The sequence below is a fragment of the Tasmannia lanceolata genome, unplaced genomic scaffold (genome assembly GCF_043159265.1).
Source record: "Tasmannia lanceolata isolate RefF3 unplaced genomic scaffold, GAP_Taslan_0.1 ptg000037l, whole genome shotgun sequence".
In the NCBI taxonomy this organism is placed as follows: Eukaryota; Viridiplantae; Streptophyta; class Magnoliopsida; order Canellales; family Winteraceae; genus Tasmannia; species Tasmannia lanceolata.
The window spans coordinates 39,262,480-39,334,568 of record NW_027518714.1 but is presented as its reverse complement, the minus strand read 5'-3'; the positions used below and the strand labels follow the sequence as shown (position 1 = coordinate 39,334,568).

At 34.6% G+C, this 72,089-nt stretch overlaps 1 protein-coding gene across 1 annotated transcript; it reads left to right on the top strand.

Moving 5' to 3' along the window:
• The first annotated feature begins 38,929 nt into the window (after positions 1 to 38,929).
• Positions 38,930 to 42,425, top strand: LOC143861436 (uncharacterized). The gene is made up of 3 exons (XM_077372364.1): positions 38,930 to 40,690; positions 40,809 to 40,969; positions 41,315 to 42,425. Exons 1-3 carry the CDS (start codon positions 38,930 to 38,932, stop codon positions 42,423 to 42,425), a joined length of 3,033 nt encoding a protein of 1,010 aa, XP_077228479.1.
• Positions 42,426 to 72,089: the final 29,664 nt, after the last annotated feature.

The following is a 72,089-nucleotide window of genomic DNA, read 5'->3' as shown; positions in this document are numbered from 1 at the left end:
CCGGATTCAGGTAAGTTTAATTTTGCCTTTGTTGTTCATGAATACCTTAGAATTTAGATAATCTACTAAAGATTCCAGTATATGCTGTCATTTGTATTTTGCTTCTCATTCCTCTTCATTAATATAATTGTAATGGTTTAAGTGGTAGCTTCTAAAATTATTTTTTTTAATAACATGACAGTGCTCTTAGCAAAGCTATTTCATTTACCAGCGTGAATATGAGTATGACTTGATAACTATATTTGCCCATCTTATCCCTTGCTTGTATTGGTTAATTTAAAAAGAACACTCAGAAGATGCTGGGATAGTTAAATATTCCCTAATGGTGAGAAGTTTATCTGGAAGAGTACAGCATCAAATGGTATCAATGATTACAATCTCTTTTGTTCTGACATTTTCCGTACCATAGCTCTTTGGTCGTCTCATTCTTTCATTATAGAGGGCGATGAAGGCGCTAGCCCAAGCCCAACATTAGGGGACTCGCTTAGTCCAAATAGCACTCCCTTCTTAGGGTTGTGCACTAGGAGTCAGTCCTTTCATATAGGAGTCAGTCCTTTAGCTAGAGAGTCTGTCTTTAGTTAGAGAGTCAATCTTTCAGGAGTCTGTCCTATCATCATAGGGGTTAGGATTTTATCCAACCTTTCATCAGATCATGTTCTTCTATCCGCTCTTGCAAGGTATAGGATGCTGTCCAACCCTTGCAGAGTCGTGTTTCTGTCTTTTTCCCCCGCAAAGCATAGGATGCTGTCCAACCTTTGCGGGATATCAGGAGTCTGTCCTCCCCTTATGATGATAGGATTCAGTCCTCTCGTGTCAAAAACATCAAAAACATTTCAAAAACCAAAAATCTCAAAAATCTTGAGTCATTTAGGAGTAGTTAGGAAAATCTGTTCCGAACTACGTTGGCTTGATCCCTTTCAACAGGGTACGTAGTGCAGCTTGGGATCCACATCCCAGGTCCAGCCAAACCTTTAAAAATAAGCATTTTAAATCTTTCAAAATTACAAAAAATCTTTCAAAATATTATTTTTTCGAAAGGATCTTCCTCTAGAGTTAGGAGTTTGTCCTAGTTAGAGAGTTTTTTGAGTCGGGAGTTGCTCCCTCGTTCGTTGTTTGTTTGTTGTCTGTTTTATTTGTTTGTGTTAGAGTTAGGAGTGAGTCCTAGCTAGGAGTTTTACGCCTCCGTCCGGTCAGTTGGCGATCCACATCGCCAATTGATGACTAGGTCTAAGATGCGATAGATCCTACTGTTTTCCTTAGGATATACAGCTTAGTTACACATAGATTATAGGAACCACCTGCATTAGCTTAGAGCTAACCTGCATTTAGTTAGGGCATATAGGGTGTCCTAAAATCTACAATCCATTAGAATTTAAATAATCACACAAGAAGCTTTAAGAACTAGTCTGGTCTTTTAGATCGAGTCTAGGATAGAGGTCTAGATGTCTTAGGCATCATAGCTTAGAATAGGTGCCAAGAACTACGTTGCCTTGATTCTCGTGGAGGCGGGGATACGTAGGCTTCTTTGGATGAACATCAGATCATCTAAAGACTCGGGCCTAGGTATAGATTAGAGTCTTAGGGTTGTATGGTATCGAGTCATTTTTCTATGTTTTGCAGTGTTTTCTTACTTTATTGCGCAGACCTTATACTTTTTTGGTGTGTCATGCATGTGTTTGTTCATCAGAACTTAGACACCCATTAGGCATGTCACTTATAACCTAGCTATGCTTAGGTGACACATGTTTCTTTTATTTTATCTTGTGTGCCTTTGATTTCATCTCCGAGACATGCATGATTAGATAGACGTCTTCTCGGAGATATTCATTTCCATTCCATATGATTTTCGCCCAAAACTCTTCAAAATTATTAAGTAAATGGCATAAGAGACCAGGTGTTTGCACTTGGGCGGATGAGGTGCTCTTTAGACCTTCCGAATTCGTAACCAGGCACGAACCTTATTTTATATCTCTGGTTATCCGTTGCAACAGAGCATAGTATGGGATCCAGGGCCCATTTGCCTTTTTCCTTGGATGGCGACTCTTCTTTGTTTAAGGTACGCCTCGAATCTGGGCTAGTCCCCGAATCGAGAGGTATCTCACCTTTGTATCGCCACTCATGCTGTGAGGGGCATTATTCTTTCGAGAGTTCCTTGGTAGAGCTCTCCATTCACGTGGACGATCCATAGAGACTGTTAGCGCGTGGGGGCACGTCTCCCACCGCCGCCTCTCTCCCGGATCGGGGTCCACAATGTCCAACACTCTGATGATATTCACAAAAATAATCCTTCCTCCAATACCTCGGGAGAGGATTCGGAGCCTCCCTAGGCTCTAGCAGCTCGATCTTCTTGTCTTTCAGCAGCTTTTTCAATGCTACTGACAAAGAATAAGGGAGAGGATCAAAATGACGAGGAGGCTTCTGCTCCATCGGCGGCCTTCTTACTTCAGCGATCGGCCTGGGTGGTGGCCTGACATAATTGACATTATGTACTTCTTTTGGCGCCATCACAGGTCGCTTCCCCTCTCTGACATCAGGTGACACTCTGGATCTCAGGCCTTTAGCCAATGTATCTTCTATCTGAGTTCCGGTCTTAATAAGAGGATTGAAATCGAGGAAATACTGAATAGCCATGTGATGATAGTATTGTGGAGACAGATTTTTCACAACAATTTTAATTTGATCCTCATCTGCCAGACGATTAGTCATCTGCGCGGCTTTCCTTCTCCATCTGCGGATGAAGGAAGTGAAGGATTCATTATGGCCTTGTTTCAAAGCCTTCAGATCTCTCTCGGTCACATCGATTCCCTCCTCCATGGAGAACTGCTCGACGAACCTATTTGCAATGTTCTCTAGAGTTCTGATCTCCTCGGATTTTAAACTCAAAAACCACTTTTTGGCGGTTCCAACAAGTGATCTAGGGAACAGAAGAGCAACTTGCTCTGGAGATAAACCATGCTGTTGCAGAAGTGGAAGCACGGACATCAGATGGCTTCTAGGACAACCTGTCCCATCATACTTATCCATATCTGGCACTTTGAATCTAGGAGGCAGTGTAACTCCTGGATATATCATAAAATCGGCCATGTTCAACTTTTTCGGCCCCTGAAATTTTATGTTTTCCATTTCTTGGGCTAGCCTATCCATTCTGTCTGCCATCGCTTTGCCTTCATTGGCTCTATCCAGATTAGGATGACAATTCTCTTCTGCATACTGTTCTTCCTCAAAATCGTCTTCAACATTCAAAACAGCAGGCCGGGCCATTGCAGGAGGTGGAGGAGGTAAAACTGAAGGGTGCTGAGCCACATGCTCTTTGGAGGTAGACTCTCTGTCATTTTTTAGACGGGCTATCTCCTCATTCATATTATTCATTTGCTGGAGCATAGCCTTCATCATCTCACTCATCTCTGCCAAAGCAACTCCAGATTCAGCCATCTGTTCAGGAGTAAATTGGACGCGCAAAGGGATTTCCTGGAGATTGGAAAGGGGTAATGCAGGGGAGGTAAAAGAAATTGGTGAGGAAGAAAATCGACTCAGCCTGGAATCAGCGGACTGACGGGACCAGGTTGATTTTGAAACGAGGATTTTCTTAGGAGCAATGGTTGCTCAATCAAGAATCCTGATATGGAAATATAAACACTAGATTAAAAATTTGATAATTGAAATAAACTACTTTGATCAAATAATGACAAAAGAAACAGAACCACACTTTCATTCAAATTGCGATTACAACGGATGAAAAATATTAATCTCTGATCACAACTGGATAAACAGACTGACAATCATGTGAAATGCAAAAATCAAAATAACAAAATATGATATAGATCTTCAAGGCTCTTCAATCCGAGCTCTCCTGCTTGCGGGCTCTTCCGATATTTCCCCATGTCGGACTTTACGAGATAAACCGAACCTCCTTTCTATATTTTTGTTTCCCCAAGCAGCCACAATGGATCGGACGAGATCAGGAGTGAGATCTTCACAAAGAGGAGGGACTATGATTCCAGGAGGACATGGAATTCCCGTAATCTGATGGAGAAATCGCATGGGTGCATAAAAGGAAGATTTCTCGGTACCCATGAGATAAACAAACGGATGTGGGTAAGTGCTAGTAAAAATTTGAAAACACGAATGACTTACCCAACGAAACTGGCTTTCCTCTACATGTTGTAACCAATTGCACCATTCATCAATGGACTGGGGTCGATTGGCTATTGGTTTCCATGTATGGAAATTCTTCAGGGTATACGGATTTTGGTTTTGTCGCTGAAGAATTTGAAGTTTTTCACCAAGCCAGACGTACAACAACTTGACACACCCACAGAAATTGTCTTTGATCTCTTGGGAAGCAATGAGATCTAGTCCCAAGAAGGTCTCTGCTAACATGGTAGGGATTGGATTCCTCCCTTCGTTAATTTGGTCTACCACGGTTAGCAAGGTTAACGGAGCAACACGAGGGTTTTTCCGAATGACATATCGCGCAAAGACACTAAAAATCAAAGCATTGCGTCGACAATTTTGAAAACGGGAGTTAGTAGGATCGATGTTTTCAGAAAAAAGTGTAATGAGGTTTTGAACTTGCACACATGAATCCGTTAAGCATGGAAGAGCATCAACGGTTTGATTTCTGAATAGCTTGCAAAAGAGAGAATGAGGGGAATCTATATTCAAAGATCGTATCCAAAATCCCTCTGTTGGGAGTTCTAATAAAGCACACCAATCCTCGAATATAGGACAAAGCTCGAAGGATCCAAATCGAAAAACATGCAGATTAGGATCCCAAAATCTAGCGGCTGCTTGGAGAAACTTCCAATTTATATCAGATACACTCAAATGATTGAAGGTACAGATGAACTTATCAGCCATATTCCTTTCCAAAGATTCTCGCGGAAGAGTCCTAATAGTCTCGCTTATCCAGCCTTTCAACATATTATTCGCCATGATTTGACCTAAATACAAAGAATAGAATGGGATAATTAGGGAATGGAGAATAACTTGGAATAGACAATGAATAAGGATGAAGTTAACCATTAATCACAAGAAGGATATGATTGCCGACTTCAAATGTTCCATTGATGATCAAAGATGATCAGAAACTCAGGGAAGAGACCACGGTCATAAAATGACAAAAGTAGATCATAGACCGGATCTAACTCTGGAGGATGGACAACAAAATGTACGATCAAGAAGATCAATAATGATAGACTATGGTCATAGAGACAGCAGACAAGCTATCGACCATATCTAAGACAAAGCAAACAACAATTTGAGTAATACATATACAATATGAATCTACAACGAAAGAATAGATGAAAGAAGCTTGAACTTGAAGGATAATAACAGTTAAAATTTATCATCACCGAGTCAAGGAATAAACCATAGCTATGAGTGTGACAAGTAGAAGCCACTAGCCGGGTTTAGATCTGAGAAATAAATATACACGCTGGATTGATTCAAGCCAGGAATCACTACTAGAAAGTAGGTCCTGATCTTATAATCAACAGATATATGGACAAGAATCTTAATGGATAGATCAAAGGATAGGCCACGACCATAAGAAGGGCAAGTAAAAGCCACTGGTCGGGTCTAGCTCCGAAGAACGGACTGATATGACTGATTTGATTAGATAAGGAAGCCTCACTAATGAGTAGGCTCTAATCTAATAATCAAAATATAGATATATACATATATATTTTAACCAGGGGGCACCAGCCCTAAATATAATCTCCCAGAGTCAAGACACTTGACTCAAGACAGACATGTGAGTGTGCTAGGACTGCGTTGTAGCCACATACGGTGAGCTACAATAATCTATGGATAGGACATGGTTCCTAAATCTAGGCTCCAACATGTATAACCAACACATGTTCGTCCTTATATGAATGTAATATATATATAAGCACATGCTGATCCTAATTGGGTTCTACTAAATCAACAAGTATATCCATGTACATAATATATGTAAAATGAAAGTAGAGCTCCGGACTCAATATATCGGGTACTATGCATATGATCCATACTTTAAGTATATAACACAAGTACACCGAGTGTTATATACAGTATGCTTCATTGCTCACCGGCTGCTGTAAACACAAGTACACCGAGTGTTTACGACTGCAGCACTGGCGCATAGCTTGGAAATAAATACAACAGCACCAACAGGGTAATGACATCCCATGTGGCACCCATTGTATCTATCCCGTGGAGCCAATAATAGTAAAATCAATAAAAAGAAAATAAAGAATAAAATGATGCATGCTGTGCAGTGTGTGAATCTCTTGTTTTAAACACCTATTTGGTGCCCCTGGATTCTAAGCGATTAAATTCCCATTTATAATGATTTTAACCCAAAATTCTTCAAAGTTAGTAACAAATGGCATTTTAATAGAGTTAGGCAATATCTCGAAAGATTTCCCCAGCAGAGTCGCCAGCCTGTGGACCCCGATCCGAGAGAGGCGGCGGGGGACGTGCCCCACGCGCTAACAGTCTCAGGATCATCCACGTGAATGGAGAGCTCTACCAAGGAACTCTCGAAAGAATGTGCCCCTCACAGCATGAGTGGCGATAAAAGGTGAGATACCTCTCGATTCGGGGACTAGCCCAGATTCGAGGCGTACCTTAAACAAAGAAGAGACGCCATCCAAGGAAGTGGGCCAAGGATCCCATACTATGCTCTGTTGCAACGGATAACCAGAGATTATAAAAGAAAGGTTCGTGCCTGGTTACGAATTTGGAAGGTCTAAAGAGCACCTCATCCGCCCAAGTGCAAGCACCTGGTCTCTTATGCCATTTATTATCGATTTTGAAGAGTTTTGGGCGAAAGTCATATGAAATAGGAACGAATATCTCCGAGAAGACGTCTATCTGATCATGCATGTCTCGGAGATGAATAATAAGCACACATAAAAGAAATGAAAGAAGTGTCGCCTAAGAATAACTAGGTTATGAGTGTCATACCTAATTGGTGTCTGAGTTTTGGTGTGCAAATACATGCATGCTACAGCTAAAGGTATAGGATCTGTACATGAAAGTAAGAAAACACAGCAAAACACACAACACAATTCAATTCTATACATGACTGGACAAAATGAGTCCTAACTCTAATGCGACCTGACTCGGACCAAGATGGCCGTCCATCCCAGCTGCTCTACATATCCCGGCCTCGGGAAGAATCGGAGTCAACGTAGTTCGATGCCCTATTCCAACCTACTATGCCTAACCATCTAGAACCGCTATCCTAGACTCAATTCCACTAGACTCGACTGATTTCTAAAGCTTTTTTGTACAATTGCTTAAGTTCATGTGAGTTGTAATTTTTAAGACTCTATATGCCCTAACTAATGCAAGTTGGTTAGCCTTAAGCTAATGCTGGTGGGCCCTACATCCTATGTGTAACTAGGCTGTGCAACCTAATAAAAACCATGGGCTGACTATATGCTTCCTAGTCTAGCCATCGGTTCAACTAAATGTCTAACCGATCGACTCGAGGCCTCCTAACTCTAGGGACACTCACACGATAGGACACACCATATCAACAAATCAAGACAGACTCCTAACTCTAAAACACCCTAAATGTCTAGGACAGAATCCTAACTCTAGGGGAAGATCCTTTTGAAAAAGGTTTTGAAGAATTTTTGTATTTTTGGAGTTTGAAATGTTTATTTTTAAAGGTTTGGCTGGACTTGGGATGTGGATCCCAAGCTGCACTACGTACCCTGTTGAAAGGGATCAAGCCAACGTTGTTCGGAACAGAATTCCTAACTACTCTCCTAAGGACTCAAGACTTTTGAGATTTTTGGATTTTGAAATGTTTTTGATGTTTTGGTTGTTTTATAGTGTTTTTTTTTTGAGTTTTTGACACAAGAGGACTGAATCCTATCATCATAAGGGGAGGATAAACTTCTGAATATCCCGCAAAGGTTGGACAGCATCATATGCTTTGCAGGGAAAAAATGACGGAAACACGACTCTGCAAGGGTTGGACAGCATCCTATACCTTGCAAGAGCGGATAGAAAAAAAATGATATGATGAGAGGTTGGAAAGAAATCTAACCCCTATGATGATAAGACAGACTCTTGAAAGACTGATTCTCTGGCTAAGGACAGACATCCTATGCTAAAGGACTGACTCCTATACGAAAGGACTGATTCCTAATGTACAACCCTAAGAGGGAAGGTGCCAACGAGACTAGGCCAGTCTCCTAAAAGAAAAGGAGACGAGAAGGGTGTTAGTGAGACTAGGCAAGTCTCCTAAACACAGAGATGGGCTCCAATTAACCTTATCATTGCCCTTGCAATGATAAGAAGAGATACGGTAAACAAACAGACCAAGTTGGTCTTGAACTAATAGGGGCGTTCTATTTGAGACTTGGATTGTCTCCTATGTATGACTCGCTAATGAGACAAAACTTGTCTCCAAAGGATTTGATTATGTTTTCGTGAGACATAGCTGGTCTCGCTAAAAGGGTTGGCGCTCTAATGAGACAAAGCCTGTCTCTAAACGGGTTTGACATTCATGCTGAGACATAGATTGTCTACCTAAAAGGGGTAGGCTCCAACTAGCACTATCATTACCCTTGCAATGAGAGAGGATTCTAATTTTTAAGGAATGAACATCTTAAAGACTAGGCAAGTCTTTCAAACAAAAGAGGGGAGATAAAGAGGGGTGTCAATGAGACTAAGCAAGTCTCCTAATGATGGGCTTGGGATGACTTCTTCATCGCATGCATAACATAATTATTCAATGATTAGTTATTGTACAGGGAAAAAAAAAATTAGATATTTTTATGATCATATTCAACTATTGAAATTTATATGATTCAAATTATCTATCCTAAAAACAGAATTATCTCTCAATCTGAATGACCATTCTAGCACATATAATCTCTTCAGACAAAAGGACATAGGAATCATTACATTCGTATGGTCTGCTGTTATCAATATAGTATTCAACCAAATGTTATTCTTATAGGAAACCAAAAGTACAACTATAAGGCTTTTAAATGATATCCAATGCAAACTTAGAATTATCACAATTTATAAGGATCATTAAATTTCTGCCAATACTTTTGAAGCTGGAGAAATTAACTTAAATCTCAAAAACTATCACCTCATACATATCTTATTAGAACAATAATGAAATAATCAGATCATTCATCATAAGAAAATAACCAGAAATAAAGCTTACAACAAGAACATATTACAAAGATACTCTAAAAAAAAAATGATGGTATCATTATGTTTTGGCAACTGCACTACCTCATCCAATCGGTTGACATTCAAATTTCCAGCAAATAATCTCTACAGCTCTTAGACTAATGCTCCTATGTTATGATTTTTATCAGAATTTGGGCAAAAAATACATTTTGTTCAAGAGTACATTATAACCTGAAACTGAAATGGGCAAAAGGAAAAACACAGGTTCTCATTTATGCAAACATATAAGAGGAGACCACACTTCAAATGGGCGCCACTTTTTGCAACACAAGAGGAGCAAGTTTCAGCATATTTTTGATAAAAAAATAAAAATAAAATGATAGTATGAACATAAGATATTATCCCAATTGTCAGCACGTACGAAAGAATGTCAATGTCCAAATGATATGCAGGAAGCAAATTGATCATCATGTATTTATCTATTTGGCTATTATATAAGAAAAAAAAAACAATTTCTATGAGGTAAATGTGCTAAAAAATAAATGAAATACATAGGTGTAATTATTAAAAGCAAGGCTATAAAAGACAGTTGCCAAAATGAAATAGAAACTTTCAGATATCAAAAGAAAAGAAGGGGTTACCATAATCAAAGGTATGAGCTCTTAATCAAAGAGTGTGTGAGGGCTGCTATGGATTTAATTGCGGACTTGTATTGTGTAAAAACAAGGCCAAACTATGGACTAAACTATACCAAAACAGGGCTGAGATGGGTACAGATTTGCGCCAAAACTGGGGCCAAACTAAAGACAGATTTGTGGACAGATTTTGTGTAAAAACGGGGACAGATTCAGGGTCTGAACTAGACAGAAAATTGGGACATATTTGAGTGCTGAAATGAGCAGAAAAAATTGGGACAGATTTAAGTGCTGAAATGGGGAAAATTGTGTTGAAACAAGGCAGCAATGGGGTGGAAACTGTACAGATTTTGTGTCAAAAAAAAAAAAAACTGGGCTGAAATGGATTGAACTGTGCGCAAATTAGGACTGGTTCGTTACACCAGGATGGGGGCTGTAAATGTCAAAGTTTAAGGGCTGCTAATATTAAAAATATGTAGGGACTGGCATTATCAAAATGTGTGTGGGCTGTTATCTCTTAGTATCAAATTAATAAAATCAAAGCCATACATGCTTAAAAATGATCAATCATTACAATAGATTATTGAACAGGGGCAGCAGTTATGCATGTAAGACAACAGTTATGTCATATGTGCACAATATCAAACAGCAAGCGATAGAGGACAGCAGTTATGTGCACAATATCAAACAGCAAGCCCATATTATAATTGAAGTTATAAGGTTTAAATTATCTATGAGATTCACTCAAACAGCTATATCATAAATCGATGCAATTCAAATAATCAAATAATATATGCTAACTTGACCTCTCTAACATACCAACTTATGGCAGATTTCTATAGTTTTCAGATAATCACCTTAAATTATACATTCGATGAATATAGGTAACTAACTATCATAAATAAGCTTTTACAAAGTATAACAGTAGTCTAATCATTTGCATCACAGTCGAAAAGTTATTATATTAATCCAAATATTAAGTAGAGCTACTGTTCTTCTAGAAAATTAATTATCACAAATCCTGAATACACAACTAAACCTTCTCCCAATAGGCCTTAAAAATTGGAATTAAGCATTGTTGCACCTACCTGATTCTAAAGGCTAATCTATTTCATCCATTCTATCGGGCCTAACATAAAAGAACCATTTCACTGAATTGAGTTTATAAAAAAATTCCAATTAAATGAAAAATAAGAAGGTATATTTTTAAACAACGTTGCTGTATATGCAAAAATAAAGTTCTAAAGCCATTATGTCTCATAATTATGAATTGACCGACATTCACTCTAGCAATTTAGCTTAATAAACTATTCCATGTACAACCAATTGTATGTATAAATCCAAAATTGAACCTCAACCCAAACAATATACAAAATGCGATTCTACATATGTTCAGTATAGGAGCTCTTTTCCAATAACACAAGCCAAGGAATTTAGAAATTGTTTTGGTTCTATAATAAAACTCTTACACCTGTGTTTCATTTATTAAGCATATCTTAACTTACCACCATAACGTGTAGTTTTTTTAGGAAAACCAAATCAATTAAAGCATGCCACTGATAACATGATTCTAACTAGAATCATTGAAAAACAGGTACATTTTCATACCATAACTGATAACTTGAGGCTCTTCAATTTCTATAATATGCAATAATACTAGTGTATTTAAATAATATTTAGCTTATGAACAAGAAAACCCTTCCTGGACAAATGGAGTATTAGCAGGCACTATAAATATGTACATTTACAGACATATGTATATATACAAACATACAAACACAAATACACTCGCACACACACCCTATAACTTTTTTACACTCTCATTGTTTTTTATCTCTCACTCCTAAACCTTTTTTTTAAAAATCATTATATTTCTTGCCTCAGCCATTTCACCAAATAGGTAATAAGCAAGAATTTCATTTCAGCACAGTACACTATAAAAATTTTCATTATTTGAAAAGACTATAACCACCGCCCACTCATACTGAAGGGGATCAACCTGGACATCACATTGATTCAGTTTTATAAGCGCAAAGCAAATCGAAAAATTAACCCAATGATATGAAAAGGTGGAAATGAGGGACAAATGTGTAGGAGCAGAGGTTATGAATCAACTGGTATAGTAAAACTCAAAAATTTCTAGTGAATAATACCAATGAGCCTATAAATGCTCAGACATATTCTAAAAAAAAAATCATGAAGTATAATCATATCCCAATTGTAAGCACTAGACTAAAAAAAATCTCACAAAGAGAAATGTAAGTACTATCTAATTTTAATGAATATAACTATTTCTATACTTTAACAGATGTTATATAATGCGAACATCATTAAGACAGACTTATAACAGAACATTTAATTCCTTTCTAAAAGATGACATTCAGTTTGTAAAAAAAAAATCAATTCTCATCTATAATGCTTGAAATGGACCAAGAGATAAATAATCAAGATGCTTTTAGCTAAAAAAAAATGCATATCCTTTGTTTATATTGTCAAATAACTGTAAAAAAAATGAACCAGAACCTGATGCAAGGTCAAATATTTAGAATAATTTCACCAAGACAAATACTCACACCATTAAATCTTATGCATATCAAGCAACAATTCCAGTCCAATATTCATGTTTAAATGACACCCAGACAGCAGGAGCATGTATCCCAATACAATTTAGATTCAAAGAAACTTTGTATCTTCAAATATCATGAAATCTGAAACACTAAAGGATTTTAAATCTTTTGAAATCAACTAGATTAAAAGACGCAACTTAGAAGTAATTTGGAGTCAAACTTTTGCCAATTAGAACTATGTCTCAAAGAACACCCAGTCAAGTATATCACAACAAACTATAGACTTTGAGGGAACAAAAGTAGAAACTACCATCACTGAGATTCAGCTATGTCACAACTTAAATAGGCATTTGTAAATGACCACTTGAATATGAACACGCATACAAGCTGTACCCCGTTTCCACACATATACTGACTTATTTTATCCCCTTAACCTACTGAAAAACTTATGAAACAAGTAACAATATTAGACGCTAAAGACTATTCCAAACTTTGGTAATAATCTCAAAGACTCATACTCAACCAGCCACATCAGCCATATGATCCAAAAATTAAGTAAACACAAGGCAAGCACAATCGTATCTTTTAAGGAACTATACATATGGCTCAAGAACATATTTCAAAATAATGAACCTCTGCAACATCTAATATACTTTGAAACTTTAAAGTGACTGTAATGACTTAAAATATGAGAAATTAAGATTTTTAAGGTTACAAGCGACTCAAATCATCTAAGCGATCCTCATCCAAACATTTAAATATATATATATATATAACAATTCTACAGAAAATTCATTCTAAGCAATCAAATTAAGGATCAATCTCTATCTATGCATTGCAAAATAAGATGTAAAATACCTGAGGATTTTCGATTCTGATTTTTTTAAATATCAATCAACCTCTGGAGCTCATTTTTGTATAAATCTATGCCGATATTGCACAGATCAGAGCTTCTGGATGAGCAGATCTACGGTCTTTAGGATCTGAGATCTCTAAAGTAAAAAGATGTAGATCGGAAAATCTTGCTGATGAAGGAATGAGACCGTAGAATGATCGGAGATGAAATAATGCGGTAACTAGCAGGTGATGAAATGAAGAAGGAATGGAGAATATGATCGGAAGTTGCAGATCTAGCCAGAGCACCGATGGATCGGCCGGAGATCTGCCGGAGAAGACGATCGGGAAGAAGATGGTTAGGGAAAAACGAGATCTGAAGGATCTGTGATCTGGTAGAGAAAATGATGGAGATTTAAAGAGATGGATGACTTCTGGCAAGGATTCGCCGGAGAACAACGGGTTGATCGGAGAAGATCGCAAGAAATATGTTTGGGTGAGATCGGTTTTCTCTCTCTATTTCTCGCTCTCTCTCTCTCTCTCTAAACGAAGATTTCTTTTTAAAAAAAAAAAAAGAGAAAACCGATATTTATAAGAGAAAAATGAGTGTTGATATTGGCACCCCCAGATTTGATGAGCGCGCGGTTGCGCGGAAATTGATAGGCACACGATTGAATCGTGTCCTATTCAGAAGCAGCTAGGCACCGTTCCAGGATAATTCACCCCCCTTTTGCGAACTTGTACTACTACTTTGCTCGATCCGTTCGCTAGGCAAACGCGCTCGGATTTTGACGAAATTTTGCGGGGAGCTAGATGGGACCCTAACCTAGCTTAGGGTGAAGTTTGAGACCCTAATTGATTGATTTAGTTGAGTTTTGCTCAAACTCGGAAAGATTAGGGCATAGTCAAAATGGGATGTCTACAACTATCTCGAGGATTTCCCACGTCTAAAAGATGGATGTTTTATAAAGTTTCTAAAATAATAAACTTTCTATTTCTTCAATCTCCATCCTTCATCAACTAAATCTAAGATTCAATACTATCTAATCCTCATCTCAAAATGTTGCTAAAAGCTCTTTGACACCATCTCTAGGGTTTACTAAGTATAAAAGTTTGACCTTTTTTAAAGTTTTTAAAATAGGAAACTTTTTTTTCTTTCAAACTCCATCATTCAGCAACTAAATCTGAGATCCAGTACCCTCTCATTCTCATCTCAAAACTTTGCTAAAAGCTCCTTGACACAATCTCTCGAGTTTCCAATGTCTAAAAGATGGATATTTTATAAAGTTTCTAAAATAAGAAACTTTCTATTTTTTCAATCTCCATCATTCATCAGCTAAATCTAAGATTCAATATCATCTCATCATCAATCCAAAACTTGGCTAAAAGCTCATTGACACCATCTCTAGGGTTAGCTATGTCTAAACGATGGATGTTATATAAACTTTATATTTTGTCAATCTCCATCCTTTATCAACAAAATCCAGGATCCAATACCATCACATCCTCATCTCAAAACTTGACTGAAAGCTCCTTAACACCATCTCTAGGATTTCCTATGTCTAAAAGAAGGATATTTTATAAAGTTTCTAAAACAAGAAACTTTCTACTTTTTCATTGTCCATCTTCCATCAACTAAATCTAAGATTGAAAATCATCTCATCATCATCCCTAAACTTGGCTAAAAGCTCTTTGACACCATCTCCACGGTCTTTTATGTCTAAAAGATGGATGTTTTAGAGTTTCTAAAACAAGAAACTTTCTATTTTTTAATTCAATATCCTCTATCAACTAAATCTAAGATTCAATACCATCTCATCCTCTTCTACAAACTTGGCTAAAAGCTTCTTTACACCACATTTAGGGTTTTTTTATGTCTAAAAGATTGATGTTTTATATAGTTTCTAAAATAATAAACTTTGTAATTTTACAATCTCCATCCCTCATCAACTAAATCTATGATTCAATACCATCTAATCCTCATCTCAAAACTTAGTTAACAACACTTCGACGCCATATCTAGGGTTTACAAAAAGTAAAAGATTGATATTTATAAGGTTTCTAAAATAAGAAACTTTTTATTTCTTCAATCTCTATCCTTCAGCAACTAAATCTAAGATTCAATACTCTCCCTCATCCTAATCTTAAAACTTGGCAAAAAACTCCTTGACACCATCTCTAGAGTTTCTTATATCCAAAAGATGGATGTTTTATAAAGTTTCTAGAATAAGAAGCTTTCTATTTTTTCAATCTCCATCCTTCATCTGCTAAATCTAAGATTCAATACCCTCTGATTCTCAACCCAAAACGTGGCTAGAAGTTGGTTGACTGATCTCTACATTTTAATACCATAAAAGTTGGTCCTTCATCAACTAAATCTAAGTTTCAATACCATCTCATCCTCACCTCAAAACATGGCTAAAAGCTCCTTGACACCAACTCTAGGGTCTCCTATGGCTAAAAATTGATGTTTTGAAAAGTTTTTAAAATAAGAAACTTTCTATTTTTTCAATCTTCTTACTTTATCAACTAAATCTAAGATTCAATACCATCTCGTCCTGATCTCAAAACATGGAAAAAAGCTTATTAATAGTATCTGGACGATTTCCCACGTCTAAAAGATTGATGTTTTATAAAGTTTCTAAAATAATAAACTTTCTATTTCTTCAATCTTCATCCTTCATCAACTAAATCTAAGTTTCAATACCATCTAATCCTCATCTCAAAATGTTGCTAAAAGCTCTTTGACACCATCTCTAGGGTTTACTAAGCATAAAAGTTTGATCTTTTATAAAGTTTCTAAAATAGGAAACTTTTTTTTCTTTCAATCTCCATCATTCAGCAACTAAATCTGAGATCTAGTACCCTCTCATTCTCATCTCAAAACTTTCCTAAAAGCTCCTTGACACAATATCTCGAGTTTCCAATGTCTAAAAGATTGATATTTTATAAAGTTTCTAAAATAAGAAACTTTCTATTTTTTCAATCTCCATGCTTCATCAGCTAAATCTAAGATTCAGTACCATCTCATCATCAATCCAAAACTTCGCTAAAAGCTCATTGACACCATCTCTAGAGTCAGTTATGTCTAAACGATGGATGTTATATAAACTTTATATTTTTTCAATCTCCATCATTTATCAACAAAATCCAGGATCTAATACCATCACATCCTCATCTCAACACTTGACTGAAAGCTCCTTAACACCATCTCTAGGATTTCATATGTCTAAAAGAAGGATATTTTATAAAGTTTCTAAAACAAGAAACTTTCTACTTTTTCATTCTCCATCTTCCATCAACTAAATCTAAGATTTAAAACCATCTCATCATCATCCCAAAACTTGGCTAAAAGCTCTTTGACACCATCTCCAGGGTCTCTTATGTCTAAAAGATGGATGTTTTAGAGTTTCTAAAACAAGAAACTTTCTATTTTTTAATTCAATATCCTCTATCAACTAAATCTAAGATTCAATACCATCTCATCCTCTTCTACAAACTTGGCTAAAAGCTTCTTTACACCACATTTAGGGTTTTTTTATGTCTAAAAGATTGATGTTTTATAAAGTTTCTAAAATAATAAACTTTGTAATTTTACAATCTCCATCCCTCATCAACTAAATCTATGATTCAATACCATCTAATCCTCATCTCAAAACTTAGTTAACAACACTTCGACGCCATATCTAGGGTTTACAAAAAGTAAAAGATTGATATTTATAAAGTTTCTAAAATAAGAAACTTTTTATTTCTTCAATCTCTATCCTCAGCAACTAAATCTAAGATTCAATACTCTCCATCATCCTAATCTTATAACTTGGCAAAAAACTCCTTGACACCATCTCTAGAGTTTCTTATATCCAAAAGATGGATGTATTATAAAGTTTCTAGAATAAGAAGCTTTCTACTTTTTCAATCTCCATCCTTCATCTGCTAAATCTAAGATTCAATACCCTCTGATTCTCAACCCAAAACGTGGCTAGAAGTTGGTTGACTGATCTCTACGTTTTAATACCATAAAAGTTGGTCCTTCATCAACTAAATATAAGTTTCAATACCATCTCATCCTCACCTCAAAACATGGCTAAAAGCTCCTTGACACTAACTCTAGGGTCTCTTATTGCTAAAAATTGATGTTTTGAAAAGTTTTTAAAATAAGAAACTTTCTATTTTTTGAATCTTCTTACTTTATCAACTAAATCTAAGATTCAATACCATCTCGTCTTGATCTCAAAACTTGGCAAAAAGCTTATTAACACTATCTCGAGGATTTCCCACGTCTAAAAGATGGATGTTTTATAAAGTTTCTAAAATAATGAACTTTCTATTTCTTCAATCTTCATCCTTCATCAACTATATCTAAGATTCAATACCATCTAATCCTCATCTCAAAATGTTGTTAAAAGCTCTTTGACACCATCTCTAGGGTTTACTAAGTATAAAAGTTTGATCTTTTATAAAGTTTCTAAAATAGGAAACTTTTTTTTCTTTCAATCTCCATCATTCAGCAACTAAATCTGAGATCTAGTACCCTCTCATTCTCATCTCAAAACTTTGCTAAAAGCTCCTTGACACAATATCTCGAGTTTCCAATGTCTAAAAGATGGATATTTTATAAAGTTTCTAAAATAAGAAACTTTCTATTTTTTCAATCTCCATCCTTCATCAGCTAAATCTAAGATTCAATACCATCTTATCATCAATCCAAAACTTTGCTAAAACCTCATTGACACCATCTCTAGGGTCAGTTATGTCTAAACGATGGATGTTATATAAACTTTATATTTTTTCAATCTCCATCCTTTATCAACAAAATCCAGGATCTAATACCATCACATCCTCATCTCAAAACTTGACTGAAAGCTCCTTAACACCATCTCTAGGATTTCCTATGTCTAAAAGAAGGATATTTAATAAAGTTTGTAAAACAAGAAACTTTCTACTTTTTCATTCTCCATCTTCCATCAACTAAATCTAAGATTTAAAACCATCTCATCATCATCCCAAAACTTGGCTAAAAGCCCTTTGACACCATCTCCAGGGTCTCTTATGTCTAAAAGATTGATGTTTTAGAGTTTCTAAAACAAGAAACTTTCTATTTTTTAATTCAATATCCTCTATCAACTAAATCTAAGATTCAATACCATCTCATCCTCTTCTACAAACTTGGCTAAAAGCTTCTTTACACCACATTTAGGGTTTTTTTATGTCTAAAAGATTGATGTTTTATAAAGTTTCTAAAATAATAAACTTTGTAATTTTACAATCTCCATCCCTCATCAACTAAATCTATGATTCAATACCATCTAATCCTCATCTCAAAACTTAGTTAACAACACTTCGACGCCATATCTAGGGTTTACAAAAAGTAAAAGATTGATATTTATAAAGTTTCTAAAATAAGAAACTTTTTATTTCTTCAATCTCTATCCTTTAGCAACTAAATCTAAGATTCAGTACTCTCCCTCATCCTAATCTTAAAACTTGGCAAAAAACTCCTTGACACCATCTCTAGAGTTTCTTATATCCAAAAGATGGATGTTTTATAAAGTTTCTAGAATAAGAAGCTTTCTATTTTTTCAATCTCCATCCTTCATCTGCTAAATCTAAGATTCAATACCCTCTGATTCTCAACCCAAAACGTGACTAGAAGTTGGTCGATATCATCTCTAGGGTTTCAATACCATAAAAGGTGGTCCTTCATCAACTAAATCTAAGTTTCAATACCATCTCATCCTCACCTCAAAACATGGCTAAAAGCTCCTTGACACCTTCTCTAGGGTCTCCTATGGCTAAAAATTGATGTTTTGAAAAGTTTCTAAAATAAGAAACTTTCTATTTTTTCAATCTTCTTACTTTATCAACTAAATCTAAGATTCAAGACCATCTCGTCCTGATCTCAAAACTTGGCAAAAAGCTTATTAACACTATCTCGAGGATTTCCCACGTCTAAAAGATGGATGTTTTATAAAGTTTCTAAAATAATAAACTTTCTATTTCTTCAATCTCCATCCTTCATCAACTAAATCTAAGATTTAATACCATATAATCCTCATCTCAAAATGTTGCTAAAAGCTCTTTGACACCATCTCTAGGGTTTACTAAGTATAAAAGTTTGATCTTTTATAAAGTTTCTCAAATAGGAAACTTTTTTTCTTTCAAATTCCATCATTTAGCAACTAAATCTGAGATCTAGTACCCTCTCATTCTCATCTCAAAACTTCGCTAAAAGCTCCTTGACACAATCTCTCGAGTTTCCAATGTCTAAAAGATGGATATTTTATAAAGTTTCTAAAATAAGAAACTTTCGATTTTTTCAATCTCCATCCTTTATCAGCTAAATCTAAGATTGAATACCATCTCATCATCAATCCAAAACTTAGCTAAAAGCTCATTGACACCATCTCTAGGGTCAGTTATGTCTAAACGATGGATGTTATATAAACTTTATATTTTTTCAATATCCATCCTTTATAGACAAAATCCAGGATCTAATACCATCACATCCTCATCTCAAAACTTGACTGAAAGCTCCTTAACACCATCTCTAGGATTTCCTATGTCTAAAAGAAGAATATTTTATAAAGTTTCTAAAACAAGAAACTTTCTACTTTTTCATTGTCCATCTTCCATCAACTAAATCTAAGATTTAAAACCATATCATCATCATCCCAAAACTTGGCTAAAAGCTCTTTGACACCATCTCCAGGGTCTCTTATGTCTAAAAGATGGATGTTTTAGAGTTTCTAAAACAAGAAACTTTCTATTTTTTAATTCAATATCCTCTATCAACTAAATCTAAGATTCAATATCATCTCATCCTCTTCTACAAACTTGGCTAAAAGCTTCCTTACACCACATTTAGGGTTTTTTTATGTCTAAAAGATTGATGTTTTATAAAGTTTCTAAAATAAGAAACTTGGTAATTTTACAATCTCCATCCTTCATGAACTAAATCTATGATTCAATACCATCTAATCCTCATCTGAAAACTTAGTTAACAACACTTCGACACCATATCTAGGGTTTACAAAAAGTAAAAGATTGATATTTATAAAGTTTCTAAAATAAGAAAATTTTTATTTCTTCAATCTCTATCCTTCAGCAACTAAATCTAAGATTCAATACTCTCCCTCATCCTAATCTTAAAACTTGGCAAAAAACTCCTTGCACCATCTCTAGGGTTTCTTATATCCAGAAGATGGATGTTTTATAAAGTTTCTAGAATAAGAAGCTTTCTATTTTTTCAATCTCCATCCTTCATCTGCTAAATCTAAGATTCAATACCCTCTGATTCTCAACCAAAAACGTGACTAGAAGTTGGTCGACATCATCTCTAGGGTTTCAATACCATAAAAGGTGGTCATTCATTAACTAAATCTATGTTTCAATACCATCTCATCCTCACCTCAAAACATGGCTAAAAGCTCCTTGACACCATCTCTAGGGTCTTCTATTTTTTCAATCTTCTTACTTTATCAACTGAATCTAAGATTCAAGACCATCTCGTCCTGATCTCAAAACTTGGCAATAAGCTTATTAACAATATCTCGAGGATTTCTCACGTCTAAAAGATGGATGTTTTATAAAGTTTCGAAAATAATAAACTTTCTATTTCTTCAATCTCCATCCTTCATCAACTAAATCTAAGATTCAATACCATCTAATCGTCATCTCAAAATGTTGCTACAAGCTCTTTGATACCATCTCTAGGGTTTACTAAGTATAAATGTTTGATGTTTTATAAAGTTTCTAAAATAAGAAACTTTCTATTTTTTCAATCTCAATGCTTCATCAGCTAAATCTAAGATTCAATACCATCTCATCATCATTCCAAAACTTGGCAAAAAGCTCAGTGACAATATCTCTAGGGTCAGCTATGTCTAAACGATGGATGTTATATAAACTTTATATTTTTTCAATCTCCCTCCTTTATCAGCAAAACCCAGGATCCAATACCATCACATCCTCATCTCAAAACTTGACTGAAAGCTCCTTAACACCATCTCTAGGATTTCCTATGTTTAAAAGATTGATATTTTAAAAAGTTTCTAAAACAAGAAACTTTCTACTTTTTCAATCTCTATCTTCTTTCAACTAAATCTAAGATTTAAAACAATCTCATCATCATCCCAAACCTTGGCTAAAAGCCCTTTGACACCATCTCCAGGGTCTCTTATGTCTAAAAGAAGGATGTTTTAGAGTTTCAAAAATAAGAAACTTTCAATTTTTTAATTCAATATCCCCTATCAACTAAATCTAAGATTCAATACCATCTCATCCTCTTCTACAAACTTGGCTAAAAGCTTCTTTACACCACATCTAGGATTTTTTATGTCTAAAAGATTGATGATTTATAAATTTTCTAAAATAAGAAACTTTATAATTTTTCAATGTCCATCCTTCATCAACTAAATCTATGATTCAATATCATCTAATCCTCATCTCAAAACTTAGCTAAAAGTACTTCGACACCATATGTAGGGTTTATAAAAAGTAAAAGATTGATATTTATAAAGTTTCTAAAATAAGAAACTTTTTATTTCTTCAATCTCTATCCTTCAGCAACAAAATCTAAGATTTAATACCCTCTCATCATAATCTTAAAACTTGGCAAAAAACTCCTTGACACCATCTCTAGGGTTTCTTATGTCCAAAAGATGGATGTTTTATAAAGTTTCAAAAATAAGAAGCTTTCTATTTTTTCAATCTCCATCCTTCATCAACTAAATCTAACATTCAATACCCTCTGATTCTCAACCCAAAACGTGGCTAGAAGTTGGTTGACATCATCTCTAGGGTTTCAATACCATAAAATGTGGTCCTTCATCAACTAAATATAAGTTCCAATACCATCTCATCCTCACCTCAAAACATGGCTAAAAGCTACTTGACCTCATCTCTAGGGTCTCCTATGGCTAAAAATTGATTTTTTGAAAAGTTTCTAAAATAAGAAACTTTTTATTTTTTCAATCTTCTTACTTTATCAACTAAATCTAAGATTCAATACCATCTGGTCCTGATCTCAAAACTTGGCAAAAAGCTTATTAACACTATCTCGAGGATTTCCCACGTCTAAAAGATGGATGTTTTATAAAGTTTCTAAACTAATAAACTTTCTATTTCTTCAATCTCCATCCTTTATCACCTAATCTAAGATTCAAAACCATCTAATCCTCATCTCAAAATGGTACTAAAAGCACTTTGACACAATCTCCAGGGTGTAATAAGTATAAAACTTTGATGTTTTATAAAGTTTCCAAAATAAGAAACTTTTTTTCTTTAAATCTCCATCATTCAGCAAGTAATTGTAAGATTTAGTACCCTCTCATTCTCATCTCAAAACTTTGCTAAAAGCTCCTTAACACCATCTCTCGAGTTTCAAATGTCTAAAAGATGGATGTTTTATAAAGTTTCTAAAATAAGAAACTTTCAATTTTTTTAATCTCCATCCTTCATCAGCTAAATCTAAGATTCAATACCATCTCATCATCAATCAAAAACTTGGCTAAAAGCTCATTGACTTCATCTCTAGGGTCAGATATGTCTAACCGATGGATGTTATATAAACTTTATATTTTTTCAATCTCCATCCTTTATCAACAAAATCCAGGATCTAATACCATCACATCCTCATCTCAAAACTTGACTGAAAGCTCCTTAAAATCATCTCTAGGATTTCCTATGTCTATAAGATGGATATTTTATAAAGTTTCTAAAATAAGAAACTTTCTACTTTTTCAATCTCCATCTTCCATCAACTAAATCTAAGATTTAAAACCATCTCATGATCATCTCAAAACTTTGCTAAAAGCACTTTGACACCATCTCGAGGGTCACTTATGTCTAAAAGATGGATGTTTTAGAGTTTCCAAAATAATAAACTTTTTATTTTTTAATTCAATATCCTCTATCAACTAAATCTAAGATTCAATACCATCTCATCCTCTTCTACAAATATGGCTAAAAACTTCTTTACACCACATCTAGGGTTTTCCATGTCTAAAAAATGGATGTTTTATAAAGTTTCTAAAATAAGAAACTTTGTAATTTTTCAATCTCCATCCTTCATCAACTAAATCTATGATTCAGTACCATCTAATTCTAATCTCAAAACTTAGCCAAAATCACTTCGACACTATATTTAGGGTTTACAAAATGTAAAAGATTGATATTTATAAAGTTTCTAAAATAAGAAACTTTTTATTTCTTCAATCTCTATCCTTCAGCAACTAAATCTAACATTCAATACCCTCTCATCCTAATCTTAAAACTTGGCAAAAAACTCCTTGACACCATATCTACGGTTTCTTATGTCCAAAAGATGGATGTTTTATAAAGTTTCTAAAATAAGAAGCTTTCAATTTTTTCAAACTCCATCCTTGATCAGCCAAATCAAAGATTCACTACCCTCTGATTCTCAACCCAAAATGTGGCTAGAAGTTGGTTGACATCATCTCTAGGGTTTCAATACCGTAAAAGGTGGTCCTTCATCAACTAAATCTAAGTTTCAATACCATCTCATCCTCACCTCAAAACATGGCTAAAAGCTCCTTGACCCCATCTCTAGGGTCTCCTATGGCTAAAAATTGATGTTTTGAAAAGTTTCTAAAATAAGTAACTTTTTATTTTTTCAATTTTCTTACTTTATCCACTAAATCTAAGATTCAATACCATCTCGTCCCGATCTCAAAACTTGGCAAAAAGCTTATTAGCACTATCTCGAGGATTTCCCACGTCTAAAAGATGGATGTTTTATAAAGTTTCTAAAATAATAAACTTTCTATTTCTTCAATTTCCATCCTTCATCAACTAAATCTAAGATTCAATCCCATCTAATCCTCATCTCAAAATGTTGCTAAAAGCACTTGGACACTATCTCTACGGTTTACTAAGTATAAAAGTTTGATTTTTTATAAAGTTTCTAAAATAGGAAACTTTTTTTTCTTTCAATCTCCATCATTCAGCAACTAAATCTAAGATTCAGTACCCTCTCATTCTCATCTCAAAACTTTGCTAAAAGGTCCTTGTCACCATCTCTCGAGTTTCCAATGTCTAAAAGATGAATGTTTTATAAAGTTTCTAAAATAAGAAACTTTCTATTTTTTCAATCTTCATCATTCATCAGCTAAATCTAAGATTTAATACCATCTCATCATCAAACCAAAACTTGGCTAAAAGCTCATTGACACCATCTTTAGGGTCAGCTATGTCTAAACGATGGATGTTATATAAACTTTCTATTTTTTCAATCTCCATCTTTATCAACAAAATCCAAGATCCAATATCATCACATCCTCATCTCAAAACTTGACTGAAAGCCCCTTAAGACCATCTCTACAATTTCCTATGTCTAAAAGATGGATATTTTATAAAGTTTCTAAAACAAGAAACTTTCTACTTTTTCAATCTCCATCTTCCATCAACTAAATCTAAGATTTAAAACCATCTCATCATCATCCAAAAACATGGCTAAAAGCTCTTTGACACCATCTCCAGGGTCTCTTATGTCTAAAAGATGGATGATTTAGAGTTTCTAAAATAAGAAACTTTCTATTTTTTAATTCAATATCCTCTATCAACTAAATCTAAGATTCAATACCATCTCATCCTCTTCTACAAACCTGGCTAAAAGATTCTTTACACCACATCTAGGGTTTTCTATGCCTAAAAGAAGGATGTTTTATAAAGTTTCTAAAATAAGAAACTTTGTAATTTTCAATCTCCATCCTTCATCAACTAAATCTATGATTCAATATCACCTAATCTTCATCTCAAAACTTAGCTAAAAGCACTTTGACACCATATCTAGGGTTTACAAAAAGTAAAAGATTGATATTTATAAAGTTTCTAAAATTTGAAACTTTTTATTTCTTCAATCTCTACCTTTCAGCAACTAAATCTAAGATTCAATACTCTCTCATCCTAATCTTAAAACTTGGCAAAACACTCCTTGACACCATCTCTAGGGTTTCTTATGTCCAAAAGATGGATGTTTTATATAGTTACTAAAATAAGAAGCTTTCTATTTTTTCAATCTCCATTCTTCATCAGCTAAATCTAAGGTTCAATACCCTCTGATTCTCAACCCAAAACGTGGCTAGAAGTTGGTTGACATCATCTCTAGGGTTTCAATAACATAAAAGGTGGTCCTTCATCAACTAAATCTAAGTTTCAATACCATCTCATCCTCACCTCAAAACATGGCTAAAAGCTCCTTCATCCCATCTCTAGGATCTCATATGGCTAAAAATTGATCTTTTGAAAATTTTCTAAAATAAGAAACTTTATATTTTTTCAATCTTCTTACTTTATCAACAAAATCTAAGATTTAATACCATCTCGTCCTGATCTCAAAACTTGGAAAAAGCTTATTAACACTATCTCGAGGCTTTCCCACGTCTAAAAGATGGATGTTTTATAAAATTTCTAAAATAATAAACTTTCTATTTCTTCAATCTCCATCCTTCATCTACTAAATCTAAGATTCAAAACCATCTAATCCCCATCTCAAAATGTTGCTAAAATCTCTTTGACACCATCTCTAAGGTTTACTAATTATAAAAGTTTGATGTTTTATAAAGTTTCTAAAATAGAAAACTTTTTTTTCTTTCAATCTCCATCATTCAGCAACTAAATTTAAGATTCAGTACCCTCTCATTCTCATCTCAAAACTTTGCTAAAAGCTCCTTCACACCATCTCTCGAGTTTCTTATGTCCAAAAGATTTATGTTTTATAATGTTTCTAAAATAAGTAGCTTTCTATTTTTTCAATCTCCATCCTTCATCAGCTAAATCTAAGATTCAATACCCTCTGATTCCCAACCCAAAACGTGGCTAGAAGTTGGTTGACATCATCTCTAGGGTTTCAATACCATAAAAGGTGGTCCTTCATCAACTAAATCTAAGTTTCAATACCATCTCATCCTCACCTCAAAACATGCCTAAAAGCTCCTTGACCCCATCTCTAGGGTCTGCTATGGCAAAAAATTGACGTTTTAAAAAGTTTCTAAAATAAGAAACTTTCTATTTTTTCAATCTTCTTCCTTTATCAACTAAATCTAAGATTCAATACCATCTCGTCCTGATCTCAAAACTTGGCAAAAAGCTTATTAACACTATCTCGAGGATTTCCCACGTCTAAAAGATGGATGTTTTATAAAGTTTCTAAAATAAGAAACTTTTTATTTCTTCAATCTCTATCCTTCAGCAACTAAATCTAAGATTCAATACTCTCCCTCATCCTAATCTTAAAACTTAGCAAAAAACCCCTTGACACCATCTCTAGGGTTTCTTATATCCAAAAGATGGATGTTTTATAAAGTTTCTAGAATAAGAAGCTTTCTATTTTTTCAATCTCCATCCTTCATATGCTAAATCTAAGATTCAATACCCTCTGATTCTCAACCCAAAACGTGCCTAGAAGTTGGTCGACATCATCTCTAGGGTTTCAATACCATAAAAGGTGGTCATTCATCAACTAAATCTAAGTTTTAATACCATCTCATCCTCACCTCAAAACATGGCTAAAAGCTCCTTGACACCATCTCTAGGGTCTCCTATGGCTAAAAATTGTTGTTTTGAAAAGTTTCTAAAATAAGAAACTTTATATTTTTTCAATCTTCTTACTTTATCAACTAAATCTAAGATTCAAGACCATCTCGTCCTGATCTCAAAACTTGGCAAAAAGCTTATTAACACTATCTCGAGGATTTCTCACGTCTAAAAGATGGATGTTTTATAAAGTTTCGAAAATAATAAACTTTCTATTTCTTCAATCTCCATCCTTCATCAACTAAATCTAAGATTCAATACCATCTAATCGTCATCTCAAAAAGTTGCTACAAGCTCTTTGACACCATCTCTAGGGTTTACTAAGTATAAAAGTTTGATGTTTTATAAAGTTTCTAAAATAGGAAACTTTTTTTCTTTCAATCTCCATTATTCAGCAACTAAATCTGAGATCCAATACCCTCTAATTCTCATCTCAAAACTTTGCTAAAAGCTCCTTAGCACCATCTCTCGAGTTTCCAATGTCTAAAAGATTGATGTTTTATAAAGTTTCTAAAATAAGAAACTTTCTATTTTTTCAATCTCCATCCTTCATCAGCTAAATCAAAGATTCAATACCATCTCATCATCAATCCAAAACGATGGATGTTATATAAACTTTATATTTTTTCAATCTCCCTCCTTTATCAACAAAATCCAGGATCCAATACCATCACATCCTCATCTCAAAACTTGACTGAAAGCTCCTTAACACATCCTCTAGGATTTCCTATGTCTAAAAGATTGATATTTTATAAAGTTTCTAAAACAAGAAACTTTCTACTTTTTCAATCTACATCTCCCATCAACTAAATTTAAGATTTAAAACAATCTCATCATCATCCCAAAACTTGGCTAAAAGCTCTTTGACACCATCTCTAGGGTCTCTTATGTCTAAAAGATGGATGATTTAGAGTTTCGAAAATAAGAAACTTTCTATTTTTTAATTCAATATCCTCTATCAACTAAATCTAAAATTCAATACCATCTCATCCTCTTCTTCAAACTTGGATAAAAGCTTCTTTACACCACATCTATGGTTTTCTATGTCTAAAAGATGGATGTTTTATAAAGTTTCTAAAAAAGAAACTTTGTAATTTTTCAATCTCCATCCTTCATCAACTAAATCTATGATTCAATACCACCTAATCCTCATCTCAAAACTTAGCTGAAAGCACATCCACACCATATCTAGGGTTTTCAAAAAGTAAAAGAATGATATTTATAAAGTTTCTAAAATAAGAAACTTTTTATTTCTTCAATCTCTATCCTTCAGCAACTAAATCTAAGATTCAATACCCTCTCATCCTAATCTTAAAACTTGGCAAAAAACTCCTTAACACCATCTCTAGGGTTTCTTATGTCCAAAAGATGTATGTTTTATAAAGTTTCTAAAATAAGAAGCTTTCTATTTTTTTCAATCTCCACCCTTCATCAGCTAAATCTAATATTTAATACCCTCTGATTCGCAACCCAAAACGTGGCTAGAAGTTGGTTGACATCACCTCTAGGGTTTCAATACCATAAAAGGTTGTCCTTCATCAACTAAATCTAAGTTTCAATACCATCTCATCCTAACCTCAAAACATGGCTAAAAGCTCCTTCACCCCATCTCTAGGGTCTCCTATGGCTAAAAATTGATGTTTTGAAAAGTTTCTAAAATAAGAAACTTTCTATTTTTTCAATCTTCTTACTTTATCAACTAAATCTAAGATTCAATACCATCTAGTCCTGATCTCAAAACTTGGCAAAAAGCTTATTAACACTATCTCGAGGATTTCCCACGTCTAAAAGATGGATGTTTTATAAAGTTTCGAAAATCATAAACTTTCTATTTCTTCAATCTCCATCTTTCATCAACTAAATCTAAGATTCAATACCATCTAATAAATGTTGCTAAAAGCTCTTTGACACCAACTCTAGGGTGTACTAAGTATAAAAGTTTGATGTTTTATAAAGTTTCTAAAATAGGAAACTTTTTTTTCTTTTAATCTCCATCATTCAGCAACTAAATCTAAGATTCAGTACCCTCTCATTATCATCTCAGAACTTTGCTAAAAGCACATTTACACAATCTCTCGAGTTTCCAATGTCTCAAAGATGGATGTTTTATAAAGTTTCTAAAATAAGAAACTTTCTATTTTTTCAATCTCCATCCTTCATCAGCTAAATCTAAGATTCAATACCATCTCATCATCAATCCAAAACTTGGCTAAAAGCTCATTGACACCATCTCTAGGGTCAGCTATGTCTAAACGATGGATGTTATATAAACTTTCTATTTTTTCAATCTCCATCGTTTATCAACAAAATCCAAGATCCAGTACCATCACATCCTCATCTCAAAACTTGACTGAAAGCTCTTTAACACCATCTCTAGGATTTCCTTTGTCTAAAAGATGGATATTTTATAAAGTTTCTAAAACAAGAAACTTTCTACTTTTTCAATCTCCATCTTCCATCAACTAAATCTAAGATTTAAAACCATCTCATCATCATCCCAAAACTTGGCTAAAAGCTCTTTGACACCATCTCCAGGGTCTCTTATGTCTAACTGGTGGAATGTTTAGAGTTTCTAAAATAAGAAACTTTATATTTTTTAATTCAATATCCTCTATCAACTAAATCTAAGATTCAATATCATCTCATCCTCTTCTACAAACATCGCTAAAAGCTTCTTTACAACACATCTAGGGTTTTCTATGTCTAAAAGATGGATGTTTTATAACGTTTCTAAAATACGAAACTTTGTAATTTTTCAATCTCCATCATTCATCAACTAAATCTATGATTCAATACCACCTAATCCTCATCTCAAAACTTAGTTGAAAGCACTTCGACACCATATTTACAAAAAGTAAAAGATTGATATTTATAAAGTTTCTAAAATCAGAAACTTTTTATTTCTTCAATCTCTATCCTTCAGCAACTAAATCGAAGATTCAATACCCTCTCGTCCTAATCTTAAAACTTGGAAAAACTCCTTGACACCATCTGTAGGGTTTCTTATGTCCAAAAGATGGATGTTTTATAAAGTTTTTAAAATGGGAAGCTTTCTATTTTTTCAATCTCCATCCTTCATCAGCTAAATCTAAGATTCAATACCCTCTGATTCTCAACCCAAAATGTGGCTAGAAGTTGGTTAACATCAACTCCAGGTTTTTAATACCATAAAAGGTGGTCATTAATCAACTAAATCTAAGTTTTAATACCATCTCATCCTCACCTCAAAACATGGCTAAAAGCTCCTTTACACCATCTCTAGGGTCTCTTATGGCTAAAAATTGATGTTTTGAAAAGTTTCTAAAATAAGAAACTTTTTATTTTTTCAATCTTCTTACTTTATCAACTAAATCTAAGATTCAATACCAACTCGTCCTGATCTCAAAACTTGGCAAAAAGCTTACTAACACTATCTCGAGGATTTCTCACGTCTAAAAGATGGATGTTTTATAAAGTTTCTAAAATAATAAACTTTCTATTTCTTCAATCTCCATCTTTCATCAACCAAATCTAAGATTTAATACCATCTAATCCTAATCTCAAAATGTTGTTAAAAAGCTCTATGACACCATCTCTAGGGTTTACTAAGTATAAAAGTTTGATGTTTTATGAAGTTTCTAAAATAGGAAACCTTTTTTTCTTTCAATCTCCATCATTCAGCAACTAAATCTAAGATTCAGTACCCTCTCATTCTCATCTCAAAACTTTGCTAAAAGCTCATTGACACCATCTCTCGAGTTTCCAATGTCTAAAAGTTGGATGTTTTATAAAGTTTCTTTAATAAGAAACTTTCTAATTTTTCAATATCCATACTTCATCTGCTAAATCTAAGATTCAATACCATCTCATCATCAATCCAAAACTTGGCTAAAAGCTCATTGACACCATCTCTAAGGTCAGCTACGTCTAAACGATGGATGTTATATAAACTTTCTATTTTTTCAATCTCCATCCTTTATCAACAAAATCGATGATCCAATACCATCACATCCTCATCTCAAAACTTGACTGAAAGCTCCTTAACACCATCTCTAGGATTTCCTATGTCTAAAAGATGGATATTTTATAAAGTTTCTAAAACAAGAAACTTTCTACTTTTTCAATCTCCATCTTCCATCAACTAAATCTAAGATTTAAAACCATCTCATCATCATCCCAAAACTTGGCTAAAAGCTCTTTGACACCATCTCCAGGGTCTCTTATGTCTAAAAGATGGATGTTTTAGAGTTTCTAAAATAAGAAACTTTCTATTTTTTAATTCAATATCCTCTATCAACTAAATCTAAGATTCAATACCATCTCATCCTCTTCTACAAACTTGGCTAAAAGCTTCTTTACACCACATCTATGGTTTTCTATGTCTAAAAGATGGATGTTTTATAAAGTTTCTAAAATAAGAAACTTTGTAATTTCTCATTCTCCATCCTTCATCAACTAAATCTATGATTCAATACCACCTAATCCTCATCTCAAAACTTAGCTGAAAGCACTTCGACACCATATCTAGGGCTTACAAAAAGTAAAAGAATGATATTTATAAAGTTTCTAAAATAAGAAACTTTTTATTTCTTCAATCTCTATCCTTCAGCAACTATTTATTCAATACCCTCTCATCCTAATCTTAAAACATGGCAAAAAACTCCTTGACACCATATCTAGGGTTTCTTATGTCCAAAAGATGGATGTTTTATAATGTTTCTAAAATAAGAAGCTTTCTATTTTTTCAAAGCCCAACAGCAAACAGAGGGGACACGAACCCAAAAGCAAGAGGTCCAGACCCCACTTAGGACTTGTAAGATCCGGGGATGAGCCCTTTGAAGGGGATTCTTTGGCCTGGCAGAGAAGGGGGTGGTGGTGAAGCTTTTCCTTTCTTCTTTGAAATGGTTTGCCAAGATCCTCCCTCAGATGTGGAGGGAGAGGAGACAATGCCCTTACCTGGGTCTTCTTTTGAGAGGCATGCCAATGAATCCTTCCCATCAAAAACCTCTTCCGAATTTGCTAAGGACGCATAACTGTTAACTTGGGCAAATTCTTCATTTCGAGCTGAAAGGATATTGTCTTTGAGAACTTTAGACCCAATCATAGGATCAGATTCAGGAAGAGCTGGAATTATGGGACTACTCCGTACACCCTCAACAACTCTGGAAACAGGTCTCCATTCCTTCCTAGAATGGGTTGGAATGGAAACAGGGCAATCTTCCAAGCAATGACTAAAATCCCAACAATTTGTGCAAGCCTTCGGCTTCCAATCATAAAGTATGGGTTGGATAATTTCTTTGGAGGAGGTTTTGAGAGTGATAGAGGATGGGAGGACTTGTTTAGCACTGATTTGAATGCACATTCTGGCGTAATTAAGCCGAGTAGCTTCTGCTGTTTGGGTATCCATGTACAGAGGTTTACCTATCAAACTAGCGATTCTACTTAGACAATGCTGGGACCAAAACTTTAGATGAAGCCCCGGGAGCCTTACCCAAATGGGAATGTCAGGAAGTTGCTTCTTATGCAAAGAGGAATCCGGATCCCACCTTTGAAGGATCAAGGGTCTGCCTCCATAATGTTGCCCAGCTTCTTCAAGTATTCGGGTGCAATCGGGTGCAGAAGAGAATTTGAATATGATAAAACCATGATCAAGGTAGTACATTTGTAGATTTCCGGAGATCTGCCATCTTCGCAAGAGAGATTCGCGAAGGGAAATGAAGAAGGGTCGTCTGCCAATAAAATACCCAACCAGACAATTCGCCCATTTAGCTTCAGTTTCCAGGGTCTCATCATCATTAAAATGAATCTTCAAATTTTCTTGTTCTTCGGCGGCAGGGGTGATGAGATCTAACTTTGTGGGCACAGTTCCTTGGTCATGGTTTGAGAACAATTTTTTCCATTGATTTGGGGTAGAACTGGGTGGCTTTAGAGTCAGATTCTTACTGTTTCCGGGAGCAAGAATGGAGTTCCTTGGATTCGGCGCAGAGATTGGAAGATCCCTTCTCTGATCGAAGTTAGAAGAAATCAAAGGGTAGGAGCTGCTAGCTATAGGGTGGGAAGCAATTGGGTCTTTCAAGAGACCATCAGCGTCCAAAGGAAATGAAGAAACCGAGGCTCCAAAGGTGCTGTCAAGGAGCCGAGTGTCTGAGGCTGCAGGTTTACTGAGCAGGCATGGCCCACTAGCATGATGCACACAAGAGGGAGCACGACCATTTGCTTCTTTTCCCAAGGAAAGGAGGTAGCTGGCCTTTCCATCTTTGCCTCCCAAGACTTTTAATGCAGACAAGTCAATATTGGGGGCTGCATTGAATGGAGGAGAGGGCGTGCAGGTGACAAGAGAGGGAAAGCACTGCTCCATCTTCCCATCAGCAGTAACAAAAAACTGCTGGTTTTCCAGGATGGCGGTTTCGCGATCTTCTTCGGAAGATGGATTTTCAGAGTGCTGAATGCAGAATTCCTCTTCAGAAATGGAAGATTTGGTTCTCCCCAGGAGATGCTTCAAACGGTCATCGAAAGAGGCGAAAATGTCTTCTCCATCTTCAATGAGCTGCTTAATATGGGATTTCGCCAATTTCCTTGACTTTTTCGCACCTTTCTTTTTCTTAGTTGAGGAGGAAGACAGATGAATCTCCTTATCAACAGCTTTTAAAAATTGCATTTTCTCATGAACTGACGCTTGAATGCAATTAAGCTCCCCATTAGAAATTTGGGTACGAAGCTTTTGAAGAGACCTAGATGGGGAGGGCGTGTAGTCAATTTTGAGCTTTACCAGTTGAGGAAGGTCAGATTTGGAGGAGCTGCATAACTGTGCCAACTCCTCTTCAGAGTTGATTTTCATGGCCCCGCCCTTTTCCTGAACAAGATGAAGCCCCGGTGACCAGTTGGTTAAACCTCCAAACTGATGAGGAAGGGAATCCCCATCAGAACCATCAAGAGATGACAGACCGTGAGCATCCATGGCTGCTGATCCGAGGGCATCCATGGCTGATCTAAACGGAGCTTTGATACAAACAAATTCAAACCCTTATAACCCAAATCCCTGCAGCAAATTTCAGCCAAACTCACAGATATTGCCCAAATCTAACCCTCTTTTCCCTTGTCCATGCCTCATCACAGATCCAAGCCTCCATAAAAAATGCCCAAATCTCTGTAACAAAACCACCCCAAATCAGATCCAAAACCTCATGCCCTTCGTTCCTTCAAGCTAAAAAACCCACCTTTTACATACCCTAACACAAACCCCAAAATTGCCATTCGCCTCTATCCATGACTCGAACCCATTCTCGATCTCCCATAGCCTCTTGACCCTTTGTGAAAAGAGCCATTCATGGCCACCAAACAGCTTGAACCAAACCCATAAAACCCTCTTCTCTGGTTTCTCTTCCTCCAAGAGACTCAGAACATTTCGGATCTTGAATCAAAAGAGGGGGTCATAGAGCATATCTTCTGGGGAGGAATCGCCGCCGATAGAAGCGTGTAGATCAGCCGGCGAAAAAGGAGAAGAGGGTTTTGGTCGTTTTTAGGGCTCCAAATCAAATCAAATAACCTAGAGAGGAAGAAGGAACAGCCAAGATGATTGACTAGCTAGCTTCCATATCTGATTCCCCTGTACGGAGATTAGGATCTTATTACCTCCCTCCTCTCTCTTCTCCTGCTCGAACAGGATGCTCGGCACTCGCCCGTCTTTTCTCAAACCTAGAAACTGTTGACACCCCAATCTCTTTTATTTCTCATTCTCATTCTCATTCTCATTCTCCCTCCACTAATGAGGATGCCCTTGTAGCTGGTTTTTGCAGAATGCGCCCTTCAGTTTATCATTCCTCAATATTTTTGTCCGTGCTGCTTTGCACTTAGTCTGTTCTTGTTTCCCGGTCGCTTGTGGCTTGGGTGCGCTCTTGCTCTATCTTTGTAATCTCCATTTTTTTCAATATATCTGGTCGGGGTCTGCCTAACCCCAGCTTACCCTTTTCAAAAAAAAAAGAAGCTTTCTATTTTTTCAATCTCCACCCTTCATCAGCTAAATCTAAGATTTAATACCCTCTTATTCTCAACCCAAAACGTGGCTAGAAGTTGGTTGACATCATCTCTAGGGTTTTAATACCATAAAAGGTGGTCCTTCATTAACTAAATCTAAGTTTCAATACCATCTCATCCTCACCTCAAAACATGGCTAAAAGCTCATTGACACCATCTCTAGGGTCTCATATGGCTAAAAATTGATGTTTTGAAAAGTTTTTAAAATAAGAAACTTTCTATTTTTTCAATCTTCTTACTTTATCAACTAAATCTAAGATTCAATACCATCTCGTCCTGATCTCAAAACTTGGTAAAAAGCTTACTAACACTATCTCGAAGATTTCCCACGTCTAAAAGATGGATGTTTTATAAAGTTTCTAAAATAATAAACTTTTTATTTCTTCAATCTCCATCCTTCATCAACTAAATCTAAGATTCAATACCATCTAATCCTCATCTCAAAATGTTGCTAAAAAGCTCTATGACACCATCTCTAGGGTTTACTAAGTATAAAAGTTTGATGTTTTATAAAGTTTCTAAAATAGGAAACCTTTTTTTCTTTCAATCTCCATCATTCAGCAACTAAATCTAAGATTCAGTACCATCTCATTCTCATCTCAAAACTTTGCTAAAAGCTCATTGACACCATCTCTCGAGTTTTCAATGTCTAAAAGATGGATATTTTATAAAGTTTCTAAAATAAGAAACTTTCTATTTTTTCAATCTCCATCCTTCATCTGCTAAATCTAAGATTCAATACCATCTCATCATTAATCCAAAACTTGGCTAAAAGCTCATTGACACCATCTCTAGGGTCAGCTATGTCTAAACGATGGATGTTATATAAACTTTCTATTTTTTCAATCTCCATCCTTTATCAACAAAATCCAAGATCCAATACCATCAAATCCTCATCTCAAAACTTGACTGAAAGCTCCTTAACACCATCTCTAGGATTTCCTATGTCTAAAAGATGGATATTTTATAAAGTTTCTAAAACAAGAAACTTTCTACTTTTTCAATCTCCATCTTCCATCAACTAAATCTAAGATTTAAAACCATCTCATCATCATCCGAAAACTTGGCTAAAAGCTCTTTGACACCATCTCCAGGGTCTCTTATGTCTAAAAGATGGATGATTTTGAGTTTCTAAAATAAGAAACTTTCTATTTTTTAATTCAATATCCTCTATCAACTAAATCTAAGATTCAAATCTCATAGAGACCATAGAGAGTAACTCTGAGGAGAGAGAAAATTCGTCTTCTTCCTCTTCTTCCCCACCCTCTCCGGCGAGAGCCGACTGCGGCCGGCAAAGCAGCAAGGGCCAAAGCCCTTCTTGTTCTTCCCTTTCCTTCTGCCAAGTTCTGGCCAGGAAGTTCTTTGTTTATCATCCTTCTCCAACCCTGCTGTCCTTGAGTTCCTGTCATGGAAGCCATCCCCCCAGATCCGGGCAAATCCATTTCTGCTCCTTGTTTGAGCAACAAGGGGCAAGTTCAGCCATCCTCTGGTCTGGCTGGCAGCGGGAGCAAGGGGTCCTCATCTTCCTCTCATGGTCCATCTCCATTGGATCAAGCTTTGGGTTCATCCGGTCATAACCAGGGAACTGAGGAAGGAAAATCGTTGCCGAATCAAATCCTCTTCGACCAGCTTCAGAATGCCAAAGCCTTTGAGGAGAAATACTGGCCAGCTGGTCATCTTAACCTCCCTGAATCTCGTGTCACACCCTCAAGCACAAAATCCTTTTCTTCTCTCACTTTGGACGCTCTTGGAAAGCTTTAGACTCAAGATCTTGATTTTGACCCTGCTAATCACTGGAAGAAGGGGACTAGACTTCACAAAATCTTCTCAAAACCCATTCGGTCCTTACCCAGCTCTCCTTATTCCTCGAATAAAAAAATTGCGGCTCCTAGGCACCCCAAATCTTCCTCTTCTGTGGCTATTAATCAGGAGGTCTCTCCATCCCATTCCTTTAACAAATCATCAGGGTCACCCTCTCCCTTGCAATCAGATGGCCTGAGGTCGGAGAAAGTTGCCATTTTGGGTAAGGAGAAACCCAGCATTGTATCCATGGCCAAAAATAGAAATGAACCAACGGTTTCTTCTCTGAGGCCCAACCACCCTCTGTCCTTGCAGACAAATCTTGTCTGGGCTCAGGACTCACGTGCTTCTCCCTCCTCCGTAGATCTTTCTCCCTCCCAGATCCGAAGCATGACTTAGTAGTTTCCCCCCAATCTGCAAGCCCGCCCAGAAATTTGAAACTTGCAAATGCGGGATTATTTGAATCGGTGTCCCTTCATCAAAACACGATACTCAAAATCCCTGGATTTTCCAATCCTTCCCCAGTCGACCTTACTCTTTTGAATCCCAATCCTTTCCCGCCTCCTGCTTCCTTGCTCCCCTTGCCTCCTCTGCTCCCAGACCCAAGACCCTCTCCTTCCTGGGCCAGAATTCTCGCTGCATCCCCCATTCTCCCTCCTCAACCTGAATCTACTCTCCCCTTTTTCTCTCCCACCATCTCGGACAAGGGTAAAAAAAGGGCCATATTTCAAGAAACAGATTATGCAGAGGCAGAGAACAAATGGAAAAATTGTCTCCTGGGATTCTTTCTTGGCAGAAGACCCTTCTTTTCCACTCTTAAGCACCATCTCCAGCGTAAATGGCAGCCAAAAGGAGAGTTTTTAATCTCCTCCCTTCCCAAAAACTTCATCCTTTTTAAATTCTCCCTCGAAGAAGATTTTTTTAAAGTTCTGGAGGCACCTATCACAACTTACGGTGGGAGACCTCTTATCCTTCAAAAATGGTCCCCAGAGTGTTCATTGGAGAAAATAAAGCTTTCTTCCATCCCTATTTGGATTCGATTCCCTGAACTTCACCTCAAGTTCTGGACTCCCAGTGGGCTGGGTAAGCTAGCTAGTACTATTGGCCATCCCCTATTCATGGACTCCATTACTGCTGCTGGCACACATCTGAACTTTGCGCGAGTGTGTGTTGAAGTCACCCCTGACGATGAACTCCTCGACTCCATTGAAATTGAAACCCCATCAGGTACTTTACTCCAAGCTGTTGAATATGATTGGAAACCAAAAGCTTGTCTTGCAGAGATTTCAGTCACTCCGCTGAGCGCTGCCCACTCATCCCTCTGCCTATTCCTAAGTCTAAGCAGGAATGGATTATGAAAGCTCCTAAATCTGTTGAGAATTCCATTCCTGCTACTCCCCCTTTCAAAAACCTCTCCAAATCCCCTGTTTCCCTCCCTCAGCCTCAAATAAGTACTCATAATGGATTCAGTATTCTTGATTCCCTCACTTTAGAAATCCCAGATGCGTCCAGGCCTGTCTCGACCCCAACTGTCTGTGCAGAATCCTCTCTAGACTCCCCTGCTGATCCGAATCTTGTCTCCTCTTTCCTTGCCCCTCAAAACTCTGATCAGGAGAAAGTTGACCCTTCTCAGACTCAGCTGTTGCAACCTGTCTCCTCTGTCCTGCCTCCAACTCTCCCCCCCAAGCCTTCCCTGTTTGACCCGGGAGCTGCGAACCCTCAACTGAATTGTTTGTCTCCCTCTCTTTCTGCTGCCCGTGGATCCGAGAATCCTTCTGCTCTGGACTCCCAATGAAGTTAATCTCTGTTTGGAACGCCCGGGGGGCTCTGCACCCACTCAAAACGTAGAGAAATCAAGAGCTTTCTAAAATCCTCCAATACCTCTATTTGTTGTTTACTGGAAACCAAGGCTTTGTGTAATAAGATGATGGACTATGTTCAGGATTGCTGTGACGGTTGGGATGCTCATGGCAACTATTCGAGTGTTGTTAAAGGTAGAATTTGGATCCTCTGGGACAGTGCTATGATAAACGTGAAGATTGTTGATGAATCTAGCCAGCATATTCACTGTGAGGTGAAAGTCATTCAGACTGGTATGACCTTTAAAATGACAGTTGTCTATGCCCATAATTATTATATTTCCAGGAGAGAGCTGTGGTCCAAATTGGTAAATATTGTGTCTTTGAACCAGGCCCCTTGGATTGTGCTCGGCGACTTCAATGTTGTCCGTAGCCGAGAAGAAAGATATGGATACCCTCCTAATATAGCCCAGATGGAGGAGTTCAACTCCTGTCTCACCACTGTGCTCTTACTGATCTTCGTTCTGTGGGTCTTAATCTTACTTGGAATAACAAAGGCAAGCAGGGAAATCTGAAAATGGCAAAGCTGGATAGATCTCTTGTTAATGAAGAATGGTTGCACTCCTGCCCGAATTCCTTTACTGAATTCTTCCCTCCAGGAATCTCTGACCACAGCCCATTCATTGTGTCCTGCTTTAATCATCAATCTCTTGGTCCTCGGCCCTTTAAGTTCATGGACATGTGGTTGGCAGACAAATCCCTCTACCCCATTGTTGAGCGAGCCTGGAATCATAAGGTAAAAGGCAACCCCATGTTCTCCTTTATCCAGAAGCTGAAAGTGGTCAAAAACCAAATTAAAGAATGGAATAGAGAGGTTTTTGGTAGAATTGACATCCAAGTGCCAATTATCAGAAAGTCTTTGTTAAAGATTCAAGCTTCTATTGAGCAAGATCCAGCCAGCCCTCACCTTCTTGATCAGGAAGCTAAAATTAGAGTGGACCTGTTAAAATTCTCGTCCCTCGAAAAATCTTTTCTTAAGCAGAAATCCAGAGCCCAATGGCTTAAATTGGGAGACTCTAATTCAAAATTCTTTTACTCGCATCTGAAGGTAAGGCAAAACAAAAACAATATTCTTGCTATGAAAAGAGGAGATGGCACTCAAACCACCGACCCTGTTGAGATCTCTTCCATTCTGATAAACCACTTCTCCAAGATTCTAAATCTTGGGAAAATACAGACTGCTGCTGCCCCTGATCCAATTCGAAAACTGAATGTTGAGGACGCTGACATCTTATCCAAGCCAATATCATCAGAGGAGATTAAAGATATGGTTTGGAAAACTAATGGAGATAAAGCTCCGGGTCCGGACGGCTTCAATGCCTCCTTTTTTCGCGCCTTCTGGTACCTTCTGGGAGATGAGTTCATTGCCGCCATAAAAAAATTCTTTAAATCGGGTAAACTGCTTAAATCCGTTAATGCCACCTTCATATCCCTCATCCCAAAAGGCCCGGATAGCTCCTCCCCTTCTCAGTATCGTCCAATATCTCTCTGCACCTTTTTGTACAAAACGATAACAAAAATCCTAGCCAACCGACTTCTGACTGTCATTTCCAACCTCATCAGCCCGTCTCAATCTGCCTTTATTCGAGGTCGACAAATTCAAGACAATATCCTCCTCACCCATGATCTTCTCCACAGCTTTCACCTTCCCTCCCCCACCCCTTCCATGTGCTTGAAAATCGATCTCGCTAAAGCCTTTGACAACATCAACCGGCAAGCTCTGTTATCCTTCATGGCCAAGCAAGGATTTAACTCTGTTTGGTTAGGCTGGATAGAAGAATGCATCTCGAACCCTTCATTTTCTATCCTGGTTAATGGATCCCCCCAAAGCTTCTTCACTTCCTCTAATGGGCTTCGTCAAGGTGATCCCCTCTCTCCCCTCCTCTTCTCTATTTCCATGGAAATGCTCTCTGTCCTTCTTGAAAATGCCTCCTCCTCGAATGCCCTGTCTACTCCCTTCGTTCAAGGCTCTCTAGCCATTACTCACCTGCTATTTGCAGATGATCTAATGATCTTTGCCAAGGGATCTACCCGAAATGCCTCCATTCTATCTTCTTGCCTGTCTTTGTTTCATAAGGTTTTTGGGATGGAGGCTAACCCCTTCAAATCTGAAATCTTTTTTCGGGGCACCATTCTCAGAGATAAACTTGAAATCCTAAAAACTCTGGGGTTCGAAGAAGGAACTCTTCCCATTAGATATATCGGCCTCCCGTTGTTTACTTCAAGACTTACTGTTTCTGACTGTGCTCCTCTTATCACTAAAGTCCGCAAGCGTATTGTGAGTTGGTCTAGCAAATGCCTAAGCCAAGCCGGACGAATTGAGCTTGTTAAAACTGTGCTGAATAGTTTCATGATTTTTTGGTCTTCTGCTTTTGATATCCCCAAGGGGGTAATAGATTCGATTGAAAGAATTTTCAGGTCCTTCATCTGGGGAAGCTCGGAAGGAAAAAAATCGCATCACTCAATCTCGTGGGAAAAAATGTGCAGGCCTAAAAGCGAAGGAGGTATTGGAATTAGACTTCTCAGGGACATCAATGTCTCTCTTCGAATCAAGCAGGTATGGTCTATCATTGCTGCTAAGAATAACCTATGGGCACGCTGGTTCTCTCTGAAATATATCAAAGCAAATAACTTCTGGACCATTAACCTGCCTTCGAAACCTTCCTGGGGGATAAGAAGTATCATCAGGAGTAGAGATCTGGCTAAACCCCACATCTGATGCCTAGTGGGTAATGAAGCTGCCATTGATCTTTGGAACGAGCCTTGGCATCCGAGGGGTGTGATCTCGTCCCTCATATCCAGGCATAGATCAGATTCCTCCCTTTCTTCTTTGAAGACTCTCGACCAGCGGCATCATGAAGGATCCTGGAATCCTATTCTGAACCTTGGTTCTCTATCTCAGGAAAAATCCCTTCTTTTGGAAGCCATCTTCAATAACTCTGCAATTAACTCTCCTATTTGAAAAGCCGGCATGGGCTTCGCGAATTTGGTTCAGTGGGCATATTCCTCGGCACGCTCTTGTCTCTTGGAAAGCCCTCAATAATGGCCTAAGCACAACTGACAACCTCCCATTTCTCGACCCTTCGGTCAACAGAAGCTGTATCCTATGCAACTCAGGCCAAGAATCTGTTAACCATCTCTTTTTCCAATGTAGTTATTCAAAATGGGTTTGGAAATCAATTCTTGGGAAACTACAGCTATGGCGCAACCCTGAACCTGATCTTATTCAAGAAGAACTATGGATTGCTAACCACTTTAAAGGTGCCGGGCAATCTTCCACATTGGCGTTCATTGCTTTTGAAGCCTCAATTTACACCATCTGGATGGAGCGAAACCACAGAATCTTCCGCAAAACCTTTCTTCCCAACTCTGTCCTGCTGTCCGAAACTCTATCCCTGATACGAACAAAAATGTTAGGCCTAAACCTTACTGATGTGGACACCATAAGTAACAGGTCCATCGCTGCCAACTTTGGTTGTCCTCTATTTCCCAAAATTCGTTCTCCTCAGGTCTGCTGTTGGCATAAACCGAATCAAGGGACTTTCAAAATTAACTCGGATGCTTCTCTAGACGCGGATGGGGGAGGTATGGGAGGTGCTATACGGGATAATAACGGTTTCCTCCTATCTATGTTTTCCGTTAATGTAGAGCAGGAGGAGATTCTTGCGCTGGAGATCAGGGCTGTGCTTGAAGGTCTTAGGCTGGCCTCATCTTGGGGTTTGACTAAGATTTGGATTGAAGTTGATTCTAAAACAGCAGCTGATATTATCATGGGCACCTCTAAAACTCCCTGGAAATGCTTTACTCATATTCAGGTCATCCCTCACTTGCTTTCCCGTTTAGTCCAATGGAAGGTTTCCCACATTTGGCGCGAAGGAAATAGTGTAGCAGACTACCTTTCTAAACGGAACTGCCCTTGCAAAGGTTATGGCCTCCCCCCTTTCCTGGCCCCCCCAGCTCTCCTTCTGCTATTGGACTCCGATAGGAGAGGGAGTGAGTACTCTAGATTGTAATTTTCATGTTTCGTCTTTCTGTCCTTTGAGGTTTCTGTTGTTGGGAGCTTGTTCCCTTTTTGTTGGCATTTCAGCCCCCCTAGTTGTATCTCTTTTTATTTTCTAATGCCTGGTTGGGGTCCAGCCTAACCCCTGCTTACTCATCAAAAAAAAAATAATCTAAGATTCAATACCATCTCATCCTCTTCTACAAACTTGGCTAAAAGCTTCTTTACACCACATCTATGGTTTTCTAAGTCTAAAAGATGTATGTTTATAAAGTTTCTAAAATAAGAAACTTTGTAATTTTTCACTCTCCATCCTTCATCAACTAAATCTATGATTCAATACCACCTAATCCTCATCTCAAAACTTAGCTAAAAGCACATCAACACCAAATGATATTTATAAAGTTTCTAAAATAAGAAACTTTTTATTTCTTCAATCTCTATCCTTCAGCAACTAAATCTAAGATTCAATACCCTCTCATCCTAATCTTAAAACTTGGCAAAAAACTCCTTGACACCATATCTAGGGTTTCTTATGTCCAAAAGATGGATGTTTTATAATGTTTCTAAAATAAGAAGCTTTCTATTTTTTCAATCTCCATCCTTCATCAGCTAAATCTAAGATTCAATACCCTCTGATTCTCAACCCAAAACGTGGCTAGAAGTTGGTTGACATCATCTCTAGGGTTTCAATACCATAAAAGGTGGTCCTTCATCAACTAAATATAAGTTTCAATACAATCTCAACCTCACCTCAAATAATGGCTAAAAGCTCCTTGACCCCATCTCTAGGGTCTGCTATGGCTAAAAATTGATATTTTTAAAAGTTTCTAAAATAAGAAACTTTCTATTTTTTCAATCATCTTCCTTTATCAACTAAATCTAAGATTCAAAACCATCTCGTCCTGATCTCAAAACTTGGCAAAAAGCTTATTAACACTATCTCGAGGATTTCCGACGTCTAAAAGATGGATGTTTTATAAAGTTTCTAAAATAATAAACTTTCTATTTCTTCAATCTCCATCTTTCATCAACTGAATCTAAGATTCAATACCATCTAATCCTCATCTCAAAATGTTGCTAAAAGCTCTTTGACACCATCTCTAGGGTTTACTAAGTATAAAAGTTTGATGTTTTATAAACATTCTAAAAAAGGAAACTTTTTTTTCTTTCAATCTCCAACATTCAGCAACTAAATCTAAGACTCACTACCCTCTCATTCTCATCTCAAAACTTTGCTAAAAGCTCCTTGACACAATCTCTCGAGTTTCCAATGTCTCAAAGATGGATGTTTTATAAAGTTTCTAAAATAAGAAACTTTCTATTTTTTCAATCTCCATCCTTCATCAGCTAAATCTAAGATTTAATACCATCTCATCATCAATCCAAAACTTAGCTAAAAGCTCATTGACACCATCTCTAGGGTCAGCTACGTCTAATCGATGGAAGTTATATAAACTTTCTATTTTTTCAATCTCCATCCTTTATCAACAAAATCCAAGATCCAATACCATCACATCCCCATCTCAAAACTTGATTGAAAGCTCCTTAACACCATCTCTAGGATTTCCTATGTCTAAAAGATGGATATTTTATAAAGTTTTTAAAACAAGAAACTTTCTACTTTTTCAAGCTCCATCTTCCATCAACTAAATCTAAGATTTAAAACCATCTCATCATCATCCGAAAACTTGGCTAAAAGCACTTTGACACCATCTCCAGGGCCTCTTATGTCTAAAAGATGGATGTTTTAGAGTTTCTATAATAACAAACTTTCTATTTTTAAATTCAATATCCTCTATCAACTAAATCTAAGATTCAATACCATCTCATCCTCTTCTACAAACTTGGCTAAAAGCTTCTTTACACCACATCTAGGATTTTCTATGTCTAAAAGATGGATGTTTTATAAAGTTTCTAAAATAAGAAACTTTGTAATTTTTCAATCTCCATCCTTCATCAACTAAATCCATGATCCAATAACACCTAATCATCATCTCAACACTTAGCTAAAAGCACTTCGACACCATATTTAGGGTTTACAAAAAGTAAAAGATTGATATTTATAAAGTTTCTAAACTAAGAAACTTTTTATTTCTTCAATCTCTATCCTTCAGCAACTAAATCTAAGATTCAATATCCTCTCATCCTAATCTTAAAACTTGGTAAAAAACTCCTTCACACCATATCTAGGGTTTCTTATGTCCAAAAGATGGATGTTTTATAATGTTTCTAAAATAAGAAGCTTTCTATTATTTCAATCTCCACCCTCCATCAGCTAAATCTAAGATTCAATACCCTCTGATTCTCAACCCAAAATGTGGCTAGAAGTTGGTTGACATCATCTCTAGGGTTTCAATACCATAAAAGGTGGTCCTTCATCAACTAAATCTAAGTTTCAATATCATCTCATCCTCACCTCAAAACATGGCTAAAAGCTCATTGACACCATCTCAAGGGTCTCCTATGGCTAAAAATTGATGTTTTGAAAAGTTTTTAAAATAAGAAACTTTCTATTTTTTCAATCTTCTTACTTTATCAACTAAATCTAAGATTCAATACCATCTCGTCCTGATCTCAAAACTTGGCAAAAAGCTTACTAACACTATCTCGAGGATTTCCCACGTCTAAAAGATGGATGTTTTATAAAGTTTCTAAAATAATAAACTTTCTATTTCTTCAATCTCCATCCTTCATCAACTAAATCTAAGATTCAATATCATCTAATCCTCATCTCAAAATGTTGCTAAAAAGCTCTATAACACCATCTCTAGGGCTTACTAAGTAAAAAAGTTTGAAGTTTTATAAAATTTCTAAAATAGGAAACCTTTTTTTCTTTCAATCTCCATCATTCAGCAACTAAATTTAAGATTCAGTACCCTCTCATTCTTATCTCAAAACTTTGCTAAAAGCTCATTGACACCATCTCTCGAGTTTCCAATGTCTAAAAGATGGATGTTTTATAAAGTTTCTTAAATAAGAAACTTTCTATTTTTTCAATCTCCATCCTTCATCAGCTAAATCTAAAATTCAATACCATCTCATCATCAATCCAAAACTTGGCTAAAAGCACATTGACACCATCTCTAGGGTCAGCTATGTCTAAACGATGGATGTTATATAAACTTTCTACTTTTTCAATCTTCATCCTTTATCAACAAAATCCATGATCCAACACCATTTCTAGGGTCTCCTATGGCTAAAAATTGATGTTTTGAAAAGTTTTTAAAATAAGAAACTTTTTATTTTTTCAATCTTCTTACTTTATCAACTAAGTCTAAGATTCAATACCATCTCGTCCTGATCTCAAAACTTGGCAAAAAGCTTATTAACACTATCTCGAGGATTTCCCACGTCTAAAAGATGGATGTTTTATAAAGTTTCTAAAATAATAAACTTTCTATTTCTTCAATCTCCGTCTTTCATCAACTAAATCTAAGATTCAATACCATCTAATTCTCATCTCAAAATGTTGCTAAAAAGCTCTATGACACCATCTCTAGGTTTTACTAAGTATAAAAGTTTGATGTTTTATAAAGTTTCTAAAATAGGAAACCTCTTTTTCTTTCAATCTCTATCATTCAGCAACTAAATCTAAGATTCAGTACCCTCTCATTCTAATATCAAAACTTTGCTAAAAGCACATTGACACCATCTCTCGAGTTTCTAATGTCTAAAATAAGGATGTTTTATAAAGTTTTCTAAAATAAGAAACTTTCTATTTTTTCAATCTCCATCATTCATCTGCTAAATCTAAGATTCAATACCATCTCATCATCAATCGAAAACTTGGCTAAAAGCTCATTGACACCATCTCTAGGGTCAGCTATGTCTAAACGATGTCTAAACGATGGATGTTATATAAACTTTCTATTTTTTCAATCTCCATCCTTTATCAACAAAATCCATGATCCAATACCATCACATCCTAATCTCAAAACTTGACTGAAAGCTCCTTAACACCATCTCTAGGATTTCCTATGTCTAAAAGATGGGTATTTTATCAAGTTTCAAAAACAAGAAACTTTCTACTTTTTCAATCTCCATCTTCCATCAACTAAATCTAAGATTTAAAACCATCTCATCATCATCCCAAAACCTGGCTAAAAGCTCTTTGCACCATCTCCAGGGTCTCTTATGTCCAAAACATGGATGTTTTAGAGTTTCCAAAATTAAAAACTTTCTATTTTTTAATTCAATATCCTCTATCAACTAAATCTAAGATTCAATACCATCTCATCATCTTCTACAAACTTGGCTAAAAGCTTCTTTACACCACATCTATGGTTTTCTATGTCTAAAAGATGGATGTTTTATAAAGTTTCTAAAATAAGAAACTTTGTAATTTTTCAATCTCCATCCTTCATCAACTAAATCTATGATTCAATAGCACATAATCCTCATCTCAAAACTTAGCTGAAAGCACTTCGACACCATATCTAGGGTTTACCAAAAGTAAAAGAATGATATTTATAAAGTTTCTAAAATAAGAAACTTTTTATTTCTTCAATCTCTATCCTTCAGCAACTAAATCTAAGATTCAATACCCTCTCATCTTAATCTTAAAACTTGGCAAGAAACTCCTTGACACCATATCTAGGGTTTCTTATGTCCAAAAGATGGATGTTTTATAATGTTTCTAAAATAAGAAGCTTTCTATTTTTCAATCTCCACCCTTCATCAGCTAAATCTAAGATTCAATACCCTCTAATTCTCAACCCAAAACGTGGCTAGATGTTGGTTGACATCATCTCTAAGGTTTCAATACCATAAAAGGTGGTGCTTCATCAACTAAATCTAAGTTTAAATACCATTTCATCCTCACCTCAAAACATGGCTAAAAGCTCCTTGACAACATATCTAGGGCCTCATATGGCTAAAAATTGATGTTTTGAAAAGTTTTTAAAATAAGAAACTTTTTATTTTTTCAATCTTCTTACTTTATCAACTAAGTCTTAGATTCAATATCATCTCGTCCTGATCTCAAAACTTGGCAAAAAGCTTACTAACACTGTCTCGAGGATTTCCCACGTCTAAAAGATGGATGTTTTATAAAGTTTCAAAAATAATAAACTTTCTATTTCTTCAATCTCCTTCCTTCATCAACTAAATCTAAGATTCAATACCATCTAATCCTCATATCAAAATGTTGCTAAAAAGCTCTATGACACCATCTCTAGGGTTTACTAAGTATAAAAGTTTGATGTTTTAAAAAGTTTCTAAAATAGGAAACCTTTTTTTCTTTCAATCTCCATCATTCAGCAACTAAATATAAGATTCAGTACCCTCTCATTCTCATCTCAAAACTTTGCTAAAATCTCATTGACACCATCTCTCGAGTTTCCAATGTCTAAAAGATGGATGTTTTATAAAGTTTCTAAAATAAGAAACTTTCTATTTTTTCAATCTCCATCCTTCATCTGCTAAATCTAAGATTCAATATCATCTCATCATCAATCCAAAACTTGGCTAAAAGCTCATTGACATCATCTCTAGGGACAGCTATGTCTAAACGATGGATGTTATATAAACTTTCTAGTTTTTCAATCTCCGTCCTTTATCAACAAAATCCAAGATCCAATACCATCAAATCCGCATCTCAAAACTTGACTGAAAGCTCCTTAACACCATCTCTAGGATTTCCTATGTCTAAAAGATGGATATTTTATAAAGTTTCTAAAACAAGAAACTTTCTACTTTTTCAATCTCCATCTTCCATCAACTAAATCTAAGATTTAAAACCATCTCATCATCATCCCAAAACTTGGCTAAAAGCACTTTGACACAATCTCCAGGGTCTCTTATGTCTAAAAGATGGATGTTTTAAAGTTTCTAAAATAAGAAACTTTCTATTTTTTAATTCAATATCCTCTATCAACTAAATCTAAGATTCAATACAATCTCATCCTCTTCTACAAACATGGCTAAAAGCTTCTTTACACCACATCTATGGTTTTCTATGTCTAAAAGATGGATGTTTTATAAAGTTTCTAAAATAAGAAACTTTGTAATTTTTCAATCTCCATCCTTCATCAACTAAATCTATGATAAAATACCACCTAATCCTCATCTCAAAACTTAGCTGAAAGCACTTCGATACCATATCTAGGGTTTACCAAAAGTAAAAGAATGATATTTATAAAGTTTCTAAAATAAGAAACTTTTTATTTCTTCAATCTCTATCCTTCAGCAACTAAATCTAAGATTCAATACCCTCTCATCTTAATCTTAAAACTTGGCAAAAAACTCCTTGACACCATATCTAGGGTTTCATATGTCCAAAAGATGGATGTTTTATAATGTTTCTAAAAGAAGAAGCTTTCTATTTTTTCAATCTCCACCCTTCATCAGCTAAATCTTAGATTCAATACCCTCTGATTCTCAACCCAAAACGTGGCTAGAAGTTGGTTGACATCATCTCTAGGGTTTCAATACCATAAGAGGTGGTGCTTCGTCAATTAAATCTAAATTTCAATACCATCTCATCCTCACCTCAAAACATGGCTAAAAGCTCCTTGACACCATCTCTAGGGTTTCTTATGGCTAAAAATTGATGTTTTGAAAAGTTTTTAAAATAAGAAACTTTCTATTGTTTCAATCTTCTTACTTTATCAACTAAATCTAAGATTCAATACTATCTCGTCCTAATCTCAAAACCTGGCAAAAAGCTTACTAACACTATCTCGAGGATTTCCCACATCTAAAAGATGGATGTTTTATAAAGTTTCTAAAATAACAAACTTTCTATTTCTTCAATCTCCATCCTTCATCAACTAAATCTAAGATTCAATACCATCTAATCCTCATCTCAAAATGTTGGTAAAAAGCTCTATAACACCATCTCTAGGGTTTACTAAGTATACAATTTTGATGTTTTATAAACTTTCTAAAACAGGAAACCTTTGTTTCTTTCAATCTTAATCATTCAGTAACTAAATATAAGATTCAGTACCCTCTCATTCTCATCTCAAAACTTTGCTAAAAGCTCATTGACACCATCTCTCGAGTTTCCAATGTCTAAAAGATGGATGTTTTATAAAGTTTCTAAAATAAGAAACTTTCTATTTTTTCAATCTCCATCCTTCATCTGCTAAATCTAAGATTCAATACCATCTCATCATCAATCCAAAACTTGGCTAAAAGCTCATTTACACCATCTCTAGGGTTAGCTATGTCTAAAGGATGGATGTTATATAAACTTTTTTTTTTCTATCTCCGTCCTTTATCAACAAAATCCAAGATCCAATACCATCAAATCCGCATCTCAAAACATGACTGAAAGCTCCTTAACACCATCTCTAGGATTTCCTATGTCTAAAAGATGGATATTTTATAAAGTTTCTAAAACAAGAAACTTTCTACTTTTTCAATCTCCATCTTCCATCAACTAAATCTAAGATTTAAAACCATCTCATCATCATCCCAAAACTTGGCTAAAAGCTCTTTGACAACATCTCCAGGGTCTCTTATGTCTAAAGGATGGATGTTTTAGAGTTTCTAAAATAAGAAACTTTCTGTTTTTTAATTCAATATCCTCTATCAACAAAATCTAAGATTCAATACCATCTCATCCTCTTCCATAAACATGGCTAAAAGCTTCGTTACACCACATCTATGGTTTCCTATGTCTAAAAGATGGATGTTTTATAAAGTTTCTAAAATAAGAAACTTTGTAATTTTTCAATCTCCATCCTTCATCAACCAAATCTATGATTCAATACCACCTAATCTTCATCTCAAAACTTAGCTGAAAGCACTTCGACACCATATCTAGGTTTACAAAAAGAAAAAGAATGATATTTACAAAGTTTCTAAAATAAGAAAATTTTTATATCTTCAATCTCTATCATTCAGCAACTAAATCTAAGATTCAATACCCTCTCATCCTAATCTTAAAACTTGGCAAAAAACTCCTTGACACCATATCTAGGGTTTCTTATGTCCAAAAGATGGATGTTTTATAATGTTTCTAAAATAAGAAGCTTTCTATTTTTTCAATCTCCATCCTTCAGCAGCTAAATCTAAGATTTAAAACCCTCTGATTCTCAACCCAAAACGTGGCTAGAAGTTGGTTAACATCATCTCTAGGGTTTCAATACCATAAAAGGTGGTCCTTCGTCAACTAAATCTAAGTTTCAATACCATCTCATCCTCACCTCAAAACATGGCTAAAAGCTCCTTGACACCATTTCTAGGGTCTCCTATGGCTAAAAATTGATGTTTTGAAAAGTTTTTAAAATAAGAAATTTTCTATTTTTTCAATCTTCTTACTTTATCAACTAAATCTAAGATTCAATACCATCTCGTCCTGATCTCAAAACTTGGCAAAAAGCTTACTAACACTATCTCGAGAATTTCCCACGTCTAAAAGATGGATGTTTTATAAAGTTTCTAAAATAATAAACTTTCTATTTCTTCAATCTCCATCCTTCATCAACTAAATCTAAGATTCAATACCATCTAATCCTCATCTCAAAATGTTGCTAAAAAGCTCTATGACACCATCTCTAGGGTTTACTAAGTATAAAAGTTTGATGTGTTATAAAGTTTCTAAAATAGGAAACCTTTTTTTCTTTCAATCTCCATCATTCAGCAACTAAATCTAAGATTCAGTACCCTCTCATTCTCATCTCAAAACTTTGCTAAAAGCTCATTGACACCATCTCTCGAGTTTCCAATGTCTAAAAGATGGATGTTTTATAAAGTTTCTAAAATAAGAAACTTTCTATTTTTTCAATCTCCATCCTTCATCTGCTAAATCTAAGATTCAATACCATCTCATCATCAATCCAAAACTTGGCTAAAAGCTCATTGACACCATCTCTAGGGTCAGCTATGTCTAAACGATGGATGTTATATAAACTTTCTATTTTTTCAATCTCCATCCTTTATCAACAAAATCCATGATCCAATACCATCACATCCCCATCTCAAAACTTGACTGAAAGCTCCTTAACACCATCTCTAGGATTTCTTATGTCTAAAAGATGGATATTTTATAAAGTTTCTAAAACAAGAAACTTTCTACTTTTTCAATCTCCATCTTCCATCAACTAAATCTAAGATTTAAAAGCATCTCATTATCATCCCAAAGCTTGGCTAAAAGCTCTTTGACACCATCTCCAGGGTCTCTTATGTCTAAAAGATGGATGATTTAGAGTTTCTAAAATAAGAAGCTTTCTATTTTTTAATTCAATATCCTCTATCAACTAAATCTAAGATTCAATACCAACTCATCCTCTTCTACAAACTTGGCTAAAAGCTTCTTTACACCACATCTATGGTTTTCTATGTCTAAAAGATGGATGTTTTATAAAGTTTCTAAAATAAGAAACTTTGTAATTTTTCAATCTCCATCCTTTATCAACTAAATCTATGATTAAATACCACCTAATCCTCATCTCAAAACTTAGCTGAAAGCACTTCGACACCATATCTAGGGTTTACAAAAAGTAAAAGAATGATATTTATAAAGTTTATAAACTAAGAAACTTTTTATTTCTTCAATCTCTATCCTTCAGCAACTAAATCTAAGATTCAATATCCTCTCATCCTAATCTTAAAACTTGGCAAAAAACTCCTTCACACCATATCTAGGGTTTCTTATGTCCAAAAGATGGATGTTTTATAATGTTTTTAAAATAAGAAGCTTTCTATTATTTCAATCTCCACCCTCCATCAGCTAAATCTAAGATTCAATACCCTCTGATTCTCAACCCAAAACGTGGCTAGAAGTTGGTTGACATCATCTCTACGGTTTCAATACCATAAAAGGTGGTCCTTCATCAACTAAATCTAAGTTTCAATATCATCTCATCCTCACCTCAAAACATGGCTAAAAGCTCCTTGACACCATCTCTAGGGTCTCCTATGGCTAAAAATTGATGTTTTGAAAACTTTCTAAAATAAGAAACTTTCTATTTTTTCAATCTCAATCCTTTATCAACAAAATCCAAGATTCAATACCATCACATCCTCATCTCAAAACTTGACTGAAAGCTCCTTAACACCATCTCTAGGATTTCTTATGTCTAAAAGATTGATATTTTATAAAAGTTTTTAAAACAATAAACTTTCTACTTTTTCAAGCTCCATCTTCCATCAACTAAATCTAAGATTTAAAACCATCTCATCATCACCCGAAAACTTGGCTAAAAGCTCTTTGACACCATCTCCAGGGCCTCTTATGTCTAAAAGATGGATGTTTTAGAGTTTCTATAATAATAAACTTTCTATTTTTTAATTCAATATCCTCTATCAACTAAATCTAAGATTCAATACCATCTCATCCTCTTCTACAAACTTGGCTAAAAGCTTGTTTACACCACATCTAGGATTTTCTATGTCTAAAAGATGGATGTTTTATAAAGTTTCTAAAATAAGAAACTTTGTAATTTTTCAATCTCCATCCTTCATCAACTAAATCCATGATCCAATACCACCTAATCATCATCTCAACAGTTAGCTAAAAGCACTTCGACACCATATTTAGGGTTTACAAAAAGTAAAAGATTGATATTTATAAAGTTTCTAAACTAAGAAACTTTTTATTTCTTCAATCTCTATCCTTCAGCAACTAAATCTAAGATTCAATATCCTCTCATCCTAATCTTAAAACTTGGCAAAAAACTCCTTCACACCATATCTAGGGTTTCTTATGTCCAAAAGATGGATGTTTTATAATGTTTCTAAAATAAGAAGCTTTCTATTATTTCAATCTCCACCCTCCATCAGCTAAATCTAAGATTCAATACCCTCTGATTCTCAACCCAAAACGTGGCTACAAGTTGGTTGATATCATCTCTAGGGTTTCAATACCATAAAAGGTGGTCCTTCATCAACTAAATCTAAGTTTCAATATCATCTCATCCTCACCTTAAAACATGACTAAAAGCTCCTTGACACCATCTCTAGGGTCTCCTATGGCTAAAAATTGATGTTTTGAAAAGTTTTTAAATTAAGAAACTTTCTATTTTTTCAATCTTCTTACTTTATCAACTAAATCTAAGATTCAATACCATCTCGTCCTGATCTCAAAACTTGGCAAAAAGCTTACTAACACTATCTCGAGGATTTCCCACGTCTAAAAGATGGATGTTTTATAAAGTTTCTAAAATAATAAACTTTATATTTCTTCAATCTCCATCCTTCATCAACTAAATCTAAGATTCAATACCATCTAATCCTCATCTCAAAATGTTGCTAAAAAGCTCTATGACACCATCTTTAGGGCTTACTAAGTAAAAAAGCTTGAAGTTTTTTAAAGTTTCTAAAATAGGAAACCTTTTTTTCTTTCAATCTCCATCATTCAGCAACTAAATTTAAGATTCAGTACCCTCTCATTCTCATCTCAAAACTTTGCTAAAAGCTCATTGACACCATCTCTAGAGTTTCCAATGTCTAAAAGATGGATGTTTTATAAAGTTTCTTAAATAAGAAACTTTCTATTTTTTCAATCACCGTCCTTCATCAGCTAAATCTAAAATTCAATACCATCTCATCATCAATCCAAAACTTGGCTAAAAGCTCATTGACACCATCTCTAAGGTCTGCTATGTCTAAACGATGGATGTTATATAAACTTTCTACTTTTTCAATCTCCATCCTTTATCAACAAAATCCATGATCCAATACCATCACATCCTCATCTCAAAACTTGACTGAAAGCTCCTTAAAACCATCTCTAGGATTTCCTATGTCTAAAAGATGGATATTTTATCAAGTTTCTAAAACTGAAACTTTCTACTTTTTCAATCTCCATCTTCCATCAACTAAATCTAAGATTTAAAACCATCTCATCATCATCCCAAAACTTGGCTAAAAGCTCTTTGACACCATCTCCAAGGTCTCTTATGTCCAAAACATGGATGTTTTAGAGTTTCTAAAATAAAAAACTTTCTATTTTTTAATTCAATATCCTCTATCAACTAAATCTAAGATTCAATACCATCTCATCCTCTTCAACAAACTTGGCATAAAGCTTCTTTACACCACATCTATGGTTTTCTATGTCTAAAAGATGGATATTTTATAAAGTTTCTAAAATAAGAAACTTTGTAATTTTTCAATCTCCATCCTTCATCAACTAAATCTAGGATTCAGTAGCACATAATCCTCATCTCAAAACTTAGCTGAAAGCACTTCGACACCATATCTAGGGTTTACCAAAAGTAAAAGAATGATATTTATAAAGTTTCTAAAATAAGAAACTTTTTATCTCTTCAATCTCTATCCTTCAGCAACTAAATCTAAGATTCAATACCCTCTCATCTTAATCTTAAAACTTGGCAAAAAACTCCTTGACACCATATCTTGGGTTTCTTATGTCCAAAAGATGGATGTTTATTCTAAAATAAGAAGCTTTCTATTTTTCAATCTCCACCCTTCATCAGCTAAATCTAAGATTCAATACCCTCTGATTCTCAACCCAAAACGTGGCTAGAAGTTGGTTGACATCATCTCTACGGTTTCAATACCATAAAAGGTGGTGCATCATCAACTAAATCTAAGTTTAAATACCATCTCATCCACACCTCAAAACATGGCTAAAAGCCCCTTGACAACATCTCTAGGGTCTCATATGGCTAAAAATTGATGTTTTGAAAGTTTTTAAAATAAGAAACTTTCTATTTTTTCAATCTTCTTACTTTATCAACTAAATCTAAGATTCAATACCATCTCGTCCTGATCTCCAAACTTGGCAAAAAGCTTACTAACACTATCTCGAGAATTTCCTACGTCTAAAAGATGGATGTTTTATAAAGTTTCTAAAATAATAAACTTTCTATTTCTTCAATCTCCATCCTTCATCAACGAAATCTAAAATTCAATACCATCTAATCCTCATCTCAAAATGTTGCTAAAAAGCTCTATGACACCATCTCTAGGGTTTACTAAGTATAAAATTTGAAGTATTATAAAGTTTCTAAAATAGGAAACCTTTTTTTCTTCCAATCTCCATCATTCAGCAACTAAATCTAAGATTCAGTACCCTCTCATTCTCATCTCAAAACTTTGCTAAAAGCTCATTGACACCATATCTCGAGTTTCCAATGTCTAAAAGATGGATGTTTTATAAAGTTTCTAAAATAAGAAACTTTCTATTTTTTCAATCTACATCCTTCATCTACTAAATCTAAGATTCAATACCATCTCATCGTCAATCCAAAACTTGGCTAAAAGCTCATTGACACCATCTCTAGGGTCAGCTATGTCTAAACGATGGATGTTATATAAACTTTCTATTTTTTCAATCTCCATCCTTTATCAACAAAATCCATGATCCAATACCATCACATCCCCATCTCAAAACTTGAGTGAAAGCTCCTTAACACCATCTCTAGGATTTCCTATGTCTAAAAGATGGATATTTTATAAAGTTTCTAAAACAAGAAACTTTCTACTTTTTCAATCTCCATCTTCCATCAACAAAATCTAACATTTAAAACCATCTCATCATCATCCCAAAACTTGGCTAAAAGCTCTTTGACACCATCTCCAGGGTCTCTTATGTCTAAAAGATGGATGTTTTAGAGTTTCTAAAATAAAAAACTTTCTATTTTTTAATTCAATATCCTCTATCAACTAAATCTAAGATTCAATACCATCTCATCCTCTTCTACAAACTTGGCTAAAAGCTTCTTTACACCACATCTATGGTTTTCTATGTCTAAAAGATGGATATTTTATAAAGTTTCTAAAATAAGAAACTTTGTAATTTTTCAATCTCCATCCTTCATCAACTAAATCTAGGATTCAATAGCACATAATCCTCATCTCAAAACTTAGCTGAAAGCACTTCGACACCATATCTAGGGTTTACCAAAAGTAAAAGAATGATATTTATAAAGTTTCTAAAATAAGAAACTTTTTATCTCTTCAATCTCTATCCTTCAGCAACTAAATCAAGATTCAATACACTCTCATCTTAATCTTAAAACTTGGCAAAAAACTCCTTGACACCATATGTAGGGTTTCTTATGTCCAAAAGATGGATGTTTATTCTAAAATAAGAAGCTTTCTATTTTTCAATCTCCACCCTTCATCAGCTAAATCTAAGATTCAATACCCTCTGATTCTCATCCCAAAACGTGGCTTGAAGTTGGTTGACATCATCTCTACGGTTTCAATACCATAAAAGGAGGTGCTTCATCAACTAAATCTAAGTTTAAATACCATCTCATCCTCACCTCAAAACATGGCTAAAAGCTCCTTGACAACATCTCTAGGGTCTCATATGGCTAAAAATTGATGTTTTGAAAGTTTTTAAAATAAGAAACTTTCTATTTTTTCAATCTTCTTACTTTATCAACTAAATCTAAGATTCAATACCATCTCGTCCTGATCTCAAAACTTGGCAAAAAGCTTACTAACACTATCTCAAGAATTTCCCACGTCTAAAAGATGGATGTTTTATAAAGTTTCTAAAATAATAAACTTTCTATTTCTTCAATCTCCATCCTTCATCAACGAAATCTAAGATTCAATACCATCTAATCCTCATCTCAAAATGTTGCTAAAAAGCTCTATGACACCATCTCTAGGGTTTACTAAGTATAAAAGTTGGAAGTATTATAAAGTTTCTAAAATAGGAAACCTTTTTTTCTTTCAATCTCCATCATTCAGCAACTAAATCTAAGATTCAGTACCCTCTCATTCTCATCTCAAAACTTTGCTAAAAGCTCATTGACACCATCTCTCGAGTTTTCAATGTCTAAAAGATGGATGTTTTATAAAGTTTCTAAAATAAGAAACTTTCTATTTTCTCAATCTACATCCTTCATCTGCTAAATCTAAGATTCAATACCATCTCATCATCAATCCAAAACTTGGCTAAAAGCTCATTGACACCATCTCTAGGGTCAGCTATGTCTAAACGATGGATGTTATATAAACTTTCTATTTTTTCAATCTCCATCCTTTATCAACAAAATCCATGATCCAATACCATCACATCCCCATCTCAAAACTTGACTGAAAGCTCCGTAACACCATCTCTAGGATTTCCTATGTCTAAAAGATGGATATTTTATAAAGTTTCTAAAACAAGAAACTTTCTACTTTTTCAATCTCCATCTTCCATCAACAAAATCTAACATTTAAAACCATCTCATCATCATCCCAAAACTTGGCTAAAAGCTCTTTGACACCATCTCCAAGGTCTCTTATGTCTAAAAGATGGATGTTTTAAAGTTTCTAAAATAAGAAACTTTCTATTTTTTAATTCAATATCATCTATCAACTAAATCTAAGATTCAATACCATCTCATCCTCTTCTACAAACTTGGCTAAAAGCTTCTTTACACCACATCTATGGTTTTCTTTATCTAAAAGATGGATGTTTTATAAAGTTTCTAAAATAAGAAACTTTGTAATTTTTCAATCTCCATCCTTCATCAACTAAATCTATGATTCAATACCACCTAATCCTCATCTCAAAACTTAGCTGAAAGCACTTCGACACCATATCTAGGGTTTACCAAAAGTAAAAGAATGATATTTATAAAGTTTCTAAAATAAGAAACTTTTTATATCTTCAATCTCTATCCTTCAGCAACTAAATCTAAGATTCAATACCCTCTCATCTTAATCTTAAAACTTGGCAAAAAACTCCTTGACACCATATCTAGGGTTTCATATGTCCAAAAGATGGATGTTTTATAATGTTTCTAAAAGAAGAAGCTTTCTATTTTTTCAATCTCCACCCTTCATCAGCTAAATCTAAGATTCAATACCCTCTGATTCTCAACCCAAAACGTGGCTAGAAGTTGGTTGACATCATATCTAGGGTTTCAATACCATAAAAGGTGGTGCTTCATCAACTAAATCTAAGTTTAAATACCATCTCATCCTCACCTCAAAACATGGCTAAAAGCTCCTCGACACCATCTCTAGGGTCTCATATGGCTAAAAATTGATGTTTTGAAAAGTTTTTAAAACAAGAAACTTTCTACTTTTTCAATCTCCATCTTCCATCAAGTAAATCTAAGATTTAAAACCATCTCATCATCATCCCAAAACTTGGCTAAAAGCTCTTTGACACCATCTCCAGGGTCTCTTATGTCTAAAAGATAGATGTTTTAGAGTTTCTAAATTAAGAAACTTTCTATTTTTTAATTCAATATCCTCTATCAACTAAATCTAAGATTCAATACCATCTCATCCTCTTCTACAAACTTGGCTAGAAGCTTCTTTACACCACATCTATGGTTTTCTATGTCTAAAAGATGGATGTTTTATAAAGTTTCTAAAATAAGAAACTTTGTAATATTTCAATCTCCATCCTTCATCAACTAAATCTATGATTCAATACCACCTAATCCTCATCTCAAAACTTAGCTGAAAGCACTTCGACACCATATCTAGGGTTTATCAAAAGTAAAAGAATGACATTTATAAAGTTTCTAAAATATAAAACTTTTTATTTCTTCAATCTCTATCCTTCAGCAACGAAATCTAAGATTCAATACCCTCTCATCCTAATCTTAAAACTTGGCAAAAAACTCCTTAACACCATATCTAGAGTTTCTTATGTCCAAAAGATGGATGTTTTATAATGTTTCTAAAATAAGAAGCTTTCTATTTTTTCAATCTCCACCCTTCATCAGCTAAATCTAAGATTCAATACCCTCTGATTCTCAACCCAAAACGTGGCTAGAAGTTGGTTGACATCATCTCTAGGGTTTCAATACCATAAGAGGTGGTGCTTCGTCAACTAAATCTAAATTTCAATACCATCTCATCCTCACCTCAAAACATGGCTAAAAGCTCCTTCACACCATCTCTAGGGTCTCTTATGGCTAAAAATTGATGTTTTGAAAAGTTTTTAAAATAAGAAACTTTCTATTGTTTCAATCTTCTTACTTTATCAACTAAATCTAAGATTCAATACTATCTCGTCCTAATCTCAAAACCTGGCAAAAAGCTTACTAGCACTATCTCGAGGATATCCCACATCTAAAAGATGGATGTTTTATAAAGTTTCTAAAATAATAAACTTTCTATTTCTTCAATCTCCATCCTTCATCAACTAAATCTATGATTCAATACCATCTAATCCTCATCTCAAAATGTTGCTAAAAAGCTCTATAACACCAACTCTAGGGTTTACTAAGTATAAAAGTATGATGTTTTATAAACTTTCTAAAATAGGAAACCTTTGTTTTTTTCAATCTCCATCATTCAGCAACTAAATCTAAGATTTAGTACCCTCTCATTCTCATCTCAAAACTTTGCTAAAATCTCATTGACACCATCTCTCGAGTTTCCAATGTCTAAAAGATGGATGTTTTATAAAGTTTCTAAAATAAGAAACTTTCTATTTTTTCAATCTCCATCCTTCATCTGCTAAATCTAAGATTCAATATCATCTCATCATCAATCCAAAACTTGGCTAAAAGCTCATTGACATCATCTCTAGGGTCAGCTATGTCTAAACGATGGATGTTATATAAACTTTCTTGTTTTTCAATCTCCGTCCTTTATCAACAAAATCCAAGATCCAATACCATCAAATCCGCATCTCAAAACTTGACTGAAAGCTCCTTAACACCATCTCTAGGATTTCCTATGTCTAAAAGATGGATATTTTATAAAGTTTCTATAACAAGAAACTTTCTACTTTTTCAATCTCCATCTTCCATCAACTAAATCTAAGATTTAAAACCATCTCATCATCATCCCAAAACTTGGCTAAAAGCTCTTTGACAACATCTCCAGGGTCTCTTTTGTCTAAAGGATGGATGTTTTAGAGTTTCTAAAATAAGAAACTTTCTATTTTTTAATTCAATATCCTCTATCAACAAAATCTAAGATTCAATACCATCTTATCCTCTTCCACAAACTTGGCTAAAAGCTTCGTTACACCACATCTATGGTTTCCTATGTCTAAAAGATTGATGTTTTATAAAGTTTCTAAAATAAGAGACTTTGTAATTTTTCAATCTCCATCCTTCATCAACTAAATCTATGATTCAATACCACCAAATATTCATCTCAAAACTTAGCTGAAAGCACTTCGACACCATATCTAGGTTTACAAAAAGAAAAAGAATGATATTTACAAAGTTTCTAAAATAAGAAAATTTTTATATCTTCAATCTCTATCCTTCAGCAACTAAATCTAAGATTCAATACCCTCTCATCCTAATCTTAAAACTTGGCAAAAAACTCCTTGACACCATATCTAGGGTTTCTTATGTCCAAAAGATGGATGTTTTATAATGTTTCTAAAATAAGAAGCTTTCTATTTTTTCAATCTCCATCCTTAATCAGCTAAATCTAAGATTCAATACCCTCTAATTCTCAACCCAAAACGTGGCTAGAAGTTGGTTGACATCATCTCTAAGGTTTCAATACCATAAAAGGTGGTCCTTCATCAACTAAATCTAAGTTTCAATACCATCTCATCCTCACCTCAAAACATGGCTAAAAGCTCCTTGACACCATTTCTAGGGTCTCTTATGGCTAAAAATTGATGTTTTGAAAAGTTTTTAAAATAAGAAACTTTCTATTTTTTCAATCTTCTTACTTTATCAACTAAATCTAAGATTCAATACCATCTCGTCCTGATCTCAAAACTTGGCAAAAAGCTTACTAACACTATCTCGAGAATTTCCCACGTCTAAAAGATGGATGTTTTATAAAGTTTCTAAAATAATAAACTTTCTATTTCTTCAATCTCCATCCCTCATCAACTAAATCTAAGATTCAATACCATCTAATCCTCATCTCAAAATGTTGCTAAAAAGCTCTATGACACCATCTCTAGGGTTTACTAAGTATAAAAGTTTGATGTGTTATAAAGTTTCTAAAATAGGAAACCTTTTTTTCTTTCAATCTCCATCATTCAGCAACTAAATCTAAGATTCAGTACCCTCTCATTCTCATCTCAAAACTTTGCTAAAAGCTCATTGACACCATCTCTCGAGTTTCCAATGTCTAAAAGATGGATGTTTTATAAAGTTTCTAAAATAAGAAACTTTCTATTTTTTCAATCTACATCCTTCATCTGATAAATCTAAGATTCAATACCATCTCATCATCAATCCAAAACTTGGTTAAAATCTCATTGACACCATCTCTAGGGTCAGCTATGTCTAAACGATGGATGTTATATAAACTTTCTATTTTTTCAATCTACATCCTTTATCAACAAAATCCAAGATTCAATACCATCACATCCTCATCTCAAAGCTTGACTGAAAGCTCCTTAACACCATCTCTAGGATTTCTTATGTCTAAAAGATGGATATTTTATAAAGTTTCTAAAACAAGAAACTTTCTACTTTTTCAATCTCCATCTTCCATCAACTAAATCTAAGATTTAAAAGCATCTCATCATCATCCCAAAGCTTGGCTAAAAGCTCTTTGACACCATCTCCAGGGTCTCTAATGTCTAAAAGATGGATGATTTAGAGTTTCTAAAATAAGAAACTTTCTATTTTTTAATTCAATATCCTCTATCAACTAAATCTAAGATTCAATACCATCTCATCCTCTTCTACAAACTTGGCTAAAAGCTTCTTTACACCACATCTATGGTTTTCTTTGTCTAAAATATGGATGTTTTATAAAGTTTCTAAAATAAGAAACTTTGTAATTTTTCAATCTCCATCCTTTATCAACTAAATCTATGATTAAATATCACCTAATCCTCATCTCAAAACTTAGCTGAAAGCACTTCGACACCATATCTAGGGTTTACAAAAAGTAAAATAATGATATTTATAAAGTTTCTAAAATTAGAAGAAACTTTTTATTTCTTCAATCTCTATCTTTCAGCAACTAAATGTAAGATTCAATACCCTCTCATCCTAATCTTAAAACTTGGCACAATACTCCTTGACACCATATCTAGGGTTTCTTATGTCCAAAAGATGGATGCTTTATAATGTTTCTAAAATAAGAAGCTTTCTATTTTTTTAATCTCCACCCTTAATCAGCTAAATCTAAGAATCAATACCCTCTGATTCTCAACCCAAAACGTGGCTAGAAGTTGGTTGACATCATCTCTAGTGTTTCAAAACCATAAAAGGTGGTCCTTCATCAACTAAATCTAAGTTTCAATACCATCTCCTCCTCACCTAAAAACAAGGCTAAAAGCTCCTTGACCTCATCTCTAGGGTCTCCTTTGGCTAAAAATTGATGTTTTGAAAAGTTTTTAAATTAGAAACTTGCTATTTTATCAATCTTCTTGCTTTGTCAACTAAATCTAAGACTCAATAACATCTCGTCTTGATATCAAAACTTGGCAAAAAGCTTATTAACACTATGTCGAGGATTTCCCACGTCTAAAAGATGGATGTTTTATAAAGTTTCTAAAATAATAAACTTTCTATTTCTTCAATCTCCATCCTCCATCAAGTAAATCTAAGATTCAATACCATCTAATCCTCATCTCATAATGGTGCTAAAAAGCTCTTTGACACCATCTCTAGGGTTTACTAAGTATAAAAGTTTGTTGTTTTATAAAGTTTCGAAAATGGGAAACTTTTTTTTCCTTCAATCTCCATCATTCAGCAATTAAATCTAAGATTCAGTACCCTCTCATTCTCATCTCAAAACTTTGCTAAAAGCTCCTTCACACCATCTCTCGAGTTTTCAATGTCTAAAAGATTGATATTTTATAAAGTTTCTAAAACCAGAAACTTTCTACTTTCTCAATCTCCATCTTCCATCAACTAAATATAAGATTTAAAACCATCTCATCATCATTCCAAAACTTGGATAAAAGCTCTTTCACACCATCTCCAAGGTCTCTTATGTCTAAAAGATAGATGTTTTAGAGTTTCTAAAATGAGAAACTTTCTATTTTTTAATTTAATATCCTCTATCAACAAAATCTAAGATTCAATACCCTCTCATCCTAATCTTAAAACTTGGCAAAAAACTCATTGACACCATCTCTAGGGTTTCTTATGTCCAAAAGATGAATGTTTTATAAAGTTTCTAAAATAAGAAGCTTTCTATTTTTTCAATTTCGATCCTTCATCAGCTAAATCTAAGATTCAATACCCTCTGATTCTCAACCCAAAACGTGGCTAGAAGTTGGTTGGCATAATCTCTAGGGTTTCTATACCATAAAAGGAGGTCTTTCATCAACTAAATCTAAGTTTAAATACCATCTCATCCTCACCTCAAAACATGGCTAAAAGCTCCTTGACACCATCTCTAGGGTCTCCTATGGCTAAAAATTGATGTTTTGAAAAGTTTCTAAAATAAGAAACTTTCTATTTTTTCAATCTTCTTACTTTATCAACTAAATCTAAGATTCAATACCATCTCGTCCTGATCTCAAAACTTGGCAAAAAGCTTATTAACATTATCTCGAGGATTTCCCACGTCTAAAAGATGGATGTTTTACAAAGTTTCTAAAATAATAAACTTTCTATTTCGCCAATCTCCATCCTTCATCAACTAAATCTAACATTCAATACCATCTAATCCTCATCTCAAAATGTTGCTAAAAATCTCTTTCACACCATCTCTAGGGTTTACTAAGTATAAAAGTTTGATGTTTTATAAAGTTTCAAAAATAGGAACCTTTTTTTTCTTTCAATCTCCATCATTCAGCAACTAAATCTAAGATTCAATACCCTCTCATTTTCATCTCAAAACTTTGCTAAAAGCTCCTTGACACCATCTCTGGAGTTTTCAATGTCTGAAAGATGGATGTTTTATAAAGTTTCTAAAATAAGAAACTTTCTACTTTTTCAATCTCCATCCTTCATCCGCTAAATCTAAGATTCAATACCATGTCATCATCAATCCAAAACTTGGCTAAAAGCTCATTTACACCATCTCTAGGGTCAGCTATGTCTAAACGATGGATGTTATATAATATTTCTATTTTTGTCAATCTCCATCCTTTATCAACAAAATCCGAGATCCAATACCATCACATCCTCATCTCAAAACTTGACTGAAAGCTCCTTAACACCATCTCTAGGATTTCCTTTGTCTAAAAGATGGATATTTTATAAAGTTTCTAAAACCAGAAACTTTCTACTTTTTCAATCTCCATCTTCAATCAACTAAATATAAGATTTAAAACCATCTCATCATCATCCCAAACTTGGCTAAAAGCTCGTTGACACCATCTTCAAGGTCTCTTATGTCTAAAAGATGGATGTTTTAGAGTTTCTAAAATAAGAAACTTTCTATTTTTTAATTTAATATCCTCTATCAACTATATCTAACATTCAACACCCTCTCATCCTAATCTTAAAATTTGGCAAAAAACTCCTTGACAGAATCTCTTGGGTTTCTTATATCCAAAAGATGGATGTTTATAAAGTTTCTAAAATAAGAAGCTTTCTATTTTTTCAATCTCCATCCTTCATCAGCTAATTCTAAGATTCAATACCCTCTGATTCTCAACCTAAAACGTGGCTAGAAGTTGGTTGGCATCATCTCTAGGGTTTCTATACCATAAAAGGTGGTCCTTCATCAACTAAATCTAAGTTTGAATACCATCTCATCCTCACCTCAAAACATGGCTAAAAGCTCCTTGACACCATCTCTAGGGTCTCCTATAGATAAAAATTGATGTTTTGAAAAGTTTCTAAATTAAGAAACTTTCTATTTTTTCAATCTTCTTACTTTATCAACTAAATCTAAGATTTAATACCATTTCGTCCTGATCTCAAAACTTGGCAAAAAGCTTATTAACACTATCTCGAGGATTTTCCACGTCTAAAAGATGAATGTTTTACAAAGTTTCTAAAATAATAAACTTTCTATTTCTTCAAACTCCATCCTTCATCAGCTAAATCTAAGATTCAATACCATCTAATCCTCATCTCAAAATGTTGCTAAAAAGCTCTTTGACACCATCTCTAGGGTTTACTAAGTATAAAGGTTTGATGTTTTATAAAGTTTCGAAAATAGGAAACTTTTTTTTCTTTCAATCTCCATCATTCAGCAACTAAATCTAAGATTCAGTACCCTCTCATTCTCATCTCAAAAGTTTGCTAAAAGCTCCTTGACACCATCTCTCGAGTTTTCAATGTCTAAAAGATGGATGTTTTATAAAGTTTCTAAAATAAGAAACTTTCTATTTTTTCAATCTCCATCCTTCATCCGCTAAATCTAAGATTCAATACCATCTCATCATCAATCCAAAACCTGGCTAAAAGCTCATTTACACCATCTCTAGGGTCAGCTATGTCTAAACGGTGGATGTTATATAATATTTCTATTTTTTTCAATCTCCATCCTTTATCAACAAAATCCAAGATCCAATACCATCACATCCTCATCTCAAAACTTGACTGAAAGCTCCTTAACACCATCTCTAGGATTTCCTATGTCTAAAAGATGGATATTTTATAAAGTATCTAAAACCAGAAACTTTCTACTTTTTCAATCTCCATCTTCCATCAACTAAATATAAGATTTAAAACCATCTCATCATCATCCCAAAACTTGGCTAAAAGCTCGTTGAAGCAATCTCCAGGTTCTCTTATGTCTAAAAGATGGATGTTTTAGAGTTTCAAAAATAAGAAACTTTCTATTTTTTAATTTAATATCCTCTATCAACTAAATCTAAGAGTCAATACCATCTAATCCTCATCTAAAAATGTTGCTAAAAAGCTCTTTGACACCATCTCTACGGATTACTAAGTATAAAAGTTTGATATTTTATAAAGTTTCGAAAATAGGAAACTTTTTTTTCTTTCAATCTCCATCATTTAACAACTAAATCTAAGATTCAGTACCCTCTCATTCTCATCTCAAATCTTTGCTAAAAGCTCCTTGACAACATCTCTCGAGTTTTCAATGTCTAAAAGATTTATGTTTTATAAAGTTTCTAAAATAAGAAACTTTATATTTTTTTAATCTCCATCCTTCATCAGCTAAATCTAAGATTCAATACCATCTCATCGTCAATCCAAAACTTGGCTAAAAGCTCATTTACGCCATCTCTAGGGTCAGCTATGTCTAAATGATGGAAGTTATATAAACTTTCTATTTTTTTCAATCTCCATCCTTTATCAAGAAAATCCAAGATCCAATACCATCATATCCACATCTCAAAACTTGACTGAAAGTTCCTTAACACCATCTCTAGGATTTCCTATGTCTAAAAGATGGATATTTTATAAAGTTTCTAAAACCAGAAACTTTCTACTTTTTCAATCTCCATCTTCCATCAACTAAATATAAGATTTAAAACCATCTCATCATCATCCCAAACTTGGCTAAAAGCTCGTTGACACAATCTCCAGGGTCTCTTATGTCTAAAAGATGAATATTTTAGAGTTTCTAAAATAAGAAACTTTCTATTTTTTAATTTAATATCCTCTATCAACTAAATTTAGCAATCAATACCCTCTCATCCGAATCTTAAAATTTGGCAAAAAACTCCTTGACAGAATCTCTGGGGTTTCTTATGTCCAAAAGATGGATGTTTTATAAAGTTTCTAAAATAAGAAACTTTCTATTTTTTCAATCTTCTTACTTTATCAACTAAATCTAAGATTCAATACCATCTCGTCCTGATCTCAAAACTTGGCAAAAAGCTTATTAACACTATCTCGAGGATTTCCCATGTCTAAAAGATGGATGTTTTACAAAGTTTCTAAAATAATAAACTTTCTATTTCTTCAATCTCCATCCTTCATCAACTAAATCTAAGATTCAATACCATCTAAGCCTCTTCTAAAAATGTTGCTAAAAAGCTCTTTGACACCATCTCTAGGGTTTACTAAGTATAAAAGTTTGATGTTTTATAAAGTTTCGAAAATAGAAAACTTTTTTTTCTTTCAATCTCCATCATTCAGCAACTAAATCTAAGATTCAGTACCCTCTCATTCTCATCTCAAAACTTTGCTAAAAGCTAAAAGCACCTTGACACCATCTCTCGAGTTTTCAATGTCTAAAAGATGGATGTTTTATAAAGTTTCTAAAATAAGAAACTTTCTACTTTTTCAATCTCCATCCTTCATCCGCTAAATCTAAGATTCAATACCATGTCATCATCAATCCAAAAGTTGGCTAAAAGCACATTTAGACCATCTCTAGGGCCAGCTATGTCTAAACGATGGATGTTATATAATATTTCTATTTTTTTCAATCTCCATCCTTTATCAACAAAATCCAAAATCCAATCCCATCACATCCTCATCTCAAAACTTGACTGAAAGCTCATTAACACCATCTCTAGGATTTCCTATGTCTAAAAGATGGATATTTTATAAAGTTTCTAAAACCAGAAACTTTCTACTTTTTCAATCTCCATCTTCCATCAACTAAATATAAGATTTAAAACCATCTCATCATCATCCCAAACTTGGCTAAAAGCTCGTTTACACAATCTCCAGGGTCTCTTATGTATAAAAGATGAATATTTTAGAGTTTCTAAAATAAGAAACTTTCTATTTTTTAATTTAATATCCTCTATCAACTAAATTTAGCAATCAACACCCTCTCATCCTAATCTTAAAATTTGGCAAAAAACTCCTTGACAGAATCTCTGGGGTTTCTTATATCCAAAAGATGGATGTTTTATAAAGTTTCTAAAATAAGTAGCTTTCTATTTTTTCAATCTCCATCCTTCATCAGCTAAATCTAAGATTCAATACCCTCTGATTCTCAACCCAAAACGTGGCAAGAAGTTGGTTGGCATAATCTCTAGGGTTTCTATACCATAAAAGGTGGTCCTTCATCAAGTAAATCTAAGTTTCAATACCATCCCATCCTCTCCTCAAAACATGGCTAAAAGATCCTTGACACCATCTCTAGGGTCTCCTATAGCTAAAAATTGATGTCTTGAAAAGTTTCTAAAATAAGAAACTTTCTATTTTTTCAATCTTCTTACTTTATCAACTAAATCTAAGATTCAATACCATCTCGTCTTGATCTCAAAACTTGGCAAAAAGCTTATTAACAATATCTCGAGGATTTCCCACGTCTAAAAGATGGATGTTTATAAAGTTTCTAAAATAATAAACTTTCTATTTTTCTTCAATCTCCATCCTTCATCAACTAAATCTCTGATTCAATACCATCTAATCCTCATCTCAAAATGTTGCTAAAAAGCTCTTTCACACCATCTCTAGGGTTTTCTAAGTATAAAAGTTTGATGTTTTATAAAGTTTCGAAAATAGGAAACTTTTTTTCTTTCAATCTCCATCATTTAGCAACTAAATCTAAGATTCAGTAGCCTCTCATTCTCATCTCAAAACTTTGCTAAAGGCTCCTCGACACCATCTCTCGAGTTTTCAATGTCAAAAAGATGGATGTTTTATAAAGTTTCTAAAATAAGAAACTTTCTATTTTTTCAATCTCCATCTTTCATCAGCTAAATCTAAGATTCAATACCCTCTGATTCTCAACCTAAAACGTGGCTAGAAGTTGGTTGGCATCATCTCTAGGGTTTCTATACCATAAAAGGTGGTCCTTCATCAACTAAATCTAAGTTTCAATACCATCTCATCCTCACCTCAAAACATGGCTAAAAGCTCCTTGACACCATCTCTAGGGTCTCCTATGGCTAAAAATCGATGTTTTGAAAATTTTCTAAAATAAGAAACTTTCTATTTTTTCAATCTTCTTACTTTATCAACTAAATCTAAGATTCAATACCATCTCGTCCTGATCTCAAAACTTGGCAAAAAGCTTATTAACACTATCTCGAGGATTTTCCACGTCTAAAAGATGGATGTTTTATAAAGTTTCTAAAATAATAAACTTTATATTTCTTCAATCTCCATCCTTCATCAACTAAATCTAAGATTCAATACCATCTAATCCTCATCTCAAAATGTTGGTAAAAAGCTCTTTGACACCATCTCTAGGGTTTACTAAGTATAAAAGTTTGATGTTTTATAAAGTTTCGAAAATAGGAAACTTTTTTTTCTTTCAATCTCTATCATTCAGCAACTAAATCTAAGATTCAGCACCCTCTCATTCTCATCTCAAAACTTTGCTAAAAGCTCTTTGACACCATCTCTCGAGTTTTCAATTACTAAAAGATGGATGTTTTATAAAGTTTCTAAAATAAGAAACTTTCTATTTTTTCAATCTTCATTCTTCATCCGCTAAATCTAAGATTCAATACCATGTCATCATCAATCCAAAACTTGGCTAAAAGCTCATTTACACCATCTCTAGGGTCAGCTATGTCTAAACGATGGATGTTATATAATATTTCTATTTTTTTCAATCTCAATCCTTTATCAACAAAATCCAAGATCCAATACCATCACATCCTCATCTCAAAACTTGACTGAAAGCTCCTTAACACCATCTCTAGGATTTCCTATGTCTAAAAGATGGATATTTTATAAAGTTTCTAAAACCAGAAACTTTCTACTTTTTCAATCTCCATCTTCCATCAACTAAATATAAGATTTAAAACCATCTCATCATCATCCAAAACTTGGCTAAAAGCTCGTTGACACCATCTCCAGGGTCTCTTATGTCTAAAAGATGGATGTTTTAGAGTTTCTAAAATAAGAAACTTTCTATTTTTTAATTTAATATCTTTTATCAACTAAATCTAACATTCAATACCCTCTCATCCTAATCTTAAAATTTGGCAAAAAACTCCTTGGCAGAATCTCTAAGGTTTCATATATCCAAAAGATGGATGTTTTATAAAGTTTCTAAAATAAGAAGCTTTCTATTTTTTCAATCTCCATCCTTCATCAGCTAAATCTAAGATTCAATACCCTCTAATTCTCAACCCAAAACGTGGCTAGAAGTTGGTTGACATCATCTCTAGGGTTTCTATACCATAAAAGGTGGTCCTAATCAACTAAATCTAAGTTTTAATACCATCTCATCCTCACCTCAAAACATGGCTAAAAGCTCCTTGACACCATCTCTAGGGTCTCGTATGCCTAAAAATTGATGATTTGAAAAGTTTCTAAAATAAGAAAATTTCTATTTTTCCAATATTCTTACTATATCAACTAAATCAAAGATTCAATACCATCTCGTCCTGATCTTAAAACTTGGCAAGAAGCTTATTAACACTCTCTCGAGGATTTCCCACGTCTAAAAGATAGATGTTTCATAAAGTTTCTAAAATAATAAACTTTATATTTCTTCAATCTCCATCCTTCATTAACTAAATCTAAGATTCAATACCATCTAATCCTCAACTCAAAATGTTGCTAAAAAGCTCTTTGACACCATCTATAGGGATTACTAAGTATAAAAGTTTGATGTTTTATAAAGTTTCTAAAATAGGAAACTTTTTTTTCTTTCAATCTCCATCATTTAGCAACTAAATCTAAGATTCAGTACTCTCTCATTCTCATCTCAAAACTTTGCTAAAAGCTCCTTGACACCATCTCTCTAGTTTTCAATGTCTAAAAGATGGATGTTTTATAAAGTTTCTAAAATAAGAAACTTTCAATTTTTTTAGTCTTCATCCTTCATCCGCTAAATCTAAGATTCAATACCATCTAATCGTCAATCCAAAACTTGGCTAAAAGCTCATTGACGCCATCTCTAGGGTCAGCTATGTCTAAAGGATGGAAGTTATATAAACTTTCTATTTTTTTCAATCTCCATCCTTTATCAAGAAAATCTAAGATCTAATACCATCATATCCACATCTCAAAACTTGACTGAAAGCTCATTAACACCATCTCCAGGATTTCCTATGTCTAAAAGATGGATATTTTATAAAGTTTCTAAAACAAGAAACTTTCTACTTTTTCAATCTCCATCTTCCATCAACTAAATATAAGATTTAAAACCATCTCATCATCATCCCAAAACTTAGCTAAAAGCTCGTTGACACAATCTCCAGGGTCTCTTATGTCTAAAAGATGGATGTTTTAGAGTTTCTAAAATAAGAAACTTTATATTTTTTAATTTAATATCCTCTATCAACTAAATCTAGGATTCAATACCCTCTCATCCTAATCTTAAAATTTGGCAAAAAACTCCTTGACAGAATCTCTAAGGTTTCTTATATCCAAAAGATGGATGTTTTATAAAGTTTCTAAAATAAGAAGCTTTCTATTTTTTCAATCTCCATCCTTCATCAGCTAAATCTAAGATTCAATACCCTCTAATTCTCAACCCAAAACGTGGCTAGAAGTTGGTTGACATCTTCTCTAGGGTTTCTATACCATAAAAGGTGGTCCTTCATCAACTAAATCTAAGTTTTAATACCATCTCATCCTCACCTCAAAACATGGCTAAAAGCTCCTTGACACCATCTCTAGGGTCTCTTATGGCTAAAAATTGATGTTTTGAAAAGTTTCTAAAATAAGAAACTTTCTATTTTTTCAATCTTCTTACTTTATCAACTAAATCAAAGATTCAATACCATCTCATCCTGATCTTAAAACTTGGCAAGAAGCTTATTAACACTATCTCGAGGATTTCCCACGTCTAAAAGATGGATGTTTTATAAAGTTTCTAAAATAATAAACTTTATATTTCTTCAATCTCCATCCTTCATCAACTAAATCTAAGATTTAATACCATCTAATCATCATCTCAAAATGTTGCTAAAAAGCTCTTTGACAACATCTCTAGGGTTTACTAACTATAAAAGTTTGATGTTTTTTAAAGTTTCTAAAATAGGAAACTTTTTTTTTCTTTCAATCTCCATCATTCAGCAACTAAATCTAAGATTCAGTACCCTCTCATTCTCATCTCAAAACTTTGCTAAAAGCTCCTTGACACCATCTCTCGAGTTTGAAATGTC

Bases quoted from the DNA above. Each gene is read 5' to 3' on its own strand.
- LOC143861436 (XM_077372364.1), top strand. From the start codon at position 38,930: ATGGCAAAGCTGGATAGATCTCTTGTTAATGAAGAATGGTTGCACTCC. The intron at 40,691-40,808 runs GTGAGTTGGTCT...AGGGGGTAATAG, and splicing joins CTAAAGTCCGCAAGCGTATT to ATTCGATTGAAAGAATTTTC. The intron at 40,970-41,314 runs GTATGGTCTATC...TCTCTATCTCAG, and splicing joins TCTCTCTTCGAATCAAGCAG to GAAAAATCCCTTCTTTTGGA.